Below are 72,089 nucleotides of genomic sequence, written 5' to 3' on the forward strand. Positions count from 1 at the left end.
AAGAATGATATGACTGAGATTCCACCTTCCCTGGGATTTTGCTTCTGTAGTGACAGTAATTAATAATTATGAAGTCATTAGGATTAAATGGAAATGTCACATTGATGTTATTATTAATGAAGCAGGTTCTCCTAGAGGTGACAATGTGCTTCGCTTACAAACCAGCCTGATGACAGCCACTACATATTTTTGTGGCAACTGATGTGGTCCAAATTTTCTATGCTCCCAGGAACAGCAGCAACATGTGTTGGAGTCATCTGGCTCTATAATCAGAACATGAATGTAATTACAGACACACACACACTGCTCCGACTCTGTGCCCACGAGGGCTGCTGCCGCTGCGCTCTTCCTGCAGCACCTGGGGCCAGCTCTCATTTCATGCTGCTTCCCGGGCAGGGAATGGCTTTATCCTGGGGTTCTGTCCCGTTCTGGAGCTGGAAACACTTATTGTTCAGCCATAAGCTAAGGAAAAGTCTGGGTTTCTAAAACACTTGGGTTTGCATTTTCCTAACTCTGCCTGCGCTCAACCCTGCTCCCTCCCAAAAGCTGTGTATAAAAGCAGGCATTGGATTCAGAGTGTTTAGGAATCTGATTTCCCAAGTTGATTGTAATTCTAATAGAGTTAATAATGTTCCTCAGAAAGCCAAATTACCCAACTCATTATTATACATTTATAGTGAGATAACATTGAAGCTGTCAGTCAGCAGCCACTGATGTTGTATTTATTAAAAAAGAACACAGTTTCTGCACTCCTCTGCTAAGCTTCACGTGGTGGCTGGTTTAGTTTGGTTTTGTTTTAACTGCACAGCTTCTACTAATCTACTTCTCATTAACAGCACCAAGGCAAATCCTTTCTTTCTGCTTTGGCTGGCAGTTTCAGAACTGTCTGTACATACAGTGCAAACAAACTTTGCCTTATTAATACCAACCACCCACCTCCCGCACATCTGATGAATCCGCCTAATCCATGGCGTTCAAGAAACACCTATTGCCGTGCTGTAATTACCTTTCCAGATTAAACAACATTTGATTTCACTGGGAGGGAATTACTTTTCGTGGCACAGGTGGATCTCATGGAAGGTTTTGAAGAAGCTCCTTAATGAGCTACTGGGGGATTTAGTGGTGGTAACCCTCTGCTGGGAAGGCAAAACACTGAAGAATGTAACCAGCCCCCGTTTATGGCTTGAACAAGGAGAAAATGCAAGTGTGAAATTAGTGAAAAAAAGATGGAGCCTTGCTTGGACCACGGCTGCAGTCCCCACCATCCTGGTGTACTGCTCACTTCTGACTTTGGTTTATGTCAATAGGATTACAAAGCTGTTGATACACATGAATGCTATTACCTCCAGTAATAAAATGCTGAATGAGTAGTAAAATACTTAATCCTATTCCACTGAATTTAAAGCTGTGAATACAGTGCAAGAGAAAACACAGACAAGTCTAAACTTCCTTGGAAACAGACATTTAGATATTGATTTCTCTTAAAGGCACCTACTTGATTTCCGGGGATTTCTGAGACCTGGAACACTTGTCAAAGGAAGGAAAAGATTGTTTTCCTATGTTGGCAATGGCATTAATGAGTGTCTTAGTGTGGACAATTAATATAGTGGCTTCATATAGGGCCATAATTTATCATTGTTAATTAGAAAACCATTGAGTTTATTTCCTATTTTTCTGACAAAACCTGACGGAACTTCTGATAAATCTGGCTTGGATCAGTTTGGTTTGATTTACTGTAAGAGTAATAGTGATTAGTGGTGAAAAGGGAAGAGAATAAATAGCTGCTAAAAACTGCACAAAAACACAGCAGATATGATACTGGAGCCCCAGGCACCAAATGGATTCTTACCCCTTGAGAAACACAGATTAATCGGAAAACAGTTGCAAAAGTATTTTAAAATGAGGCTCTCGGCAACGAGATGGAAAAGCTGTTGATGTCATGGATACACTCTGATTTCTAGTGCACGTCTATCTGCTGTACAGGCAGCTTCCTCAGTTATTTTCAGACTACTTTCAATCCTCTCCTTTATAGTAAGATTGCCTTTGCCATGGTGACTAATGACTTTTTCCTACGTTTGTCAAGGTTGATTTTTGTGCTGCCCTTCTGTCTCACTTCACCGAGTCTCTAGTGAGACACTAAAGGTTCCTTCTCACACTGAGAATTATTCCCCAGGCCTTGGATAATGTGTGAGACACAGCTTCAAGCATTTCCACCACTGACTGTGTCACCTGAAGGGAAACTTAACCTGCACCAGCAAATACAAAAATCCCTTTAGTCCCAGCACTTCTCCAGCAATTCACACCTGACTCCTACCCAGATAATTTAATCTGTGGAGGCTTCAGAACTCCATTTATCATCTTTCCCTCTTCTCATTTACAAGACAGCTAAAGTTATCTCCACCTCCTTCTGCCTGGGTCCCATTACCCCCTTAATCCATTTAAATCCTTCCATTATTTTTTTTTCCTCTGTTAAATCCTCAGCTTCAAGGTCCTATGTGCCACCCCTGAACGTTTCCAAGAATATTCAGCACTGGAGTGGTTTTTGCCAAGACTGAGTAGAGTCTTGCTGACAGTTTATCTTTGGCTTTTTTTCTGCTCCTTATGACTATGCAGCAAAATGGACTTTGGGCTTTTTTTCCAGTCTTCTTGCAGGTTCAGGATCTCACCTATAAGGAAGTGAATACTGATTGGACTCAATGCCTTTGCCAACCTAAATGAATAAATCTGTGAATGGGTCTAACTGGTAAATTTGTTTAGCTGAATACAGCATTTCAACAATAGACTAGTTTTTGTCTGTTTGGTTTTTTTTCCAGAGGAACTGTATCATGAAATTCATGCTTTTTACTCTTTTAACCTCAACTCCATTTGTATTTTTTAGAATTTTTTTTTATGAGACTTGTTTCCAAGAGAAAGCTAAAATAAGAAGATACATGTTGCTATACATCTAAATATCCTTTAATCCTTTTGGGCAGTGTACTCCATAAAACAATCTCATAAACTCTCTGCTGCCTCAGCCAGGCCTTTACCTCCTCTCCCAGGTTCCATTTCAATTGTCTGTGTTGTAAGAACGTTAAAAGGATTTTATGAAGATGACACACACATGGAAACAGCCAGAAGCCAAACCCTTTGATCTTCTGTCCGAGATTTTGACTTCAGTTTGGATTTCTACAGTGTGCTAAGGCCATAGAGAAAAGGCAGAGAAGGGTGTTGGGTAATGCAAGCTGAGTGGTAGATCAGCTAATAGAAGATACTCAGGAATGTACCACCACACTCAGGGCTGATGAAGAGCTCTCCAAAGCTATCATCATGTTTGCTTTCCAGGTCCCCTGACACTGACTGGGCCAAACCAAATGCTACTGAAATCCAGACTCCTTCGGAAAAGCCTGCATCTGTCAGTTCAGGCGAGTTTTTTGTCCATTACCGAAAAACAGGAAACTTGTGGAAGCTGTAACTGTTATTGATATTACTACTACTAATTTGGCTTATAACATTTCATAGGAACATCCAACAAATATCCAAACTTAGTATGTGCCCTGAATCAATTTTCTGTACTTTCTAAATCTCTCCTGAGTTACCTTTACCTTCTGAAGTGTCAGTAAATCACATGGCTTATGTGTTTGGTAAGTGCAGAAATAACTGGTTTTCCCGTTACGACACACCAAATTCAATTTTACTCCATAAACCCCTGATTTTTTTTCTTTCATGTGGGAACACAGTAAGTGGAAAAGTTAGTTGCTTTGATGCAAGTATGTGTCTAAAGTTTTGAGTTATTTTGCTGTGTTGCATGAAGAAATATAATTTGATCCTTTTCTTTTCATTCCTTTAAAAAAGGATTTTTTTGGATTCCTAAAATCCATTAGAATAAACAGTCTGGATGATGAAAAACACAGCGAGTTTCTTATTTAGGGGAAGGGAATGAAATTCTGCTTATCAAATGACACTAATGACCAAACTAAATTCACTTCCACACAAAATGCACATGCTGTTTTTCAATCAACATTAATTTGTCCTTCTCATTCTATTTTCAAAGTCTAATGGGACTTTTCTAAGGATATATTTTAGCTGCCTCTTCTAGATTCAGAAGATCTGCAATTAATCTAAGCAAACTTATCCAAAATATGCTCTAAAAATTCTCCATCTCACTATGTCTCATCTGTGTTTAGAAATGTGTTAGAAGGGGACTAATCAAGTGGTTTCATAGATGCAGTGAAACAGATTAAAAACCTTTCATATTTACCCCTGTTGATTACAATTTGTCATGAATAATTTTATTTTCTGAGTGTCTACAAGAGTTTAGTGGCCTCAGCCTGGGAAAAAATATAGTTTCTATTGCAATTTTTTTAGGATTATGCTGATTACTTGTATTTACTAACTTTGTGAGCACAAAAATAATTCCACAAGTGATGGGGATGACTGTTCAACTAGACCTTGGTGGAGCAGTGGAAGATGCTGAAACAGTTTTGCAGTGGCAAAGGCCACAGCTGTCCTATGAGGAATTTTGCCAGCAAGGGCCACCAGGACAGCTCTGAACTTGCTCCTTCTGCTCCTGGCTCCTCCAGGGCTCCCACTGAGCTCCTGCAGGTGCTCCTTGTTCCTTGAGCCTCCTTGTAAGGAAGGAGGATCTGTATTTGCTATTTTGAGCACGCCTTATGCTAAGGAACAAAGATGGGCATGATTGCATTCCGTATTATCTTCCAAAGTGCTGATAAGTCTGGAAGCTGAGCTTATAGACAACCCCAAATTTGCATTTGATAGATGTAAGCACCCATACAGGTAAGGGGAAGGAAGGCAGAATGCTGCCCTGGCTTCACAGGAAACAGGCTGGGTGGGTGAAGTTTGTTTAAAAGGACAGGCAAAACGAAATCCTGCCATTTTCTCACTTCTGAAGTGATGATTTGCAGAGCCCCCACAAACTGAGAAGAAGGACAGTAGTCAGTGCTAAGCGACCCGGGCAGCCTGCCTGCCCGCCTAAGGATTGCAGTGGAGTGCCTAAAACCCACAAATTCACAAATAACACGAAACTCTTGAGCCAGGGTAAACTAGATGGAGAGAAAATGTGTTTAAATGACTCATTATAGTATCCCAGTGTGCCTTCTCACATAAAAGCTTTTGAGCTACTACAGGCCTAGGGCAGAAGTTTGTAAGAGCTTATACAGCAAAAAGTATTTTGGTTATTTATTACTCCTGGTTTAGCCTGAAGAGTTTATGCTGATTCAATAACATCAGTCAAACTTAGCTGGTTGGAGCAAGTTTATGCCTATCTTGTGTTACTGAAGTGGTACAAAATATTTTGGCAAACTTTACTTTAGCTTGCCATTTGACCAGGCATAAGAAAGGAGACAGGAAAGATTTACTATTTTTATTGCAGTGATGGAGAAATAGAAGCAGGTAAGGTGACATGAGTTGCTCAAGATCACAGAGCAGGTCAGGGCAAGTGTTCAGACACTGCCTGTAAAACAGACTGATGAAAACACTGAGATTACGTGAGAAAGAAAAAAAAAAAAATATATATATTTACTTATGTTATTTGTACACAAAATTTCCCAAAGTTCACAGCTTATTCATGCGTCACATAAAGCAAATATTTTGTTAGGTTTCACTAGGTTTATACAGAATTCTATGCCAGCATAATGTTTTTTCTAATTGTTATTCTGAATATTCACATGAGAAGCAGTTGCCTAAGAATGCAACAATTTCTTTCATGCCTAGTCTGAGAGCAGTACTGAATATACTTCTGGACCAACTCACATAAAAAGTCACTTTCATGACTTAGTTTCCTCTTTTGACTTATTGCTATGATTTTTTCTCTTTCTACTCCACAGGCATTTTCATGCCATCACTTAACAGCATCTAAATTCTTCCCAAGGAACAGACAATTATATTTTCATCCAACAGGACAACTTATCAACTGCAGCACCTGTTTTCAAGAATATCAATTGCTTTAGTGTTAATTTTGGCTGGTCTTGGGCATTGTCAACTGTTTTTAAATTGAATGGTGATGTTATACCACTACTCATATTGCACAAATATTGGGCAACATGTTACTTTAACATAGGAGGAAGCCGAAGCAGATTGATGTTCCTGTACACACAGAAGTATTTAAAATTAGAATGACACAGGCTGAACAGACCACAGCACTCCAGAGCACTACACCAACATGCATTTCTTGGATACTAAAAACAGTTGTTTGGGATTTTTTTGGGTTTTTTTTTTTTTTTTTTTTTTGTGTGTAGCTGGCTAAAAATTGTGATGCATTTTGCCAACCCCTAGCTAAACCCTTGTTCAGTAAGTATCAGAGGATGAGCATCCATTATTAATCAGAAGATTCCTATATTCCTCTGTGAAGATGCATATTTGTGTGTGTATAAATACTACACATACATATAAAAAAGATGCTGCAGCAAATCTTTAAAGCCAATGCCTGGGTTTTGCTCAAGAGGCATAAAAAGTGCCTCAAGCCTATCGACTAAATTTAGTGTGCAATTGGGGGGACAGTACTCTCAGGTCAGCACAGAGCAAGAAAAAAAGCTACTCCTGAAGGAATTCAGAGCATTTAAACTGATCCCCTATGTTGAGCAGTCACCTGGCAGAGTGTTTTCCTTGACAGAGTAGCAGTGAGGAGCAATGGTACCAACAGGATGATGGTGACACGCAGCAGTAGATATAAGCACAGTTATAACTATATGTGGTACAAATTATATTTTCCAGACATGGACAGCAGGTCTTGGGAGTGTATCTTAATTCTGTTATTAAGCTGCAAAATGAACATCCACCACTGCTGGGTATTCAATGCACACACGTATTTGTACAGAGGATGAGGATATATGGATGCAAACCTCCTGCTTTCCCTTTTCTGTGGCTACAGGAGAGACCCCGGCCCCTGTGTATCAAGGGACAGAGAATTGCCTTTTCTAACCCAAAGCACAATAGCCATTCCTCAAACAAAATGCAACTAGATTATGTTGTGGTGGCAGTTCTGTAATGACCTAGAAATGAATGCTGTCAGCCTGGAAACAGAACTATTTCCTTTTCAGGGAAAATGCGAATTCAGCTCCCTCCTCTCCTGGCCAACTGTTCCAGCCACCACATGATCCTATCCCAGATCTTTTGTTTAATTTTGCTTCAACTTAGTCATTCTTGCATCCTTTGTTCACAGAGCTCCAGTTTCAATAGATGGGATAGATAGTACTCCTACCTAAATTACCTGGTAATGAGGAAGGGTGAGGAAAGAGCTGAAAGGAACTATTATGCTTCCTGGCTATATTCTTATGTAAAAGAACACTATTACCTTCATCTATTGAAAATCGAAATTGTGAGTGCAAGTCCCTGATAAGTAGGGAAAAAAAAAAGCAAGCCAAACAAAACCAACCTGCATTATGTTCCTCTTAAAAAAAAAACGAGAAGGAACAAGATGGTCAGCCTCACTCAGCTCCTGAGAAGCTCAGGAAGCACATCCTCTTGGAATCCATTCCCAAGTACATGACTAAGTGACCAGCTGACTCCGAAGGATGTAATAACTGTGAATAAGAACTAACCAGCCTTTTCTGAGGCCCTTGACACCCATCCTCTGTAGCATCATTTAGGAGCTGAGGGATTCTGACCTGGGGCAAGAGATGACCAGAGACAGATGGATGGATGGATGGATGGATGGATGGATGGATGGATGGATGGATGGATGGATGGATCAGAGACTGGCTGTGGCTGCCAGACTGGACACAGACCACTCACGAACAGGAGTTCCAGGTGATTTTGTGGAGGCATCTTATATGATACTGACAGTCCCAAGTGCATCTCAGCCCAGACAGATTTTAGGACTAAGACCTGAAACATCAGTATCAGAGGAATGCTTTTGCCTGAATACTTCAGGTGATAAGATTTCCACTATTTGCTTGGGAAATTATATTTTTTTTATGTTTATGTTCCTATGTTATCCTCAGTCTGCACTATCCTTATTTACCACCAACCTCACTAATTTTACCTGTCAGAGAATGAAAGCATCTGAATTAAAATATAATCACGCATGAAAATCAGTAACTCCAAAGTTACAAAAGCAGTTAAAATGACTACTCCGTGTTTAAGCAGATAATCACGCCTCAGGCCCACCCTTGCAAAACATTTCTTTCTGGATGTGAATCACTGCCTGCCCAAAGCTCTGCCCAAGAGATGACGAGCTCGGGAGGATGTGCAGCCCCGGCTCCGAGCTGGCTGGGACGTGCGTGCACCCCGACCACGGACCCGCACGGGCTGAGTCACGCACCCGCCGCCGCCGAGGAGCAGCGCTCCCGGCTCCACGCAAAGCCAGCCGAGGTTTGTGCACGCAGGATGGCTCAGACCCTGATGACTTCAAGGATCAGCCTCATTGCGATCCATCATGTTCTCCCGTCTATCAGGACCGCCTGCTTTCACATCCAAGTAACATCATAGTGAAACTGGTGAAATAATTGAAGAGCACGTAGCAGCCTTTCCTACTACTCTGCAAAAGACGTGGCAAATCATTTGGAAAGCATAAAATAATTTTGGCTAACCCAGCCCCTCAGGTTTTTCCATTGTTACTGCAGACAATGCAGTAACGTTACAACTTTTTGTGCAATCTTTTCACTCAAAGTTTCTTCTTTTGTTAATCTTAACCGGCTAAATACAAAACCATACCTAAAATCATGCACAACACAAACATCCCATCATTTAAAATCAGGTGCCTCAGTGTGACACACGTCAACCAGGAAGGTTCCCACAGCTTCAGACCACTGAAACAAAAAAGTATAGATTGCTTTTGAGGTGGTTTGGTTTTTTGGGGATTTTTTTTTTTTTTAGATAGGAAATTTTGCTCTGTTTCATCTTCTTTTAGGCCTTATCTGTCAGCCTTGTAGCCTGCAAGGTTACAGCCAATTAGATCACGGCTTGTTTGCTATCTGTGTCAAACGAAGTTATACAAAACCACAAAAATAAGGTTTGGTTCTTATCCTGATACTGTCTCATTAACTACAACGTTGCACAATTGTATCAGAAATATCTGACCCTCAGCTATAATAATTCACCAGGATGATGTCATCTGAGCTGTCACCTTAGGTATAGGAGGTACTACACAAATAATCTTGATAACAAAATGCCTCCCTTGCTTTTGAAGGTTGACTTCAGGGTCTTAGTTTCTTGTGTACAGATGAAAGATTGTGGCTGCTCCTCTTCATGACAACCTTGGGTTTTTAACCCTTTGAACTTATTTTTAGGGTTTTTTTTTTCTTTTTTCCAAAGGAAAAAAAAAAGGATTTAGCTTGGAAAGTGTTTATATATGTTGTTGCTTCCTAGTAACAATTTGAGGGGAGGTCAGTGCAAGGCCATTCACTTTTAGCTTGTACATAGAAAGATTCTGAAAGGTCAAGCTCTGGACTTTGCAAGATTTTGCCTAATTATATTTTAGGCCTGCCACATTTTTTTCCTAACTTCTGTTCCTCTCTCCCTTCCCCTCTCCTTCTTCCATTTGTAATTCCAGCAGGTATTTCATACTCCTGATGTCAGCTGTAGGAGTGATATCCTGAAGGGAAACTTAGCTCAGATGCCGTGCCCACCAGTCAGTTTTAGGGGGTCAATTATTTTGTGTCCCCTGTACCACTGTACCAATTGGTCCCCTGTACCAATAAAATCAAATTATTGTCATCTGGTTTGGGATTCATATATTAGCACAAAAAGGTTAATTATTTTCACAGTTATTATCTATAACTCCGTCATGCTAAATATCTGATTTTAGCAAGCCATACTGTTACTCCACCTGCTTCACAATATTCACACCGGATGTTGTGAAATCTGACAGCACCTTTTCATCTAAATTGGGTTCTCACTTGTGTCTTGGTCATCAGAAAGGCAGAAGTTGCACTTTTACCTGCATCTCATCATTGTCCAATTTCTTTTTCTTTCCTCCTTGGGTCACCAAGTTTAATGCTTGTGACAAGATCTGCTCCTTAACGTGTTGAATCTGCAATTTTTTCTTGTGAGTTTTTTACCTTTTTTTCTCTCTGTCGACTTCTGATTTTTCTCTAGCCTGATCAGCAGACTAGAGCTGCAATCCCATCACTCCAACCATTATCTGTCTCTATCCCTCTATTGTTAAAAGAAAAAAAAAAAGAAAAAGAAAAAAGAAAATATTTTACAGTTCAAAGTCTCTTGAACTTTTATTAGCATTAGTTTTGGAAGTCTTGAGTTTCCACAACATTTCAAAATGGAAGGGTGGTGCAGCTAGGAATTAAAAAAAAGCAAAAAAACCCAAAAAAACCCAAAAAACAAACAAACAAACAAACAACAAAAAAAAAAAAGCCAAGAGAAGATTATTTGCCTAAAGTGTAGGGTTAAAAAAACCCAACCAAGTCAGAAAGCTTAAAAAACCCCAAAACAAAACAACTACACACATTTTCTTACTACTAATCTTATTTCTGTTTCTCCCCCACTCCCAATTGCTCTGCAAATTTGTAATTCACTGCTTCCAAAGGTTCTTCAAACTTGTTCTACTGGTTTTCAAAAGCAGACAAACTTGTTTTTCTAAGCTCTTCAGTACACCAACTGAATTTATTTAATTCTTCATTTTGCTCCTCCAAAGAACCCCGGGATGCTCCTCGAAGGGCCCTAAATCAATCGCTCCGTTGTATCCCATGGATATATTCAGTGTGTACTGCACAATGCTGTAATTACCTGGTGTACAAAACCATACAGAGCCATGCTAAAATGAAGGCACTATTTAGCAACCGTCGAGACCTTGATCCTTGATGGAAAAGTACCTTATCATAACTAATGCAGCCAGCTGCAAGGGGAGCAAATTTTAATGAAAATCATTCCCCTGCTCTATCACAGACAAAATAGAGGAGGAGAGTGGTTGCTTTGTTGTCATGGGTGGAAGGGGCTTCACAAGGGCCTTGTAAAGGTGTCCCAGAGTGAGATCCACCCTGTTTTCCAAATCAAAGTTGTCCTGGAGGAAGTTCTACCCTGGTTTCTTCCATATTAAGGTCCCTGGTTCCAAGGGTTTCTAGGGATCCACAAACTGTAAACTCAAGGGTCACTTTTACATGGTCTAAGAGAAGGATGTGGGATGCCCCTTTGGAGCTCTCACAGTCTTGGGAACATGATTTTTGGATATGTGCAAACACAGAAGCAAGGTGGGGAAGGTGGAAAATGTTGAGAATTGCTGCTACGATCTGGGGAACCTGTCAGGGTAATCAGAGGGAATACTGCCTGCAACGGGCCAGTCCGGGGCACGAGGAGACACGGCAGCGAGAAGATCAAGCTCTGAGGGCCGTGCTCGGTTCAGGAAGCCGACTCAAGCAAGGCGTTAACGCGAGGGCCTGTGCCAGCCCCGCGGGGACAAGGGCTCGCCTCCAGCCAGGACCTTTCCCGCCCGAGTTCCGCGGCCGCGGAGCGGGGCCAGGCCGGCGGCGGGAGGCGCGGCCGCCCCCTGCAGGGCCGCGCCGGGAGGCGCCGCGGGAGCGGGCGGGACGGAGGCGGCCCCGGGGCCGGGACAAAGCCCGGGGCGGCAGCAGGGGCACCGCCCGTCTCCCTCCGCCCCGCACTACTTCGCCCCAGATGTCCCCGCCGCCGGAGGGGAATGGGGGCGGGCCGAGGCGGGGCCGGGGCGGGCGGAGCGGGGAGCGAGGGAGGCGCCGAGCAGGGAGAGCACCGGGCGGGCTGAGGCAGCCGCGGAGCGGGGTGGCCACGGCCCTGGCACGGCGGCGCCCGGGGGCGGGAGCCCAGGGGCCGGGCGGAGGAAGAGGAGGGGCGCGGGCAGCGGCGAGAGGAGCCGTCTGGAGGAGCCGCCGCGCCGAGGCGGCGACAGAGGTGAGCGAGCGGCGGGAGGAGGCCCCTGCCCGGGTGGGGCTGACACCGGCCCCGGGGCTGGGGGGTCCCCGCCGGGCGCGGAGCGGGTGCCCGGGTGCCCGTGCGGAGCCGGGTGCGTGCGCGGCGGAGGGCGGCGGGCACGGGGCGTGCGGAGCCGCGCCGGGGGACAGAGCTGAGGAAGGGCTGGGGCGCTTCCCAGCTGCTCGGGGGTTCCCCGGAGGGAGGTGGTCGCGCTGGCAGGCGGCTCCGAGCCGTGGCTGCGCGGCGGCGCCCGGGCGGGCAGGGCGCGGGGCTGGAGCCCGGCCCGGCGGAGGCGGCGGCGCGGGGTGCGCGGGGCACGGGGCGGCGGCGCGGGGTGTCACGCCGTGACCCCGGGGCTGCCGGGCGCCGCTGCCGCGAACAAAGAAGCGTGCGGGGAACAGCGCTGCCCTGCAACACAAACTCCCGAAAACGCCCGTAAGCCGGCAGGAGGAAAATGGGGTGAGGAGAGGATTCGGTGATGAAGCCTCGCTAGGAGGAATGTTTCTAGGATGGAAGGATGCATTCGGCTCTCCTCGGGAGAAAATGCAAGACTTGCTGTGGTTTTGAGGCCACTGTCATCAGCTCATTGTTTATTGTTGGGGATTTTTTTTTTTTTTTGCATGTGGGTAATCACGCCTCGTACCAACAAATATTCCTTAAAACGGCTCTCTTGATTAATTCAACAGTAATAGGAAGAATAAGGAATACGAGCCCTTGACTTTGGTCTTTGTTGTCTGCGTTTGCAGCTGACTGAATTATGACTTGCATGTAGGGTTAAAAGTGCTGTCTCCTTTATTTCAGAGCTCTAGGGGAAGATGTTGTCTCTTCTGACATCTTGCGATTCAGATACCTGAGAACAGGTTCAGTAAGAATCAAGTTCCTGAAGAAGACACTACGAATGTATTGAATTAAGAAGCTGTAAACATTTTTCCCCCCCTCTTTTGCCCTCTGTGCTGCATAAGAAACCGTAACATGAAGCACTTCTCAGACACTCTCCCAGATGTATGAAGTCTGCAAAGCTCGCTGGCCAGACTGGCTGCTTTAGTCAGTGGTACTTGCCACGTTTGTGGTGTGTATATAGTACTCTGAAGAGAAATCACTTTTTTATGAAATTCCCAGAAGGAACATTTTATTATGGACAGCTTTACTGTATGTATATCCAGAGAGATTAATGCCTAGAGTTGAAAGGCGTTTAGTATACACTACAAAGTTGGCTTCCCCTCAGCTTTTCCAGATGTATTGTCTCCCCTGTACACTGGGAACACACACAACTGCCTGAGCCACAGATGCAGCCATGGAGCTGCGTGAACTTGTGAGCCACACCACAAGTCCCGCCGAGGGCTGGTCCCAGCCGCCGCTGCAGGATGTCAGCTGAGCTGTGATTGTGCCGTGCTGATCCCAGCACAGCGCCCAGATGGAGTGACACCCGTCCTGCAGAGGAGAGGCTGCTGAGTTTTACCCTGAGGAAGGGTGGCCGCTTGCTGTCACCTCTCTCAACTTCTGCGCGCAAGATCGTCCCGTGCCGGGTGAAGGCGCGTCTCCCCGCTCCTGAGATGCTGAAGATGTGCTGCAGCTTGTGACACATCCAGGAGAAGAAGCTTTATAAAATGGCTCAAACCAGCTTGCTGCAGGGAAAGCAGTTTTACTGTAGGGAGTGGGTTTTCCACAAGCTTCAGCACTGCCTCCAGGAGAAAGCGAGCTGCGGCGGCAGTGCTGCCAGCAAACCATCTCTTGTAGGGAATCCTGGGAATAACAGCGGTGTTGTCTCTGGGAAAGGAGCTGCCTGGGGTGTGTTGTTGGTAGGAGGGCCCGGCAGTGGGAAGACAGCCCTCTGCACTGAGTTACTGTGGCCAAGCTCACCTGCAAACCTGCAACGAGGCTTACATCGCCAGGCCCTGGCCTTCCATTTCTGCAGGGCCCAGGACTCTGACACGCTCTGTGTTGGAGGCTTTATTCGAGGTTTAGTCACACAAATATGCCGCAGTGGACTGATCCAGGGATATGAGGACAAACTAAGAGATCCTGCTATTCAAAGTCTCTTGCAGCCCGGGGAATGTGAGAGGAACCCTGCTGAAGCGTTTAAAAGGTAAAAACAAATTTAAAAAAAACCCCACAACAGCCCTATTGAAAACAAACCCAAAATAAAACAAACAAGAAAAATCTGCTGTTTAGGTCTTCCTTCCAGTGAGCCTAAGATGCAGATAGTTTAAAACAGGTTTGTTTCATGGCTTGTTATCTCTGTCAGAGCGTGCAGACTTACCATGGAAAAAACTAACTTTGTCGTTATAGCTGACACAAATAAATATTTACTTTTAAAACAAAGTTTATTATTAATAGTGAGTTTATTTACATTTGTATGTTAGTACCCTTAGATGTAACTGGATGTTTTGGAAAGACTTGAAAGTAATTGACTTCAGAGTGGAAAATATCTAGTCCATGGTCTCCCTGTGCCATAAAGGTAGGCAGTTGTCCTTCACAGACCTGAAACCCACCTTACAGGACCCTTGGAAAAGCTTCCAATAACATGCTCTGTCTTAGAGGAAACTGGGCTAATGGATCTCTGGGTCTGATCCAGCACATTGGTCTTATGTTTGTCTAAAAATATGTGGTAGGAAAATGTCAATTAACTCCTTATGTTTCTTCTCACAATATGCACAGATTGTGTCAAATCTTTATTGCTGTTTCTTCTGTAAGTACTTCAGAGTGTTGATGGGATCAGAAATTGATCAGATATTGATCACCCTGCCCCTTAAGAGGTTTGTCAGCTGTCTAAGCTGAATGAAAAAGAAACAGACTTTTTTTACTAGTGTTCCCTAACAAACCATCGTCTCCTGAGTATGTCACTGATAATTCTGTTTCTGTGAGTATGAGGGTCTATGAAAGGATAAATTACATGTATATAGGTGTATATCCATAGATACACTTAGAACAATGTACAGCCTTGAGCACAGCCTGTGTCAGCATGTGTCTATTGCTCTTTATTCCTTTGGGTCACAATGAAGGAAAATTCATGAAGGGTGAGGCTTGTCTTCATCAACAGAGCTTCAGTTTCAATGTGTCACCAGCATAAAACTTCTCTGGAATATTGGTTAAACTGATTTTTTTTTTTTTTTGGTACTGCGTAGTGGTGTAACTTTTTGTGGTACTTGTGGGTTTATTGCCTGTTTCCAGTATAAAATTCCTCTCCTCTATTTTTTCCTTCGTTCCTACTAGGATTGTGGAGGCAAGTACTGAGGTTGGACTGTAGTGCTTGCTCTCATTGTCATGGTGGTGTAAAAGAGCCTTCTAGTTCTGATGGCTGTTATGTCCTTGCCTGCTGAATAAACAGGATGCATGTCTACATTGTTCTCAGTGTAGTGTCTTAAAACAAATAGTCTAAACCGAGGCTAGTTCTGAATTTTTTGTTTGCTGCTAAATGAATATGCAACTTCTAACAGCTATTAGGGTCCTAATTGCAGAGGTATTAAGCCTTCTTAAATTCTAATGAATAAAAACTGGGTGCAATTAAGTGTCTATAAATGGAATAGCAGACTGGCCATCTAGCTTCAGGCAGTCTTTTAAAATCATGAAAGTGGATTAATCTGGTGTGTAAGAGCCTGTTTATGTTTAAAAGTCTATTACAGGGAAATCTGACTAATTTAGTACAGGCAAGTTCTCAGTAAGAGCTGGAATCCTTCCTCTTGTGAAAGTGATTGCCTTACTGCACAGAACAGGAGCTAGGTAAATGTCTTTAGACAAAAATGCAACCTAGAAATATAAGACATACTGGTTTAGATGGATCTTTATAAACATAGGATTTAATGATGGGCTGTTTTGAGTGGGTCAATATACACGGTTCTTTGTTTTGTAGTAGAAAAATAAAATAGGCACAACATCCAGCAATAGTCTTTTCCTTCTCAAATTTTGCAGCGCTGATTGTGAACTCCTGTTCTTACCCTAAAAATACTTACGGGGTAGTACAGCAGCTTCAGTCAAGGAGATTTTTCTTTTTGCCCTTCATGTATTCCCTTGCTCCCACTTCTCCTGATCAGCTCTCAAAAGCAGCTGTGGTGGCTGGTCTTGGTTCTCGTGTTTCAGATTTAAGGAAGATGAGGTGTTGGAGACAAGGTGCTGTGCTGGGAATATAAGTTTTCAGCACTGTGGCAAGGGACCAGGAGGTGGCTGTTGACAGCAGCACCACGAGCTTGTTCTGCTGGGTGATACAATCTCTGTCCACAAACAAGAGGCACTTGGCCACCCCCTTCCCATCATCAGACACTTCAGTCATTTGTTTGATTGAGCCTTTGCTAGTGTATAAACCGTCCAAGGAAGGTTTTAACAAGATTATAATTTAGGATGTTCCGTGGTTTCTGAGACTTGCCACGGAGCAAGCACTTCGATCCTCTGCTCCGGTGTGTTCAGAGTTTATGTTAAGTGGAGGTTGTTGTGATGTGAAATGAGTTCTAGGAAGATTTACCAGTCAGATGATTGCATCTCTCATTGTGTAAAGGCACTGAAGAAGCACAAAGTGCTTGTCTCAGTGCTCCATCGATTTTATTTTAGTTTATTCAGTAGAAGAGGGGAAAGATTTTTCTTTAAAGGCACTCAAATTTTTGCTCTGCTTTTCACAGCTGCTCCAGACCCAGCCATGTATTCATGGCCTAAAATGGAAAGACTTTTCTTCATAAGTGCTAAACAAGATACCACTCTATTTTTGTGCTGATTGTCCTGGAAATACTGAGAAAGAAAAGCTTCTTAATGTCTGGTAACATGCTAGTTTATAAACAATGTAAAGTTTGTTAGCTAAAATGGTGACATGTTTTCCTGAAGGATGTCTGTTAAATAGCTTTTCAGCAGTCCTTATGGTCATAGTGATATATATGCAAGTGATGACCCTCAGAGTTAAGACATTTCTCACGCTGTTTAATGTCTCCTCTTAACAATTTCTTATGCATTTATAAGATTTAATTGCCCTAAAAATTCTTTCAGGGGCAGATCTTGAAATTTGGAAGAACCAAAAGGGCTGAATTATACAAATGTGTTTAGTGTTTTGCATTTGTTGCTGCACTGACAGCTGAAAGAACAGCTACTTACAGCACTTTTCTTATCAGGCACTCAGTGCTGGAGCAGAAAGCAGCTTAAAATGTGAGGGAGAGTGCTGAACCCTCACACTGAAATTTTCAGTGAAAGTAAAGCAGAAGGGAAGGAAAAGATGTTACGAACACCAGAAGTTAAGAAATTATGTGATAAACAAAGAATTTCATTCAGAAGGTCGATTAAGCTCTTCTTCCCTGTTGATACAGAAAAGTTAAAATCTGAATAACACAAGTTTTGTAGTGCTGTCTCTAGGGTTGTTTTGGTTTTGCTGCAGCAAGTTTATGCTTCCAGTGATTTGGTAGGAATACAGGCAGATAGCCCTTATCCAAGGCCATGAGGGCATAGAGCAACTCTGATATAAGCTGTGGATAATGCTGAAATTTGTGTAAACCAGGCTGTAGAAAGGCATTTCCCTTATGTTCCTGGTTTATGTTTTCCAGACAGAGGAGATGACATTAAACACCTTCGGACAGTAGGGAAAGGCACATAATTCCCATGTGTTGTGCTGCAGTTGGGATTACTGCTGGGAGGCAGCGCTTGCTTCATTCACAGCCCAGAGAGTGTCTGTCACTAGGAGTGTGGGCATGGTTTGCCCTGCAGAGCTGATTCTTTTTGCAGCCATTGCTCTTGAGTTTGAAAGATACCCAAGACCAAAGCTCCTGGGAAATAGAATTTAGAGGTGGAAGGTCTTAAATAACATCATGTTTTTAAACTCCTAGCAAACTCACCCTCAGTGCTTGTTGGTCTGGTACAAACTTCAACCAAACTTTGAATTTTGCTTGGGTGTGTTGCTGCAATTAATAAATCACCAAAAATGGTAAATTTCCACATCTCCAGCAGGTTGGTGCAGGTGGAGCTCTTTGTTCTCACTCACAGGTGAAGTTTCTTTCCACCTTCTGGGTGTCTTTTCAGGGAACTTCAAATCTTGTGAGACTTTTCACATCCTTATTTCTCACATACTGAACTTGGGTCAATGGTGTCTAAGTGGTTTTTTGCTCATGAGGTATCCTAACATTTTATTACTTAAGTATTTCTCATACAACTACTTTAATGTAAGAGGGTCTAACTGGAAAGGAATGGAAAACAGGGAGAAGAATGAAGCTGTAAATTCAGATTTCTGCTTACTGCATTGCTAAATTTGCATTCCCATGCAAGTAGATGTCCCTGATCAGTAGAGACCCAAAAAAACCCAGACATTTAAAAAAAATAAAGCCACAAAAACAAACCAGAAAGAGCTACTGAACAAATCTATTACTCTTTTAGAGCTTCATAGTTGTTTTCTCAAGCTGATGTTACATCCTCTTTACCAAAAGTGAATATAGGGAAGCTGTACCCCAGAGCTTAAGTATATATATATTTTTTTTTTTTTCAGAAAGGACACCAGATTTTATGCATGCTGGTGCTAAATTTAGTGCAATGGTTCCTTTTGCAGATTCCCAGACTATCAGAGTTTTTCTTCTGTTTCTAATTCCTCATCTCTTCGTGCACACCAGATTTGCCTTGTGATTTAACGTGACCAATAATGTTAAGTGATGTAAAAGGCCAAACAGTTTTATAGTTCTCTAGAATATGCAAATACCTGTAGACTTGAGTGTAAGAGGTGTGAGAGGTCATGTAAGGTTCTCTGCTGACTGCAAGTTTGAAGCAGGGCTTTATGTTGATTAAATTTGAAAGCCTTGTAAGAGTTGCGTGAGTCACTGCCTTGGACAGCGTTAAAGTGCAGCAGGGCTTGTGCCAATTGCTGTTATCTATGTAAAGTTCCTTCTGCCTGCTTGGAGAACTCCAAAGGGTTGAGCCCCTGGTGTTTTGTCTTTGGCAATGTAATGGAAACCTCATAAAGGGCAGAATTCAGAGGAAAAACCTCTGCGTGTCAGCCAGAGCTAACAAGCATTTCCTTCCAGCTCTTCACCTGTATTGCCTTTCCATGTTACTAAGTTATTTATCTTTTCCTTCCCTCAAGAGTTGAGTATCATCAGAAAGTTGCAAATTGTAGGTGATAGTTTTTACTCCTATCTAAGTGAGATGGGGTAACAAGTTTCATTCCAAGTTCTGGATTCTTTGTCTGACAATGTAGAAAAACAGTGGTTTGTTCAGCAAACCTTCTGTGGCCTTTGTCCAGGGACTTTCAATCTGCAGTACTGAAATGCATTTTTCCTGCTTAGATGAAGGAAAAGATTCAGACATTGAGTTGTAAACAAGGACAGATGAAGTGTGAAGAAGCTGTTCATTTTTAGAACTCTTTGTACCATCTTTGAAGTCAGTAATATAATTAAAATTATAATGGATTGTGTAGGCTTTATTGAGCAATTAAGTAGTGCTAGCTTTTTGCTGGTTTGGAGTAGCCTATTCTTAATTGCAAAAATCTGAGTGCATTTTGGAGTAAATTTGAGATGAATTAGGAGTATCCTGACTTTAATAGGTTTTGATATTGCACCCTACAAACTTGGGAGTTTTCCTTGCTAGTGAATTAACCACGCTATGTGCTTCTACTGCAGTTTGCAGCACCCAAGTTCCAAGACTGCTGTGAAAAAGTGAGAGGCAGCACATTGGAGACAGTTAAAGATACCTGAGCTTGGGCTACTGAAAACTCAAAAGCTGCTGGGATTTCTATCAATTTACTCTAGAGGACATTAGTAATTCCGTATTAATCTTTCACAGGTGATAAATGACTCAGTTTTTCTCACCCAGGTCTCAGACTGGGAGTGATCTACTTCTTTTTCTCTGATCTGCTTCCTTCTGGAAAGGGCTGCTACAGAGCCTTTCCCTCTGCTTCCAGAACTTCAGTACAATCTTGGGAGCTGTAGCTTTCCAGTGGTTGCAGCAAGAAGGGTTGCAAGAAGTGTATAGATTTTGTTAGACTCTCTTAATTTTGTAGAGCTGTAAATGGTAGAAACAAAGGCAAGGACTAACTGTATCCTGTGTCATGCAAAGAAGGATCTGAGTACATAATAAATTAATTTACAAGATTGTTTAAAGAAGTAAATTAAACCTCCAGTGTGTTTGTTTTACATTCACCACATGTAAAGTTCAAATGTGCAATTGACAGTTGAGAAGGTTGGAAGGGGAGCTCAGAAAAATCAAGTCCAGCATCTCCTTCACCAGCCAGAAAAAAAACTGAAGATGCTGGCTTCATCTGCTCTTATGCTTCACAGTTCTTCTAGAAAAAAAATCCATATGTTACCCTGAGTTGGTTTCTTCTTGCTATAATCCAAGTTTTTTACTACTTAGGGTGTTCTCCAGAAACATGGAGAATAAAGTCTTTCTTTCCTTTTTGGGACAGCCTTTTACATCTTTAAATACAGCTTTTTTCTCTTTCATCTCAGCCAGAAATTCAATAATTCATTTTGTTAGTGTGTCCTCAGAGGTCACACCTAAGAATGTGGCATTAAAAAATCCCTTACCTAAATAAAAGGGTTCCGTTTCTAAAGGGAATTTTTCTTACCAATGTTTTAGATGTGTAAATAGGCAGCATTCTACTTTGGTACTTTCCCAGGTTTTTGTCCATTCCTGCATCTTTCACTTATGCTTGACTAGAATCCTGAAGCTACTTGGACCTTAGCCCAGAAGAGCTTGATCTGGTAGAAGATTGAATTCTCCTTTTAATAGGAGTTTTCAGTTAGAAACTATCTCATTACAGTTAAAATCCAGTGGTGTTGTTTATCTGTGATTTATTTAACACTCAACAATGATGGAGGCAAGATACCAACTAAAAATCATACCAACTTACGGGTGAGGTGAGAAACTGTTTCTGTAAGATCATGCCATGAGAGGGTTAAAAAGAATCTACCAGCTCAGCCTGTATTTCCAGTGGAGTTGCAGAAGGTAAATTTGCTTTTGTGAGAGCATCTTGACTCTGCTGGAACTTCTGAGTATTTATGTGTAACTGGGACTTTAGGCTTTTAACTGGTGCTGGGTTTCATAGGAAGCTCTGTGTTCTGGTGTTCTCCAGACCATTAGAACCGTTGAGCATTGCCTGAAGCTTAAGTACTTTGTGGCATGTTTCTCTTTAGGCTTTTCCCTTAAATCTGCGGAGTTAACGGGTCACATAGCAGCAGTCAGTGTTTCTGCGAGAGCAAGCTGTATGTTCCTCTTTCATTGTATGGAAGCACGGCCTACAGACTGAACATAATACCGTTTAAGGTTTTAACCTTTTCAGATTAAATTACCATAAGAAAGTTTCCCCGAGGCATTTTAATAATGACAACTTACATAGACCTTTTTGTCTTCTACTTCTATAGGCATTAACATTTTGGCTTTAATCAATGTGGCTCAGACTTAAACCTTACAGGTTTTCCTATAAGCTGTTTAGTTAGATGGACCTTCATAGCAATTCTTCCTTGTTAATTATTTCCCTTCCCTTCAGTTTTCTGTGCACATGTTCATAGCTTGTGTAAGGGTTTATGTTTCCTTTCCTGTCTTCTTTTTCAATGAAAAAATGAAAAGGATTTGGTGGATTGTGAAGTAGAAAGGATGTAGTGTGTCTTATATACTGGGAGAAGATAGATTGAAATACTGCCTCCTGAGAGCCATTACTTGAAGAGGTTTCAGTTTCTTGTGTGTGATGATGTGTACAATACACTGGGAATGGTGAGAAATCTTCTGTCTTTGTCCAGGAGCAGGAACGTTTTCAATAGTTAATGTCTTTACATTTTGTGATTGAAGAATAACTGCTGAAAAATAAATAATCAGGCCAAAAAGGCAAGAAAGTAATTACATTGTCCCAAGGGTTGAGTTGTACAGAGGTGTTCAAAGGTATTCAGAGGAGGTGCCAGAAAGAATGGAGGTGGGTAGGTTCCTGGTCTGCTTGTTGACATCAAAATGTGAGAAGATAGCATGAAAAAAGAACTGAAAATGAGATAATGAAAAGAAGGCAACGGGGGAAATGTATACAATGAAGAAATAAAAGGGGCAAAAGAATTGCTGTCAAATTCCTCTCTCTGTCACGTTTGCAGATACCTTCACACCGAGTGAGGACCATGCAGGCAGGTAGAAGGTCATCAGACTTTTGGGCTCAGTTGTGGATGCTGCTGTTTAAATTGATGGGAGTGGGAGGAAGGATGGAATAAAGGATCATATGTGAGTGGACTCTGAGTCCACAGACCACCAGCAGTGTCTTTTCCTTGGGTTTTTTTCTTTGTCATGTCCTAATGAGAGCTGGTAGTGCTTATGTGGAGAGGGGAGGTGGGCACCTGGCTGTGCATAAGATGCAAGTTGTGTGCTACAGATCTGTGATATCTTAGAACATGAGAGAAGGAAGGGGCTCTGGCAGCACCTTAGTTAAGGTTATTTGCAGCATCATGGAGTTGTCCTGGAAGAAAGAGAGCGCTGTTCAGAAGTTTTAGGTCGGTTAAGGAAAATACCAGCAGTGTAGAGATGACAGTAACAGGCAGGTAGGAATGAACCTCAGGAGGAAAAACTGTTCAGAATGGAATTACAGCATGATCTCCATCTTAGAGCAGTTAATTAACAAGTCTTGGTTTAACTACATCATTTCTTCTGCAGCAATAGTGAGCATGAAACACTAAGCTTTTTCTGCACTTTCCTGGAGTAAAGTTCAGCAGGACATTAGAAAAAAAGTTCAGTTTGTAGATAAAGGGAAGCTGATTCATGATAAGAGAAATAGTGTCTTAAAGGATTTTGGATTACCTTAAATGATCAAAGTCAAACAGATGGAAACTTCAGCCATCAACAGCACAACACCAAATCATTCTGTGTTTCTATATTTCTTTTTGTTAATACCGTCTTTAATTTTATATTGTGGTTTTCATCCACAGTAAACAGTTTGTGTATGAGTAATTGGACGGGAGGAAGAGGAAGTTGTAGTTTCTATCACTTGTTGTATTGTAGCTAAGGTTAATAAATATGAGGCTACAAAAGCAGTTCCAAAGCTAAATGCATCAGTGCAGTAAGATTACAGAATCAGGGTTACACAGTGCTAACCTAACAGTGTTTCTTGAGAGTAAATTATGGTGACAATACAGAAAGCGTCAATTGGAGCTTTACAGGCAAAACAGAAAAACTGTCTGCTTGGGGCTGGGCATGGAAAAACCCAAACCACAAGGTAACTGATAAGTGATGCATGAGGAACATATGCTGTGAATTGTGCTTTGGGGAGTATGGGAGAATAATTTTGAATGGGACACATGAAAGTTGCTCCATCTGTTGCCTCTTCAATTAAGTGCAATAAACATTAGGATAGTCCGTTTTAGTAAGATGGAAAATAAGATGGATAAAGATATGTGGTAACAAACAGAGTAGGAGAGGTGTCTTAAGCGTGCTTGACTTGGAAGGTAAATTCTCAACAGCTTTTCATCTGGTATTTGTGCAGAGGATTTTCTCAAAATGAGGTTGAACAGTATAATCCTGCAATGAGTTCAGCAGTGGAAGTGTGGGGTGCTTTGTGATGGTGTGTAAGACATGAGGCAGGCAGGTGTGGAGCAGCTTGATTAGGGAATGATCAAGATTTTAAGATGTCCTGTTGTTTAGCCTGTTTCTTCCAGGCTGGCAGTTCAAGAGCCCCCTGTTTTAAAGGAGCAGCTTAGTGCTGAAACAGCCACTGCAGCTCCTCTTCTTCCTGCTTCCCAATCTACTACGTTGGGTTTTTTCCCTTGAGAATGCATAGGACAAATCTAATTAATTTGGGGGTTGTCAGACTGAGCTGCAGTAATGATGGTGGCTCTTTTATTGTGTGTATTAATCTACTGTATTCTCTTTTATGGTCATGGAATAATAGAACATAGTAAACAAGCATATAGCCTGATAAGAGACACACAATTGAATTTATTCAGTGCAGTTTTCTGCCTGCCTCATCTGGGAGTTTTTAGGTTTCTTTTTGTGCTTAGCATTTCTCTCATGCCAGCAAATACAATCATTTACCTGGAAAGAAATATCTGTTCCTTCAGTTGTGTTTATGCACTGCATAAATAGAAACAGAAAAAAGAAAGGGATTTTTGTCTATCTCCAAAATGTAGAATAATACCTGCAAATTCAAATGCCTGTAAAGCTACAAGAATTTCAACTCCATTGTGTACTAATGTGTTCAAATAACACAGCTTATAGAAGTTACATTTTTAACAAAGAAATACTAGTTTTGCTACAACTAGGGAATCGGGTAGTTAATAAGGAAAGCTGAGAAGACTGAATGTATGTGTGTGTATATGTATTTCACTTGCTGTACCTTTGATTCATAAATGATTTAAAGCTAACTTGTAATTTTGATATATTCTGTTGCATATATAAACTCGTTCATTTTCTTATTGTGGTGTGCCACTCTTACATGTTGCATTTCAACCACAGGCTTTTGAATATTTGCAAAGTAAGTTCTTATCCTAACTTTACGTGTATGCAAAATAAGGCGAAGTATAGGCAATTCTCTCATTTCTACTAATGATAGTTTTCAGTGAGTCTGATTTGATACTTTCATCTCGTGCATTTGATCTAAAGTGTACGTTCTTTGACACTTCCTACGTTTTTTTTAAAAAAAGAGATGGATTTGCAGGAAGAAAGGCCATTGAGAACTTAACTGATGCTTAATAGAAAGAAAAACATTGATTTTTGACCCTAAGTAAAGAGCTTTAAAGCAAAACCTGGTGGATGACAAATTCCAGGAATAAATCTAAATAACAGCAATTTAGACAACTGCTCAAAAACTGGGATGGAGGAGGAGGGAAAATAGGCTTAGTCATGTAGGTCATGGGACAGACAAGAAGATAAGTCAGGGAGTAATCAAATGCCTTGGCTGTCTTCATACTAATGGAAAAAAGGTAAGGGGTGAACAAGCAGAACTGGAAATTTTAGTGTACAGTCAAGATTGAGTTCAGTGCTCTAAAAGATCTGTCAGGATAACTTGTATAACAGGTATGTGTTTAAAAAAAGTAGCTTGTTTTGTACATAATATGCTTGCTTGTAGTTCTAGACTAAAGTAAAGAAATTAAAGCCACTGAAAAATCTGAATAAAATACACATATCACATGTGGTGAAAGCCCTACATGTGGGATTTCTGTTTGAAGGTTTGTTGGAAGCCTAATCTTCCATGGACTGTAAATCAAACTACCTATCAGACCACCTTGGGTGTCTAAGAGTTCACCTGCTTTGTCCAGATAGGCTTTGTGGTAAGTCAGGGAGATTCCTTCACCTCAAAACCATGTCTTTTGTAAAATTACAGGTGCTTTACCCTACCAAAGCAGCAAGCTCAAGTAAGCTAAGCTGCTTTAAGATAACAAGTGGTGTCATCCATGGCACAGAATTTGGATGATAATGTCTGTCTCTGGTATAGTTAAAAATTTGAATAACAAATAGGAGATAAACATCAGCTGGGAAGGCATGATGTTTGCAGGAGTCTGCAAGTGACCATGCTTCTGATGTCAAAGAGGAGAGAATAGTTAGTGGGGAGACATAAATTATCTTCAGTTAGATTGGAAAAAATCAGCTGAGGGAGTGAAATCTTTGGGATATAGTGCCTATTAATCTTAAATGTATGTTTTGGGTTAATGGCTGGACTTAAAGGTCTTTTCATAGAATCATAAATGATTCTATGATTCTTTGCTTAGAGGGGGAGGAGGAAGTAAGGCAAACTAAAAAGGATGGAGATGTTCACCATCTCAAAGGATTTGTGAGTAAGATCTGATGAAGACAAGTATAATGAAGGAAAGGAACTGGCTGGGAAGAGCACTGAGGTCTCAAAGCACTGTATTAAATGTCTGGTTCAGTGAAACTGAGCTTGTCACTCATTCACGTGTTAAACTCCAGCAGGAACGTGGCAGGAAGAAAATAGAGCAGCCACTAAATGGGAAAGTGAAAGAGTAATGTAAAAATAAGAGCGAGACTGCGAGTTCAAGGTGTGTTGATCGTGTTTCCTGTGAGGTATGCTTTACAAGAAGTAACTCCATATAAATGTTAGCAGAAAAAAGGCAATATCCACCAAGTGCTGATCTGCTATTCTTTGGGGAGAAAAAACAGACAGCAGTAGGAGAGCTAAAATTTCAGTGCTCCTGTATATTGCCCTTTCTTATAAACAGTAATTTTGCAGTCAGCTAACATAATTAAAAGTAGCAAGAAATAGGTAAGATCAAAGAAAAACATAGCCCAGGCCAAAAACCTCAAACAGATATCCAGCATGGAATAGGTGGGATGTTCTCAAACTGTTAATGATTGTCTGCAGAGGAGAGGTTATCTTTATCAGGATTGCTGAAAATTCAGAGTTAAAAGAAAAATGTGTGTATTTAGTGCCTTGATTTAAGAAGGATATAAAAGGTGTGGGAAATTAGAAGTGTGTCAGTCGAGATGAAAAATGCCAGAAGAAATAATCAGACAAACTATTTGCAGACAGCTGGGAGATAACAAAGAGGTGAAAAACAACTAACATGGTATGGAATGGTTTGGGTTTGATAAATTTAATCTAATGTCTGTTTGGAAGAGTCACAGGACTTGTGGATAAGAGATAACCATAAATGCCATCTTGTCTGCAGGAAGGCTTTACTTGCATGAGACTGGTGCAAACAGGCCATGTGCAAGGTAGAACTATATTTGACTACATGGAATAAGAGATTAGTAACTGTACTTAATTATCAGTACTCCACTTTCAAACTGACACAGCACATCAAGTTGGTTTCATACCAACTTTTCCCTGTGTGGTTTTTTTTTTTTTTTTTTTTTTTTTTTTGTTTTTGTTTTTTGTTTTTTTTTCTTTTCAATCTGTTTCCTAATTCTGTCAGGTGACTGAAGAGAAATGGTTATAAATTTTGGGTACTACTGGCTTCCTTGTAATGACCCTAGTGTTATCTGTGGGGCAGAAGTTATGGGGCAGGAAGTACAAGGTTTGAATTGCAGGAAAGCAGGTAAAGGTTAGACACAGGTAGAGAAGGAGAAAACTTCCCAGTTTCAAGAATATTGAAGCACTGGGATGGATTGCTTAGGGAGACAGTATTGATTTGGGGAAATCTTCAGGGATGCCTAGGCTTATATCTCAGGGGTGGCAGATGTAAAGCTGATCCTGCTGAGGGTGTGGAAGTGGACTAGGTGACCTCTCAGTCACTATAAAACAGAACTGTGAGAGTTTGTTTTGAATACATTGCTTTTTTCATCTATTACATGTTTGGGGAAAATATTTTCATTGTCTTGTGTGCTGTTCCCTCTTTGCCTTTGGGGACACAGATTTTTGTATGTCAGACTCGGCGTAATTTAGAATATATTTTATATGTCAGGACATATGGCAAGTATATTCCATTTAAAATACAGTCAGCCTGCTCCTGGTAGCAGTTGGGAATGATTTTCAGCCACAGTTGTCTGCCCTTTATAATAGCCAAGTTGTTTGCAAACTGTTCCGGGCAGGCCACTATTACACCAAAATATTTGCTCTTAAGGCTTCTATTTTCCAAGGTTTCAGGTAAATCCACGAGTAGATCTGCTGGCTGTGCTTTGTAGCCAAAAATCACCTCTGTATTTGTGTGAGGCGGTAGGAGGGCTCTAATCAATACCCAGGGTCCAGCATGGCCTGTTTCTGTGGGACCAGTGACGCTGGTTCCACCATCAACTCTGCTTTTGTCTGGCCTGATGCCCTAGAGCTGGCTTTTGTGCTCTCCTGCTGGGGCTGCAAGTCTGCCTTACAATTGCAGATAAAATCCAGGTTGCTACAAGACATTGCAAAATCAGGTATTGAGTTGCACAAGACTTGCCTGCTGTTTCTAATTCACCACTTCTGAAAAGGCCAGACCCTCGATTTACATCTGTGTACTTCACCTAGAGCTTTCCCAATAGGTGATTCTCTGGGTGGGTTTTGTTTTGTTTGTTTTTTTTTTCTTTTCTGTTTCTGCCCCTTCCTTTGTAGAATTAACCATGGTTGGGTAAAATTGTTAGAGCCAGTTTGTCTTCCTGTGCAGCCTGCAAATAAATAATTTACTAGAAACAATAATCTGTATTACACTGTAGCCCAGGAGTGTGCCTTAATTCCAGTATTACTTAGTCAGAAAGTGATAATCAGCTGCACTTAATCTTGCTGAGAAAGTACAGAACAAGTACCTCGATAACCAGATCAGATCTGTCAGTGTGTACACAGGTGTGCACACATCCAACTGGGTCGCTTCACTTTTGCCTTATGGGTTCTATTTTGCGGCTTTTTAAAGTGTGGAATTGTTCTGTGCTTCACAGCCCTCGTATTTCATAAATATTCCCAGTTAGTTAAGGGTCCCGTGTGTCTGTTTTTCTGGATGTTATTACCAGTATGAGCAGCTGGGCAATTAGTAAGAAGGAAAGGCCTGTATTCCACATGTATATAGCGCCAAGAATTGGTGATATACAGAAAGCAGCTATTGATTTGATCATTAATTTCCCTTTTAACCATTAGCCAGAATGCATTATAAGGCAGGTAAATAAAGTGTTTACTGTAAGTCATCCATAAGATGTAAATGCCTTGTCACAGGACGAAATAAAACTCACTCTTCTACAAACAGTGCTACAAGCAATTTGTAAAGATGCTCTGGTTTTTCTTTCTGTGTGAATACAGCTGCTAAAAGTACTTGCAGGAGGGTAATATTTCATCAGCTGAACAGCAGGAATTGTCAATTTTATTAGAAGTTAAATTCACCTTTTCTTTTTTTTATTGCGACCTGTGCCCCAAATGCAGTTTGGGAAACAAAAGAGAAAAATGCAGCTATTGGTGTAAGTCTGTCTTTGCTCAAGCTTCTAACAGTCTTTAACAGCTTTATCTTCACTGGCTCCATGCTTTTAAATGCAAATTGAGAACTGGGGGTGGTGGGGACAGACAGCTTTAATGGATTATGCTCCCTGCTAACCAACCCCTGGATTATTACAATATACAAATGGCCATGTGTCTGTAAGCATAGGAGAAGTGAGATCTGGTGTTTGCTGTCACTTGTGAGAATTTTTCAAGTAGGGATGATTACAAAATACTTGGGAGTTTAGCATTTCGTCTTCTATTTTTGGGCATTTAGAAGCTCCTAGGTTTACTCCATGAGCAGTGGAAGTAGTGAAAACCCTATTGTTTAGATTTGTGCCCTTGGGTACCTCTGTCCTTAGGTGTCCTGCAATGGCCTGAGCTCCCCTCTGTAGTGTCTGTACAACATAATTCCTTCCCCTTTCCCTGGCATGCAGCTCCTCCAGCTCTTAACTGCCCTACAGAGCCTTCTCCTTGCCTGCGTGTTCCCCAGCAGAGCTTCTGCTGCATCTCATTTAGCAGCAGCAGCATCAGGTTTCCCCTTAGTGGTTAAGGATTTTTGCTATGTCTCAGCGTGTGTTTTTTAGGCAAAAATCCCGCTGCTTCTTATGTTGCTGGCAAAAAATTACTCCAACATTATGTAAATATAGTTGGCTTATTTACAGTCTCACTGTGCACTTTATTTCCAATTTTTGCCAATACAACATAAATGGAAGTAAATTTCTTAAAAATCACATTGTGAAGGGCTGTGATATATCATGTTGTAAACCACTTACAAGAAAGAAGATGCTTGTTAGCTTTTCTAAAGATTGAGATGAGTGCTTGGAGAATTATTTTGTTATACAACAGGCATTGTTAAACTCTTTATATATAAATACATAATCGCAAAGACATCGATCCAATATCTATAGAGGCTTATTCCTGATCAATATGCAGGGTTTAGGAATATGACAAATAGCTGGTGAATTTCCTCAAGGAATCTGGTGTAGAAATGTGGGAAGAAGCAGGAGGACGCTGTGTGTGGACTAATGATGTTGTCTGCTTCTTTATGAATTTTCTTTACAAAGAACAGTTCGTAAATTCCTGATGCAGACCTCTGGGATGGTGCTTCTCCAGAATCCAAGCGGGAAATACTGAGGTATAATCTCTTGGGAGGTGCCTCAAAAAGCAGTTTGTTAAAGCATTGTTACACTGTTTAGAAAAAGAAAGGTAAGGGCTCAGTAGTAGTAGTACAGCAGATTTCCAAGTATGTAATTTCCATCACAAAATTTGAAGCGTGTCATGCTTTGCTAAAAGTAGCAGCACTTGGAGTCTGACAAATCAGGGGTAGTGGTTGTGTTTTTCTTTGGGATGGTTTTTTTTTTTTTTTTTTTGGCCCTGTGGCTTCTGGCCTGCTTAGGAGATGATTTTTATACACTTGTTCTGTGTGTGTGTGTCAGTAGAGAATGCTGGCAGCTGGGCAGAGAAACAAGAGCCCTTCTAGGATGCTACGCTCCCGATTGAAGTGGGACAAGCTGAATTTTTTATACACCAGAGACAGTCAAATATGAGGAACACATCATGATTTCTTTTGCCCCTAGAGCCACTCATTAACTGCTATTTGGCAATGTGTTTGCTTTATTCTTTTTTCCTCTTTTTTTAACTAAGCATGTGCACTCCTCTGTGACTCTTTTCAGCTTTTGTGGACAGCGCTGCTGTCTTTCTGCTCTGTTCAGGTTGTGTCTTTGTGTTTTTGTGGATCCAATCAAAATCTCAAGGCCAGCCATAAGCAGAACTTCAGCATAGCTTGTATATATATTCCTTTCATGTGTGGAAAATCATGTTTGCATGGGTTCAGTCAACTCAGTAGCAATCCTGAAGAGTTTTATGGGATGGCTCATTGTTCTGAGGAATTCTTGTTTGCTGCAGAGCATGTAAAACATCTTTGCTCTGCATAAGTAATTCATTAGATTGCCATTAAAATGTATTTCATCTTTTGAAATACCTAATTGTGCTGTTTTCTCTCTTCAGATTTTGTATTTTTAAAAATATCCAGGTTAACTTGGAGCTTTTTTAATGATCACCACTTTTACATCTACATTAAATATAAAAGTTGTAAAGATAAAGCTGTTTCCCTTTCAGAAGGTAAAGCAAATCAACTTTCAGTCTTTGAGAGGCACTCTGCAATTAAGCAATCTGTTACAACAATCTGTAGATGAATCACCCTTGAGGGAAGTGCTTTAAAGACCTTGTTAATTCCGTGTTGATTTATGTTATTTTCCTGTGTAATCAAGAAATGCTAGGGGAGTGGAATTACTAAGTCATGTTATGGAGGCAAACACACACTCATAGGATGGTGTAGAAAAGACCTTTGAGATCACTGACCCAGTACTGCCCAGTCCACCACTAAACCATGTCTTGGGAGAAGAGACTGACTTAGGGAGGGTCCACACGGTGCCTCTGTCCAGATCAGCGATAAAGACACAAAACAGAACCGTCCCCAAAACTGAGCCCAGGCAATACCACTTGTGACCTGCCCCCAGCTGGGTTTAACTCCCTTCCACACCTCTCTTTGGATTCCACCATCCTGCCAGTTTGTCCAGGAGGGTGATGCTGACCAAGGCTTTGCTGAAGTCTGGGTAAGCAACATCCACAGCCTTGCCCTCATCCCCTAAGCAGGTCACCCTGTCCTAGAAGGGGATCAGGTTGGTCAGGCAGGACCTGCCTTGCCTAACCCCGTGCTGTCTGGGGCTGATCCCTGGCTGTCACATAATGGGACTTCTGGCACATTAGCACAGCACTTCCCGAAAGGTTTCGCTGTTATGTTCCTTGGCATCCGCTCTGAACTCGTGATGTAAAGTGTCTCGCAAGAACAGAATTTTATCAAATGGTTTCAAAGGGCACTTAAAGAGAAAGCCTGATCAATATCTTGTTAATGCCACACTTTTATTAATATTGCTCTAAGCTGGGAGAAGTCATTGTGCCTCATTTCTTATGTGCATATATTTTTCTTAGTGGAATTTAAATTATGTTAAGATTCAGAAGTGCAAGTTTTGTGAAGTGGAAAGAAGCGCAGCACAGGGAGACAAGGGGATGTGGAATAGCATTTTGTGGAGCAGCTTCAATATGCTAAGACTCATCTGCCCGGGAAAAAAATAGCTCAGAGAGGCTGTGGTACAAATGGCATAGATAGTGGGAATATGACGTTACTGCTCACTGTGCCTTCCAGTCAGAAGTTGAAGGATATCAAATCGAACAAGGACATTTTGGTTTTTAAACTACAAAAGGAAGGGTTATTTCATGCAGTGTGCAGCCAAGCTGCAGACAGCCTTGCTGTTGTGAATGCCAGAGCCTTAAACCAGTTCATACAAGACTTGGACAGACCTGTGGAAGTGTGGTCAGTTAAGGGATGTTAAATGCAAAGACTGAATCTCAGAAAGTCCCTGGAAGCAGTGGTGGCTGAGAATAATGGTAAAATTTGGTCTTCTAGTGCTTGCCCAGTGCTTACATTATTCCTTAGACATCTGCTTCCAGCCCTGTTTGGAGGCAGAGTGATTTGGGAATCTTTCCCAGACAAGACTGTGTGCTATTCTTGCTGGTGTTCCAACAGGTAAAAACTGACACAAGAATTTTTCTAGATGCTCCTGAGGTATTTCGTAGGCATTTTGTTAGGGTCACATGTATTTTAAGTGAGATTTTTAATTTAAGATAACCATTACCATTTCTTCATATCTCATAGTAACATTCATTCTCAAAAAGTAATTTCACACAGAGAACTATGTGAGAAGAAAATTAGTTTTGATAGGGAAAGAAATGTTGCAGGAAAAATGCCTTGACACAAATAGCTGAGGGGGCAAGGCAGCATTTTGGTGGGGGAAGGGGTGGAAAATGTGGTCATTTCCAACTGCCTCCTTTCATTGTGGGATTGGCTTGGGAAAGTAATTTTAACCTCATGGCTACTTTAATTTCCTGTTCTGTAAATTGGTAGCTGCTTAACTTCCCAGCCTAGTGGGCAGTGATTTCAGTTGCACATTAGGCATCCTCTGAAGGAGTACCTAGCTGGGGAATTACCAGAGTTCCAGAAGCCTTGTGCTTCTGAAAAAAAGGAGGGAAGGCCATGTTTTAAAATCCATGTAATAATGAGTATTTTTAGATCACAAGTATTCTGTACTTCCTTTTTATACCTCTGAGGAAATTTCCCCCCTAGTCTGTTCTGCTAGATTCTGCTGTTACTGTCAGACGTGAAAAGTGCACCACTGTTTCCATTTTGCTTTTTTTCTCTGTCCGAAAACCAGAATATAGCAAACCTCCCCCTAACAAGGCTCATGAATAATTTCTGAAGTGGGTTAAATTCTTGCATTAACAGGCAGGATTTTCCTGTATTCCCACTTGAATGCTTGGTAGGTGATAATGTGTTGACCAAAGTCTTCTGAAGGTAAATTTGTTCAGTGAAATAAATGAAAAAAGGTTATTATGGTCTTGAGTAAAACAAAAAATACTTATGATGGGCATGCCTTCTGGACATGTGCAAACAGCAAATTTACAAGAGAGTAAACTGTCGGATGTGTATTTTTCTCACCTCGTTTCATTTTCCAAATCCTTGTACTATAAAGTCAAAGTTTACTTGCCAAGTGTATTTAAAGATAATTTAGTCAGTGAAACTTACAGGCCTAAATCACTATGAAGTTTCCCAAAAAAATAGTGGTGTAGTGTGGAAATACTGAATAGATGCATGATGGTTATGTCGTGCTATTTAAAGATACATGTAAATGCAGTTAGGTATATTTTTAAGAACCACCTGCTAAAGAGAGCAGCAGTAGATGCAAATTTGAAATTTTTAGCCACACAATCAGATGTGTTGTTAGAGCTGCATCCCAAGGATGCAGATGATCCTTTCCCAGTAACAGGAGCTTGGCAACTTCAATATAAATAAAAGCTAATACATCAAAGTCACTACCGAATGCCTCAGTCTGCTACTAATTTGCATTTTATTTGTGAAGGTATGGCAGAAATTCTGTTCTTTGTAATAGTGTTATTCATTCTGACTTGAACTCTTTGAGCTTTGATATTTCATGTGTCTTTCAGATTTTTGTTTCATGACCAGCTATTGTTCACAATTAGTTTCTGATAAGCAGTAGCAGCAGCTTTGGCAGAGACAACAGTAGTGAAGTTCTTAAGCTTTAGGCCAAGTAGCTTCTTAGTGAAGCAATGTTTTTCCAAGTCTTCTAATTAGCCTTGAACACTATTATATAATTTTAAAGTATTGTTATAAATTAGAAGTTCATGAAAAAGTAATGGGGCCTAAGCAAGAACTACATCACTACCTGTTTAAAGTATTCTAGTTTAGTCTACCTCAATATTTTCCATGGTAACTATTTTTAAAAAGTAACTTTGCATTTTAAGTTGAGCATAGCTTAGTCCTGGATGCCTGTGGCAGTCAATGTATTGTTAAATGCATTTCAAACACCGATTTTGTGCTGTGTTCCTTCCAGGTGCATTCTGCTGCCTCTCCTGGGAATGAAGCCCCCTCAGCAGAGCCTCTTCATGCTGGTGGACTCGGTGGACGAGGGCTGTAACATTTCTGAGGGTGAACAGACTTCCACCAGTTTGTCTGGGACAATAGCAGAGATTTTAGCCAGCCACTTTGAGTTCTTCCCTCCCTGGCTGCTCCTCCTGTGTTCTGCCCGCAAGCAGAGTAAAGCTGTTACAAAAATGTTTACAGGTGAGCACAGAGCACAGGAATTGTTTGGGACCTGTACCTAGGATGTTGTGTTTACCACGCCCTGGGGGTGGTGGGAATCACTGCTGCATGCTTAGTTCTAAAAAATGACAGTAGCAAAAATAGGAATTCTAAAAAACACACATCCCTGTTTCCCAAGGACTATGGAAAGCTTAAATCAGCCATGCATTTTAGTGTTAAATTTTACGTTTGCAAAGCATCCATGTTCTCTTCAATGTCTTGAATTTTCCTCTTGCTTTGCTCATTTTAGAAAGCTTCAAACAGCATAGGTGATGTTTTAGTGCAGAAGTATTTCAGCTGCATACACCCATTCCTTACAACCTCAGAAGGTTTTCCTTTCATCTGCCATTAAAATCTCTCTCCACGTTTGCAGAGAGTGGGTAATAATCTCTGAAAGTGAAATTGGAGAGAGGAACAATGTAGATGTGGATTCTTGGACTGTGCTTTTGGCAAAGGTTGCACAATAAAAAAAAATTTTTACAGCTTCTTCATCCAGGCTTTACTGTGTCATGAGAACATTTCTTCACTGTAATGACATTGTTACTGGAAGTTCTCTGAAATTTAATAAAAGGCAATATCTGGACTGGATTCCAGGCCTGTGTATAAAGCCTGTGTGTATTAAGGACACAATTAGGACAAAAAATGTGATTATAGAACTTAGACCCATAGGCTTGCTCGTTTCCACAGTGGCAGAAGGTCAGTGGGATAATTGCACTTTGGAATGAAGTACTGTATTAATCAGAGGCAGACATGAAGACTGGCATTTGGGAGTATGTGACAACTAAAAGAAACTTTGGGGTGGCTTCACAGGGCTCCTTCAGGCATTCATATGTGAATAGTTTTGTCAGAGTTTGGCTGATGAGATGTGTTGTTATTGCCAAAAAAACAGACAAGACTTTCTCACAACAGTCCTATTTCCTTTCCACTGAATCTTACAGTGTTTCAGACTGGCCCTAAAAATTGCTGTTGTCTTTTAAATACATTTCCAGATGGAATTCCTGACAGGAAAAATCAGCAGAACTAATGGACATGCCTTTAAAATAAATTTAATTCTAGTGAGTTAATTTTTCATTTCCACAGAGTATGACTTGATGAATAGCATAAAGGAAATTGGTATGTGATACTATAATCCCATCCTCACTGTGGAAAAGGTACAGCAAAGAAAGAATTGAATACAAATTGAGAAGAAATTTTAGGGTCTGTTTGGAGGCAGTTGTGGTTTAGCCACTATGAAAGGAAAATGACCTTACAGCCAATGTGCTGGCTGCCCATTTAATTCACTGTTGGAGGATTTTCCTGTTACCAGCCAATATTCAGGTTTTCAGAAGGTGTAGTGAGGATATGAGAGCATGGCTGAAGCTTCTGTTAACTTCAGAAACTGTGCAACTTGGTGTTGTAAAACTGCAAATAATGTGGATTTCTTTTTGGCTTCTGGCCTGCAAAGGATTGACTGACATTAACTCTTCTACTGAGGCAGGCAAACTCTTCTCCTCCTTTGTGGTATTTGAACATTTACTTGTAGCTGAGCCAATTTTTTAAAGCAATTTATATTTAGTTGGTGGGCAGAAGTGGAGATCAACAGTAAGTATTTGGACCAAATAAAAAATCAGTCGCACTGTAACTTGGTGAGAGAGATTGAGATCCTTTCAGAATTGATTAAGAAAATGTGTCCCATCTGTAGTTTTTTCTGTTAAAAAAGTTTTGGAGTATGGTATGAAATATACATTGACCAGTATTAATTTGTTTGCAGGGAGTTTGTGTCTGTTTTCACTTAAAATTTTCATTCAGTGAAAAATTCTTCTGAATCTGTCTGACAAATAGGTTTAGCTCTCATGTCAGTAAAGTGTTCCCAATGACTGGAAGCAGGCGTGCTGCAGTGGCCTTGTCCTGATGATGCTCTTTTTTGGGTGTGCAGTACAGATGGGAGTTGTGCAAGCAGCTCCTGAGCCAAAAATAGTGGTGACATGGAAGAGAGAATCCAGTCTTTCTCACCCACTGTCATCCTGAGGCTGCCAGTGGTGAATAATCATCCCTAGCACTCCTTAAGAATGAGAAAAGGAGGAGGGGTGTTTGTTCTGGTCCCCTTTGTTCTCTCACTTCTGGTGGCAACTTATTTATGAAAATTGAATAGCTGTGCCTGCATCTGCTGCAGCTTGTGCTCAGGGCCCTTCTGTATTCCCAGATTCTGTAGTAGCACAATGTGCTACGGATTTTTTCCCCTTGTTCAGATTCTCAGCTTTCATAAATTTAAAAAAAAAAAAAAAAAGTTTTGCCTCTTGTGGCTACAGAGACAACCTCAAAAATAGGAAACAAATGTGAGATGATGCCTGGCTGAGTCTGCGGTCACCCTCCACAGTGAGCAAATGCCAAATGAGTTAAAAAAAGGAGAGGGACAGATAACTGCCTTCTCTTCATGTGCTCTGTCACCAACTGCCACATGCTGCCTGCTTGCTTTTCCTAATGGCTTTTCCCCTAAATTTAACAATTCTGTCTTGCACTCATAGTTATCCACATTGTCTCCCACATCATCGTTTATCATTTGGCTCCAAGTGTGGGCACTCAAGCAGCTACATCAACACAGCCTTTCTAACATGAGAGTGGCGTAGAGCATAAAATGATTTTTTACATTTTTAGCTAATGAGCTAATTCTAATGCTTCTTCTAAAATGAGACTAAATCTGGAAAGCATAGGAGTCGTGCTTACAAAACTAATTTCCTGTTTTGAAAATCCCTCATATTAGTTGGAAAACTTGAGGCATTTTAAAATCAGGCAATTTTACATAGATAAGTTGGAGCAAATAACTTCTCATTAACAGCATAAAGGTAAATAGGAAAAAATGCATATGTACAAATGGTTTTAAAAGGCTTCTTTTTAATAGGCATTTACCTGATTTCTTCTTTTTTTGCTAGACACATAAATCAAGTATCTGTGGCATGTGGCTTGATTATACCCCTCAGTTCAACACTGACATTCTTCTGAAGAATTCCTTCTCATGCATGAGGCATGAGTGCACCAGAGCAGCACAACCTGTGCAGGGTCACATCTCAGGGAGCCATAGTTCTCATTAAGTTAATGGCAAATACCAGAAAGATACTGGAAAATTCAATTAAAAAAAAACCCAAAAGTGGAGATGAAAGGGTTCAGTTTAGCCTCAGAGGCAGCTTTTAAGTTCCATTCACCCACTTGTCTGTAGGCAGGATCTGACAATGTCATCCATTTTTCACTCATCCTTTTATTTGTCATTCAGTTCCAGACAGACGGGAACTTTTAGGAGTTGTTATTTATCTGAATTTGTTCTTGATTGGAAATCTCAGGAACATGTCTTTCTCATGTTTCTACTGTTTACTGGTCTGAAGAGATGTGGAGGGTTGTTTTCCTTATAGCCTTTCCAAAAAAAAACCTTAAAAATTAGCAAAATTGTGAAAATTTTAGAGAAATATAGTAAAAAAATCCCAATGCAGCTTCTCTCAGAAGCCTCACTGTCTGGTGATTAGAGCTACTAAGGTCGTTCTATTGCTAAATCCCCAAACCAAATCAGTTGCCAGATTTGGAGCTGAACCTTTCTGCCTGCCATTCCAGAAAATAAATTGCATGAGACTACTTTAGGAGAGATTGCTTCCAAAATTAAAAAAATCTAACTTGTCCTCTAATTTTTCATTGTAGGTTGGGATTTATTTGGGTGATTTCATGTTTCTTTGAAGTCTTTATGGGAGTTGGATTCTTACTGTAAAAGATGAACTGTATACTTATGTGGTTGTAAAATTTGCTTTTATAATATTGAATTTGAAAAGGCTTATTTCTTGTTAAGGTTTGGGGTTTGGAAAGAAAAATTCCTTAGGATGCTTGGGAAAATATAGTGAGCTTTTAATTATTGTGTCCTTTCTTTTCATTACCTCTTTGAAAGCATTGTACTAGGGAATTTCATATTTCCTTGTAAAAAGTTGTGTGTGAACTTGGAGTTTAATTGCCTTGTAATTAAAGAGGGAAGACTAAATTGTTTTAAATGGACTATTACCTGTAGATCTAATTAAATAAACTTCTGTGCAGTGACACGGACCAGTGAGAGCAGCAGATTTCAGCCTCAGCGTCTCGTAGCACCTGCACAAGAGGCAGAGAATTTGTAATGCACAATATACTGCAAATGCACTAAAAGCTAAGTGTGCTGCCTGTGTCTCCAGGTGCCCTTTACTCTGCTGGATAAGTTATTCTTTTTGAGCAGGTGTGCATAAATGGCCCCAGAAGTACCTAATTCAATATGTGTTTAGATCAGCAGCATAAATTATTAATGCCAAATTACTGTCATGTTTGTAATAATTTGGATTTCTCTAAAGCTTACAATTGAGTTAAATACATTAAAATACATTTTAAACTTCTGTTATGTGCTTATGTAAATCCATTTAAAGATATGAAAGTGGAAGGATATTTTTAAGTATTGAAACTTGCTAGTTAATAGCTTTTTTACTATTAAAATATGAAAAGGTTGACATGCTATAAAAGTATTTATAACCAAGATACTTTTTTTCCTCTTTTGAATGGCCCTGGGTCTTGCCAAGGAATACATTTGGAACAGATTTGTTTACAGAACTGCCAGAAATGTAATAAATTAGAACAATCCATATTGGAGCTCCCATTGGGTTGAAAGTGATGTGTTGTAAGAAAAATTTTAACAATGCAAGAAGCAGGGTCGTGGGACTGCAAGTTCTGTCTACTGTAACTTCTGTTTTGCTGAGCTTAAGTAGTTCATGAGAATGCATCTGAAACAAAATGAGCTTTCTTTTTATATTTTGGTACTTCTTGTCCATGAAAGTGACTTATTGTATGGGGCAGGGCTGAAAAGCAAGTTTGCAGGAGCTTTGTTTGGAAATGCAAAATGACTTCATTTAGGCAGATATTTGGGGGAAAAAAACATAGCTTTGTTTTCTGTGTTCAAGCTAGCAGCAAAAAACTCAGGCTTAAAAAAATTCAGTTCTATCTATAACGCTTCTTTTGAATTGTTTGCTTATTATAATATGGCCTGATGCAGTGGTTAAAATTAACATCCTGTTTTATGTCCAAAACTCTGTTACAATGGCAGTTTGTTAATCCCAGCCCTTAAAGGGTGTTTCATTCCTGGGATGTGTGAAGGTCTGTATGAGTGTAGTGTGCTTCTTGCTATCCAAGCTTACTTTCAGATACAATATATAGGATCTCATTAACAAAGAACGTATGGAAATACTGCAAAAAAAGGGGCAAAAAAAGCAATTTTTGGCTTCCATAAACATGTAGCCAATCAAATAGTTTAAAACTGCTCTGAAGCCCAATGAAATTTATTTACTTGTCTGAAGGGCTTAGATATTTGGTGTATCTCAGGTAAGAATAGATCATTTTTAGCTCTAGTATGGAACAGAGTAATCGGAGCATCTTAGAATGTTTTGTCTTGGAAGAGACTTTAAGACCATCTCATTGCAACCCCCTGGTGGGCAGGGACACCTTCCACTGTCCAGGTTATTCAAACCCCCATCCAGCCTGGCCTTGAACACTTCCAGAAGTGGAGCATCCACAGCTTCTTTGGGCATTGATACATCATTTAAAGGGGAAAAACAAATGCCAAACACACAAACCCTTCCTTTTTTTCCCCTTTTTTATTTGGAGGGCTTAGGGGTTTTTTTGTTCACTTTCCCACCCATTTTGGGAAGCAAAATGAAAATTGTTTTTCAAAGAATGCTTGCAAGATAGGGAAGAGTCTTGTTTTTGAAGCACGGATACGGAGACTGAGAGAGGTGCTAAAACAGTTACCGCTGCAAGTTTTCCTGGGAAGGCTGGGAGTCAGGGGAGGTGAAGTGTAATCATTAGTCAGGCAACACTGAACATCAGCTAAAATCTCAGGATTGCTGTTGTGCCAGTCCATCGGGGTTTTCTCATCACAGGGAAATGAAATCCGCTACTGAAAAAACATTTAAACAGTGTAAAAATAAAAATAGCTTACGTTTGCAGGTATATATTGGAAGGCAGGATGTGGGCGTGGGATTAATGTGAGAGGTTGGGGATTTTGTGAGTAGGGTCATTTAGGTCTAAAGACATTGACAATGACTTTGCAGGGCTCCCTGCCCGTTCTTGTTCAGCCAAGAGACGGGGACAGATCTGTGTGAGGCGAAGCAGGGCAGTTCAAGGAAGGTGAGTGAGTGGGGTGGTTGCGTTTGCTCCAGATTGAGCAAACAAGAGCTGTTCCCTCTGCACACATGAGCCAGGCAAAGGGACATTTGCCCCTAATTACAGCTCCTGCTATGCATGTGACTGTAGGTCCATGCACCAAGCAATGCCCTGGCTTTGGTGTTATTTTTTCACTTCTGTGTCATCTGAAGGATCCTGACCTAGAAACAGCCTTTCACTGCAAGTGGGAGCTTGGGATCTGCAGAATCACAGGACACTGTCTGCTCTTACTCAGCAAAGTTTTTTATTTTGGTTATGTGCAAGAATTATGGACTTCACAAAGTTTCATACAGAATATTTTAATAAAAAGAAAAAAAAAAGCAATTAATTATGCCATCCTATGGGTCAGGTTAGGACATTACTTGAATTTTGTGGCACGTTATGGTGGATAAAGCTGTTTCTGTGTTTCCTTTTAGAGCAAAAAAAAAAAGAAGCCTCTGGAATGGAAAAAGATTCTTTCCTTGCTCCTGGCCCTCTCATTCGAAAATCTTCAAGTAGTCAATCTTGCTTGTGTAGTCTTATCCTCTGAACTGACCATGCAAAAGTGTCCTCTCCGATGATTTCATTTCATGGAGAAGCATGATTTTGTTTTAGGTATTCAATTGGTTCAGTCCTGTTTGTAGTGCTTCCATAATTACTAAGGGAAGCAGAAATATTTTAGTAACACTTCCATAGTTGGCCTCTCTGTTCTATTCTGTGGTGTTTGTACAGTGCTGATGTAGACTAAACAATTAACAGAGTGACCTTAACGGACATTCAGGACCTCTGCTGAAGCCACTAGGGAGCAAAAACCACAGCTCTGTTACCAGCCTGAATTTGCTCACAACCTCACAGAATGAGCAGTTTGATCCACAGTGTCTTTAAATACAGTAAAAACATAGATCTAGAAGCAGTATCCTTCAGAGGCTCACTTAAAATTATTTTTTCTGTGGGGATGGTGCTAGAATTGAATGGAACACATTGATCTATGGTTGCTTTTCCTTCAGTATAACTTAGAGATTAGTAACTTAGCTTTGGTTTGAAGAGCAGAGTTGGTTTTGTGTCTGACTAGCTGAGCTGGCTGTAAGGAAGGAATCACAAGCTGTCCCTGGAGAAGTGAGGTGCATTTCTGGCCTGAAACGCAGTCACTGAAGCTGCTGCCGCCGTGACCTCTGTGGTTTTCCCATAACTTCCGCAAGAGCAGCGTTCAAACAACGCGGTGTGTCATTAATCAGGGAGGGCAGGTCCTCATCAAGTGCTTACCTTGGCCATACCAGAAAAAAATGTTTGAAATGGCAGAGGCGGCCAGCCGTGTATCCACACGGCTCTGCCCTGGTTCAGCCCCATTCCTGAGAGTCTTACGGCCGCTAAGGCGGCACAGGGAACTTCCCTGCGCGTGCTGCTGGGAACGGCGTCCCTTTCCTTGGGTGGGGAGGGGACAGACACAGTCTGTGTAAATGAAATAATGTCCCTTTTTCCTCTAAAAAGTAAACAGGCTGGAAAAACAAAGAGATATGACTACGAGAGAACCTGTGTCTTTATACAATGAGTCACCTACCTGAGAACCAGGGTATTTATCTAGAACTCAGTCCTCACTTGCAAAAAGTAGGTCATTTTGGTGTGCAGGGGTCTGAAGATGTTTAAAACTATTTTTGAGTGTCTCTCCTGTGTCATAAAAGCTTTTAAAAGAAGCTGTGGTGGTGAAGTTAGTGATTTATATACATTTATACTGCATATGCAGCAGCTGTGAATGCCTTTTTCTGTAATTAAATAAACATAATAACTGTCTTAAGCTAAATAGCTGAAAATTACTTAGAATTCCATTGTTAACCGCAGTGGAGAAGGGATTCTTCCTTTAATAATATAATAGCACTTAATAATCTTATTTCAGTTGCAGTTCTGATGCTTTTGCTTAGGTGTTTAGTGATGTCCAAGGCAGATACACAATGTCTAATTCAGAGTGATTTTCAATATTATTTTTCTTAATAGCACCTATTTTTCTTATAGTAGATGATGATAACAGTGCATCTAATTACCAAAGTTTTTTGCTATTATAATTAATTTTTATTCACTGTTTAGAGGGCAAAATACTTTATTGTGGGTGTTCCCCGCCCAAAAATGTCTTGGCTTTTATTTACTCTTCTTTCAACATTGAGTTAAGCAGAGCTGGATCAGAAATAATTACAACTTTCTCTCCTCTCAACAGGTTTTCGAAAAATAAGTCTGGATGACCTCCGAAAGGCTTACATTGTGAAAGATGTGCAGCAATATATTCTGCATCGTTTGGACCAGGAAGAAGCCCTGAGACAACACCTCACAAAAGAAACGGCAGAAATGCTGAATCAGCTTCACATCAAAAGCAGCGGTTGCTTTTTGTATCTGGAACGTGTTCTAGATGGAGTTGTGGAGAATTTTATCATGTTGCGGGAGATCCGTGATATTCCAGGAACATTAAATGGCCTCTACCTTTGGCTCTGTCAGAGACTTTTTGTGAGAAAACAGTTTGCAAAGGTCCAGCCCATCCTTAATGTAATTCTTGCAGCCTGCAGGCCCTTGACCACCATGGAATTGTATCACGCGGTGTGGACCAAAAACATGACACTGACGATGGAAGACTTTCAACGCAAATTGGATGTCCTGTCCAAAGTCCTTATCGATGGCCTTGGAAATACAAAAATCTTGTTTCATTACAGTTTTGCAGAGTGGTTGCTGGATGTAAAGCACTGTACACAGAAATACTTGTGTAACGCCGCAGAGGGACACAGAATGCTGGCGATGAGTTACACCTGCCGGGCAAAGGATCTAAAGCCGTTAGAAGCTCAAGAGTTTGCGTTGCATCTCATTAATTCTAATTTACAGTTGGAGACTTCAGAGCTGGCGTTGTGGATGATCTGGAATGGCACACCTGTCAAAGACTCCCTGTCAACCTTAATTCCTAAAGAGCAAGAGGTGTTACAGCTGCTGGTAAAGGCTGGTGCTCACGTCAACAGCGAAGACGACCGCACGTCTTGCATCGTCCGGCAGGCGCTGGAGAGGGAGGACTCCATCCGCACCTTGTTGGACAACGGGGCATCCGTAAACCAGTGCGATTCCAACGGGAGAACGCTGCTGGCCAACGCGGCCTACAGCGGCAACCTCGACGTGGTCAACCTGCTGGTGTCGAGAGGAGCGGATCTGGAGATCGAAGACACCCACGGGCAAACGGCGCTGACCTTGGCTTCTCGGCAGGGGCACACCAAGGTGGTCAACTGCCTCATCGGCTGCGGGGCCAACGTCAACCATACGGACCACGACGGCTGGACGGCGCTGCGCTCGGCGGCGTGGGGAGGGCACACGGAGGTGGTGTCCGCGCTCCTGTACGCCGGGGTCAAAGTGGACTGCGCCGATGCGGACAGCCGGACGGCGCTGAGAGCGGCGGCGTGGGGAGGGCACGAAGACATCGTGCTGAATCTGCTCCAGCACGGGGCTGAAGTTAATAAAGCTGACAACGAGGGCAGGACGGCTCTGATCGCGGCTGCGTACATGGGGCACAAAGAGATCGTGGAGCACCTGCTGGACCACGGTGCAGAGGTGAACCACGAGGACGTGGACGGGAGGACGGCGCTGTCTGTGGCTGCGCTCTGCGTGCCGGCCAGTAAGGGACACGCTTCGGTGGTCAGCCTCCTCATCGACCGCGGGGCTGAAGTCGACCACTGTGACAAGGATGGCATGACTCCTCTGCTGGTGGCCGCCTATGAAGGACATGTGGATGTGGTTGATCTGCTCCTGGAAGGAGGAGCTGATGTTGATCACACGGACAACAATGGCCGGACGCCGCTTCTGGCAGCAGCCTCCATGGGCCATGCCTCAGTGGTGAATACTCTCTTGTTTTGGGGTGCAGCTGTTGACAGCATCGACAGTGAAGGTAGAACAGTCCTGAGCATAGCATCTGCGCAGGGCAACGTTGAAGTAGTACGAACTCTGCTGGACAGGGGACTAGATGAAAATCACAGAGACGATGCAGGCTGGACCCCTTTGCACATGGCAGCTTTTGAAGGTCACAGGTTGATCTGTGAAGCTCTTATAGAACAAGGTGCTAGAACAAATGAAATTGATAATGATGGACGGATACCTTTCATATTAGCTGCCCAGGAAGGTCACTATGATTGTGTGCAGATGTTACTGGAAAATAAATCCAACATTGATCATAGAGGCTACGATGGGAGAAATGCTCTCCGGGTTGCTGCCTTAGAAGGTCACAGAGATATAGTTGAGCTACTGCTCAGCCATGGAGCAGATGTGAACTACAAAGATGCTGATGGCCGGCCAACACTTTATATCCTAGCATTAGAAAACCAGCTTACAATGGCTGAGTATTTTTTAGAAAATGGTGCAAACGTCGAAGCAAGCGATGCTGAAGGAAGAACAGCACTCCATGTTTCCTGCTGGCAGGGCCATTTGGAGATGGTGCAGGTGCTGATAACGTACCACGCCGACGTGAACGCTGCAGACAACGAGAAGAGATCCGCCTTGCAGTCTGCTGCATGGCAGGGCCACGTGAAGGTCGTGCAGCTTCTCATCGAGCATGGTGCTCTGGTTGACCACACTTGTAATCAAGGTGCTACTGGACTCTGCATTGCGGCCCAAGAGGGGCACATTGACGTTGTCCAGATATTACTGGAGCATGGTGCTGATCCCAATCACGCTGACCAATTTGGGCGCACTGCTATGCGGGTTGCAGCCAAAAACGGACACTCCCAGATTATCAAATTACTGGAAAAATATGGTGCATCGACTCTGAATGGTTGTACTCCTTCTCCAGTCCACACAATGGAGCAGAAGCCCTTACAATCAGTCTCCTCTAAAATGCAGTCCTTAACCATGAAGTCCAATAGTTCAGGGAGTACTGGAGGAGACATGCAGCCTGGAATGCGGGGATTATCCAACGGGCCTGCACACGCCTTCAGTTCTCCTTCGGAGTCTCCCGATTCTACGGTTGACCGTCAAAAGTCATCTTTATCAAATAATTCCCTGAAAAGCTCCAAAAATTCTTCTCTCCGCACCACGTCCTCGACGGCCACCGCTCAGACGGTGCCCATCGATAGTTTCCACAGCCTGTCGTTCACGGAGCAAATCCAGCAGCACTCGCTGCCACGCAGCAGAAGCAGGCAGTCCATTGTCTCCCCTTCTTCCACAACTCATTCCCTGAGTCAAAATCATAATTCACCCAGTAGCGAGTTTGAATGGAGCCAAGTAAAACCTAGCTTGAAATCAACTAAAGCGAACAAAGGGGGCAAAACAGACAACTCCAGCAAGTCTGGGTCAGCTGGAAAAAAAATAAAGCAGAGTAGTTCCTCCCAACCCAAAGTGCTAGAGTATGAAATGACTCAGTTTGATAAACGAGTACCTATTGCCAAATCTGGCACAAGCATGCCACTGAAATCAATGCCTCCAGAGCCACAGTGCAAGATTTTGGTCCCTCCAGCTCAGCAAGAAGTTGGTCGATCTCAGCAGCAGTTCCTGATTCACCAACAGAGTGGGGAGCAGAAGAAGAGAAATGGCATTATGACAAATCCCAATTACCATCTTCAGAGCAATCAGGTTTTTCTGGGCAGGGTTTCTGTCCCACGAACAGTGCAGGACAGAGGGCATCAGGATGTGTTGGAAGGCTATCCCCCCGCAGAGACAGAACTCAGCCTTAAGCAAGCCTTAAAACTTCAGATTGAAGGTAGCGACCCAAGCTTCAACTACAAGAAGGAAACACCATTGTAAAAGGTAACTTGCCCAGTCGCAAAGGAACCACATGTCTGCATTTCATTTAAAATGTGCTAAAATTACATTTTATTATCATTTACCATCATAATTGCTTACATGATGGATGTTAAAATCTTAACCTGTCAAGTATTTCCTTCTCTGTCATTTAAAAGCACCAACCATAGAGGAATTGGATCACTGTCGTGCTGTCTGTTGAATTCAGTTGCTCAAATTGTGCCCCACTGTCTTTGATAAGTGAGTTTCAGGTGGCACTGATTTGGAATTTGATTTTCATATGTAAGGACAGATGAGAATTTCAGTTTGTTATATTTTCAGATACAGTCTTAATTTCATTATTTACGAAAATGCTCCTCAGAAAGTTTCTGAAGGTTCCTATAAGTTATAGGCAACCACTTTTCTGAATGTGGATTTCAAGGATGAAGCATAAGTATAAAATACTATTCTAAAGCTTTGATTTTATATTTATGTTACTGTAAAGGTAATCCTCCTATAAAAGAGGGTGGCTTTTCTTAATGCAAGATTATAATCTATGTTATGGTACCAATTTTCTGACCATTCTGTTGTTCTTAATCAGTGGAGGTCATTTAGATATCTCACCTCCTCTCCAGTACTGAATTTTAAGCTGAAAAAGTAATTATAAGTCTCTTTTTCAGGCATAAATTGTCAGTGAGTCAGCTAAAATAGTTCTGGTTTTGTCCCTCTTCCTGTTGAGGTGTATGCTTTTTAGGGTATTTGGAATGTGTTAATGTTTTCTATTGGAATTTCAGAGAAGCAGAATAAGAGGTGTGCCCACCTCTTACCGCTCGCTCGCTTACTTTTGAAAACATTTTTTTGTGCATGAATGCGGCATTTTGGACAGCTCAGGCTGCTGCTCCTTAGAACAAGAATGTTCTTGCCAGTTCTGACTCAGTTCTGCTGCAGGTCATCAGAGACAGCGTGTTTCTAGGACAGCTGCAGGTGGTGCAGAATCCATACATGGAGGGTTTTCAGCTGTCAAAAACACATAAATAGGCATTTTCCCAAAATGTGCTGGAAATTGATTTTAATGGAATATATCTGTAGGCGTAGCTGAGGTCCCTGGAGAATTGCAGAGCTATAGAATATTGTGCAAGGCCCTGTTGGGCTGGCATTTTGGTTCAATTAAAACATTTGAAACAATACAGTGTTTCAAAAACATCTGCACTAGAGCCTGCACATTTGTAAAATGCAAATTTTACCAAAGGGTCAGATGAGCTGTGGGGCAAGACAGCGGGAACAGGCATGGAGAGGAATCATCAGGTGGGAGAAAAAAGTCCTTAAACCTTCATAAAAGTTACAAGGACTTCAGATTCCCACAGTAGTACATCATGCCCAAACAGGGTTAGAATTTATTTGTAATTTTTTCCTGCTTCTGTAAAACTTTGAAACTGTAATTAAGGATTGTATTTCCTAACTCTTACGTGCCTGCACCTGATGTTCATTGCTTGCTTTCATGTTATACTTTATTGTAAATCCATTGCATGGTTCTGATGTAGAATGTGTTCATCTGACCTGACCTGCCATCAAAAGACTGGTTTGGGTGAATTTTTCCATCTTCCTTGATTTTAAAATGTAGACAGCATATAAACAAATCTGAACATTCTACATATAATACTAAAATTTGGCTTTGCTTTGTCTGGAACAAATGGTGTGTTACTGAAAATTCAGGGTTTCTCTCAGTGAAGTTCTTGGTTTTGCAAATGACTAAAAAATGAGGTGTGGATAACCAAATGGTTCCTTTTGCTTTTCTCTTAACACTTCCCAGAGCGTCACTTTAAAGATGGGAGTTTAGAACAATTCTGTGTGGATTATTAATTGCTTGGCCACAGGCTGTAATTTGCCTCCTCTTTTGCCAAATCTCAAGCAGAAAAAAGGGTAATTTCCCTGACTGGTGGATAAATGAGTCACCTGTGGGGAATCACATCAGAAATACCCCATGGGAGCACCACAGGAATGGCTTTACTTTCCTGGCTGCTGCTTCACAGCCTTTCCAGGAAGCTCTCCTGTTGTGGAGACATTGTAGGTACTTGGGTTGGCAGAGGGCACAGGGAATCAATCACAGTACTGGCGTTAAGCAGGAAGCACTTTTCCTCATCAGGTTGCTGCTGTGTGCTTTTGACTTTAATTAGGGACGATACAGCTCCATTTCTGACAATGCTGTTTGTGTTACAGACCGTTTCAAAGCTCAGTGTTTTTATTTTGTACTTCCAGGCCAATTCCATGATGCTGTGAACAGAAGCGCTTCTGCTCCCGATGATTTATCAGCTGGCTGGGGTGAAAGCAAACAGTGCTTGTGTAGTCCACCTAGAAATTCAAGAATGTGATTCCTACAGTTCAGTTACCTTAATTACTGTAACGTGCCTACATTTTCAGGCTGCCTTCTCAGTATAACCCTCTGTGCTTCGAAATTTTATTTTGTGTACTTTGTATTTAATACACAGAATGAGCACTTTTTTTAATTGCAGAAAGATATATGCTGTATTTCCCTGACCACAGCTGAAAATGGTAAGAACCAGGAATTCTGATTTCCTATTCCAGATCGCTTGGTAGAGGTGCATGTGCCACAGTGAACTGTGCTATGGAAAAGGCAGTGCTTTTTTGTATTTATTTTTCTGTGGCTAAAGAAAATAAGCAACGACTTTGTCACATTTGCATTGTTGTCATGTATTGTCAGTTCCCCGTGTACTTCAAAAGGTTCCCTCCAGAATTCCAAGTCTTGTAACAGTATTTTATAAATACTGTACTTGTGTGTTCTGTCTGTGTAATTGCTGTTCAGTGGTGGCAAAGAAGTCGGACTGCAACCACCTGCAGTGTCTTTGGGATTTTTAAGAGGCAAAAATCTACTCTCTGGTACTACAGCACCAAATCTGGATGGCAGACTGGGACCACTGAAAGCAATAGGCAGATTTTGGACACTTGGTCTTCAATAGGCTCTGTTATTGCTACGGTGAGGAGGTAACTAATATGGGTATGTCTGAGGTGCTAAAAGGTCTGATCCTGCTTTCTTGTATATCTCTATACATTAGAAACAGCTCTTTCTCTTTTCCAAGGTAAAGGACTATTTTTGGGAATGTCAGTAAAGCAAACCATGGAAAATACAGACCCTTTGTGAGCGAGGCTGAGAGAATACCCAGCGAGAGTGCAGTGGAAAAGCACAGCGACAGCATTGCCTGGGGAGTACAGAGATGACTGAGTTAGCCCTGTCCTGAGACAATAACTCCTTAAAGCACAAACTTGTATGAATGTGGTTACTGCTTCATGGGGATTAGGTAGAGCCAGCGTGTCTCTGTACCTGGAGCACGGTGAATCAGCAGTCGGGAGAGCCCATCCGTGGATAGTGGAATGCTGGTTTCCCGCCCTTACAGCAGAAGCATTTTACTTGTGTGAAAGAGAGCAAAGTCAAGGTCATTGTTGTGAAAGTGAGCAGTGTGAGTTTTCCCTTTGAATGTGCACATCTTACTTGCACAGTTCTGCAAGTGATAAAATGAAACAAGTGGATTCTTTTCTCCTACAAATGCAAGCTATATTCTACTATATTCACCATTACACAGCCTTGCTCTTTAGAAAATAAGCCTATTTTTGTATGCAAGTGTTTCTTCTAAAGGCTTGGGTTTCATCTTTTTCATACTCTAATTCTGGTCATTCCAGAAATAAGATGATGGAGAGCTGAGGTTATTTTTCATAGATGAATAATTAGATCCTTAAACCTTGATGAATGGCCCCTGGATGTAGATGTAGTGCGTATTCTGAGGCACTGAAGGGCTCCATGTCTGGTTATTATCAACTGTCATCAGAATGCTTTTTTGCTTTTAAATCTTGCACCTCCATTCTTATTTGCTTTTTCCTAAATGTCAGAAAAGAATCTTCTATAGTCAGGCATTCAGCATATAGTAAAATTAGATGTTAGAAGCTGACACACAGCAAAATGGTTTATTCTGAATGTTTCATATATTGAATTTCTTGTCCCTGTGGGACAATTATAAAATAAACATAGCAGGAGTCTGGCAGAATGGCCTTAAGAGGGTTAGTGGTTTAGGAAAGAGAAAGCACCAAAATGTTCTCAGCAAACTTGTTCCAAACCTCAAGTGTAGTACATTTGCAATACTGTGCAAGAATACGACTTTCCTTAGTGATTAGATGTATGTTTTGTTCTGTGGAAAGGGACCCCTGAATGCCAACATTTTTTCTACTGACCTTGACTGTCATTGGGATTATATTTATTTAATTTTATTGTGTTGTTATTAGTTGCACCTTGTGGACAGAGGACGTAAAAATGTAGCCAATTTCACAAGGGGCCACAACTTACAGATAGTCTGGTGGGTTTTGTGTGAATAGTATTTACATTTGAAACAGTCACTGGGGAGACCCTCTCTCCAAATCAGCAGAAAGTAGACCTGTCAAAAATGTTTTCAGAATGACAATTCTGCCACATTTGAATATCCCTTTGGAGCAGGGCATGAATTGCTTTAAATCATCTATTTTCTCAGATGGTCTGTGTAATTCCACATTGCTGTTGCGTGTGATTTTTAGCATCACCATTTGTGAGGGGTTTGTGTGCCAAGCAAAGTTGCTGTTCCCCCATTGTTCCCTCTGCCCTGCCCTTTCCCATCTGTAAATGGAGTGGAGGTGAGCAGAGAGGTGCAGCTGTGACTCAGCACAGCTCCTTCTGCCAGGGCAGCACTTCTCACCACCCAAAAAACCTGAATAAAACAGGAATCCTATTTCTCTTCATCCCATTTCGCTGGTCCTTCCAAGGTCATCTCCACAAGACATCCAAAATTCTTCATGGGAGAGCTGGGGAAAAAGACTGTTTTGTGGACATGGATATCAATACTGTGTGCATGTGGAAAAACTCATCTGGAGAGAAATGCATTAAGAGATACCGAGGCACAATTGACGCATTTTTGTCTTCTCTGTGATCAGTACTGAAAACATTACCACTTCTTTAAAATTAAAAAGGTGTTTTCCCTCCTCAGTTACTCTGCTATGCAAATGTCTGTTATGCTTAATATTCCCCATCTGAACTCCTCAGTTAACTTGGTTTGCAGATAGACTGTTTTTTCCTGGAGTGGGTTGTAAATAGCCTTTAATGTACATTGAATGAATTTCACATTGTAAAATTTTTATTTTATTCCTTGTATTATATTAAGCGAAAATCCCTGTGTATATTAAAGTGCATAATAAATATATTTGCTTTTCAGCAGACATCTAACTGTTTTAATTTTTCTACCTCATTTCCTGGGACATTTCAGGAAAAGGTTATTAAACTTGATTAACTTTCATGTAGTACTAAATGAAGCGTGATGTGTGTTTCCAGTAAGCAGCCCAGGCTAGCCAACCTCAGACCTGGCATTAATTCCTGTGACTCTGAGCATATGCAGAAGATTTGCTGCATGTCCTTCTGTTTAAAGTGACCATTATATACTATAAATACCACAAGGGCAAATAAATTAACTATTTCAATTGCTGTAAGTTCTTAACAAGTTCAAATGGGTTTTGTTAATTATTGCCTTGGTGAGTGTTTCTCTATACTATTTTCAGCTTAAGGAAAAGCTCTCTTACTTTGAGTGGCTACTCATTTTTCTTGAATGTGTTACTAGAAAAGGTAGGGGAGAGAAGTTTTCTGGTCCTTGCAATAATACCCTTTGGCCCTGTGATCTTGTCTCACTTCTTCAGATGGAAGAGCCACCATGATTTCTCTGCAGAGGGTTTTTGAGTGTGCAGGAGGAGTTGGCTGTGCCTTCTGCAAATGATGCTTCAGGTTCCCCCCCCCCCAGGTAGTCTGGTTCACACAGACCCCAGCAGCACACACAGCTCGACTGATTCCTAAGATTAGGTGAATGGCAAAATTGTCATTATCTGCTGACTTGTTTTCTGTGGATTTCTCTTGTCTCTCACAGCAATTATTGACCCTCTTTTGTTAAGTTCTCAGTCTAAAATACCACAGTATGAGATGTGTTAATTCAGTGGCTATTTTTAATTGAAGCAAAAGTATTTTCACTGAATTAATCTTTGAATAAGTTCTATTATGTTCCAGAGACAGACATTTTCTTCAGATAAGCACTGTTATAATATTTAAATAAAATTGTTCAACACCTGTTTTAAATCTCTTATTCTATGGAATATACACAATCACATTAAATAATGCTTCACCTCTTCTGTGAGATCCCTGCTACCATTTGGCTTGTGTATTACATGTATTTTCCACAAGAAAAATTACTTGGCACTGCAAACTAAAGCCTTTCAGTTAGAGGCCCTTGGAGAGACAGCAATGAGAGCTTGGCCTTGATCTAAATCCGAATCATCTTGTGCTACAAAGAGTCACAGAAACAGGGTATGGGACTGGGAAATCTAGTTGGCAAATAATTTTGACAAATAAGTCTCCAATTGTGTATGTAGGTAATATAAACAGATTGACCTTTAGAATTAAAATGTAATTTGTTGGTTGCAGGGACAGAATAAGGCGTTGGAGTCTGGTTGTTTGTTTTGGTTTATTATTTTCCCGAAAACTTTTTTAATGTAACAACTTTTAAGCCTGCATCTCCTAGGGAAAAAGTTTTTTTTTTTAAATATTAAGTAATAAAATTCTCTCCTCTTAGAGTTAAGGCTGTCAGCAGAGCTATTGTGTGTTATGTCTTGGTGAACATTAGGAAATCTCAGAGAGAGACTGTAAAACTCAAAAGTTTATCCATAAATGACAGAGTGAACCTTTATTATGATTTATGCTGTCATTTTCCATTGTGCTGGCTATCTAGTTCACATTGTGTTTTCCCCAAGAAAAACACCAGTCTTGCTCCAGCTTTAATAATAGTGTGATAGTTCTGTTGCTGTTTTTGTCATACTGCTCTCACGAAAGGTGTTACTATTCGCCAGTAAATCCCAAAGCACTTCACAGAAAACACAGGAGAAATACTGAGATGAGGATGCATTTGCTCTGTCAGTCACTGAACAAGCTCAAAACAACGTCAGGAAAAGCCCCTGGGCCTCTCCCAGCACTAGGCAATTCTGCTGCCTTGAATAACCTGTTGTCTGGCATTAACTCATCTTCTGCTTTTTTTCTTTTTTTTTTTTTTTTCCTGTTGCTTTTTTTAGTTGCTTTTTGTGCATTTGCAGCGCAGCTCGCTGGAGGCTGTCCATGCAGCTGGGTGCTGCCAGCTCCAGCTCCTGGCTGGCTGCTGGAGCTGGGGGAGAGGAGTCAGCTCCACTTTGGAGGCTGCTCTGCCAGCAGATTCCTGCGTGGTTGGGCTGGGGACCAGGGACCACCTCGCTGCGTCTGGCCCGTGCTGAGCAGCGTGGCACGGGGGGAGAGCCTGCCAAGCTCTCTCTGGAGTTGTGCTCATTTTTCCTACTGCAATCAGAGCTTAAAAAAAAAAAAAAAAAAAAAAAAAAAGCCAGGCTTATCCAGGAACCTTGTTGACAGGTGAGAGTTCTGTGAGAGGAGCATGCATCCAAGCCTTTGTGTCCTGGTGCCAGTTTTCTGCTAATGTAACACTCTGAATTGAAGGGGAGATAAAGCAGTCTGAATGTTTCTGTCTGTGCTAACATTTCACGTTTCCCCTGTGCCTTGGTTAGCTGTCAGCCTGCTGACGAATTAATGGGGATGCCTTCTTCTGAAGGCTGTCATTTGATGGTATTCATGGTGTGGAGAGACAAGATCCTTCTACAGGCACAGTGCTCAAAGCAGAGAAGTTTTTCAGAAGCTGGATAGGACCAAGTTGCATATTTTCCCTTCCAGCTGGACTTCTCCCTATAGGAGCAAAAAGCACCTGGACCAGTGATGTACAAGGTTTAGTTCCGTAAGAAAGCAGGGAGGAAAGGTTCACATCATCTCTGAAGTCTTCAAAATGAATGCAGCTGACTCTTTGCCACATCTGAAAACTTCACTGCTAAAGCAAATCTTGAGATGATTAGAGGGTGCATAATTAAGAGTCCTCATTTGGCTGCCAAAGTTATTCACTGCAGACCCAGAGCGAGGCAGAAGCCTATTCACTCCGACTCTGTTGCAGCATTGGCCCTGGTAACACTGTGGTTAATTCACTCTGCTTGTGCTGAGATTTCCCACAAGAGCATTGGATGGAGTTGGTTTTGAAATGCTTTGCTAATTACTTTTTTTTAACGTGGGATTGAGGAACAGAATTATTCAGGGACATTCTTATTTACATGGGGTCCAAATTTCAGCAGTTACAATCCACTTCCATAGTAGTATTTGAAGAGTGTGGTTCCCTTCACCTGAGGAAAGGTGGCAAAATCTGTGCCTAAGTTGATACTAAAGTGCTTTTTGGCTCACGCTGCTGGCTCATTTACATGCAGCCTATTTTCTAAAAAGGTTAAGTCTTTCCTCGTTGCCAGGATGGGATGACGGATTTAAGAACAGCCATTTCAGGACACACCAGAAATTCATCCAGCCCTGCAATCTGTAATTAGCAATGACCAGTATCAGATATGAATAGAAAAGTATATCAACAGGGTAAATTTTCAGTGATTTATTTCCTCTGAATGTTCTCTAGCTGTTTGCAGTTCTGGGATTTCCCAACCCAGAGACAATGCTTTTATCATTAATATTTTCTGTGTCAATCAGTCCTAACTAAACCAGGAAAAAGTGGCTGAGATTGAAAAAGTGTTACAAATAATATTTGTTCTTTAAGGGTAAGACCACTGGACGATCAGCTACTGAACACAAGTTTTAAGCCGTGAGTAGATTTATGCCAGGTCTCTGTATGTCCAAAAGAATTTGGTCTGGTATAAATGTGGAGTAGTTCATACGAGCATTATACAATGCAGAAAGTGAAGATACTATTTGAAGCATAAGGATTTCCTTGCATCTGCTGAAAACCTGTTTTGCAACAAATTAGAAGGAACATTTCTGTGCCCCAGATCCACGTAGGGAAGTTGGTTGATCTTTTTGCATGGAGACAAGACGATCCCAAGAACATCAGAGTTATTCTTCCCTTATTAACAACATGAACAAAGTTGAATACTGATTCACCGCCTCTCCAGCTCTCAGCCAAAGCCATCAGATGTTGGTAATAAGGAATGCACACTCAAAAATGAGTGTTTTCCAGATTAACAGTGGGCACAAAGGGGAGCACAGGTGCAGGAGCATATTTCCATGGCACTGCTCAGCAGTGCCGCTGTGCAGCACGGCAGGAACCAGGTGAAAAGGAAAATTACTGCAGCAGATGTACTCCCTCCTATGTTTCCTAAGCTCCCAGTTTGCCAAGCTGTATCCCCAGGATAAAGCACTTTCCCTGCAGAAATAATGACTCTGTTTGCCTTTTCAATCTGTTTTCATTTAACTCTGGGATTTTCACTGATCACATGGACAGTGACTAGAAGTTGCCAAGTAGTGTTGAGATGCTTTAAACTTGATATTCCCCACACTCCTAATCTACTCCTTCAGGAACAAAACAGGTTTCCACAACTTAGGTAACACCATGGTCGAAGTATTCCTTGGCTCCTCCAGTTTTCCCACTCTGGCAGGACCGCTAGGCTGTGGGCACCGTGCCTCACATGGAAAAACCAGTCTCAATTAAATCTGCTCTGTTCTCATTTAGACATCCTAATTAATAAGGGGTGGGGTGGTGCTGAGCGTGGAGATGGACAGAGAGGGGATGGATGTGGAAAATGGTCTGTACATGTGTGTTGCTACATCCCAGGGGGAAGCAAGGAATGCTTGTTTGAACACCCAGCTCCGCGGTGGGCAGCACTGGCTAACCAGAGAGCTGCCGCTTCAGTAACAAGGGAGAGGTGAGACTGGGAATCAAAGCCTTCAAAACCACATCAGGGCTGTGTCATTTTTTTAACACATCAGAGGGACTGTCAGTGCAGGGCATGGCAAGAGCCATACTAGAAAGGTGTCCTCGGGGTGGATACAGCACAATGGGAGTTTTACCTTGTGAGAAGAGAGCACTGCTCATCTGCCCAAGAGGTTGCTGAGACTGACAGAAGAGGCCCTGCAAAGTTAGGTGTGATCTGAAGAGCAAGTTAGCGACAGAATGTCTTCATCCTCTTCCTAATGTAGTCTGGGCTGTCCCCTGCTTGGGAACGGCTGGTGGGAGGACTTTGGATGTCAGGGCGACAGGCTAAAGCAGGCTAGCACAGCGTGACCCCTCCCTTCGGAGGAGGACTCTAATCCAGGCGTGTATTCGTGTGAAATTACATAATGCTATTCAAGCGCGTTTCTTCCATTCCGGGGACGTTTGCAGCTGGGGTCTGTTGTGCAATGAAGAGCAGCAGTAGCAGGTTTTGTGCGGCTCCGCTGGGGCTGCGGCGTGGTCGCTGCATCCAGAGCTGGAGCACAGCGGCTTTCATGGGGGTAACTCCAGCCACCACCCGGACTGCCAGCCGGCTCGGCTCCCCTGGGAACAAGCTGAGGGCTATTCAAAGAGCTTGAATCTCTCTCCAAACATGAAATCCAGCCAGGTTATGACACACAGTTCGTCCTCTGTTAGCCGAGATTAATCAGGGAGTCTCCAGGTACACTCCCTCGAGCATCAGCGCGGCGGGATGTGCGTGGGAATGCCGCGCTCACACACCCACACAGAGGCCAGCAGGTTCATTGCCCCAAGGCAGCGCTGGCTTTTCCTGACCTGTGCTGGCTCCTACAGGGCACATTCATGCAGGCACTGAGCAGGCAGGAGGCGGTGGTTAAAGCCAGCACAGGCAGGACCGAGTGGAGAGACCGCACTTGGCGTCTCAGCCCAAGCCCAGGGCTGCGATCAGCACAGTGCCCATCTCCACCTTCTTCCCGGGGAGGTGGGCTCACCTTCTTGGCAGGATTCCCCCTCCGGCACCAGGTTCAGAACAACATCTATGCTCATTTTCCATAATGTCTTTAATCCTCGAATAACTGTTCAGACTGGTTTACTGTATAGTGAGAATTGGTTTAGTTTAAGGTAATCCAAATGGAGCATGATGGAATAAATACTGCTTCACTCACTGTTACTATTTCATCTGGCCGTGGGTGAAGAATCTTTAAGAAAGGCTGACTAAAAGAGGAAAGCTACTTCACACAGCAAGAATTTCCATATTGCTTTTAAAAATTAGTTCAATAAAATGAAAGAAAGCGACCCTGAGTCCCTTTCCTCCCAGCAGACTGCAGCATCTCAGAAAGAACAATGCAATATCATGTGTGAAAATGCAGGCATAACTCCCAAATGCTTTCCCTATCTCTGTTTTTATTGCTTCAATTGCGGCTTATGGAACACTAGTGAAAAAAGACTCAAAGCATGAGTCTGAAAAGAGGCAGAAAACAATAAAGTAAATCCCATGGGAGCAACTGTCCCTGACCTTCAGCATTCTATTGTTCAGTGTATAGGACCAGAATGTCAGTCATTTACCACTTATTGATCACTTTAATACTAGGCATTAGTATAGGAGTTCTGTGGCTGAAATTCCACCGAAAGAGCAGTGTTTTATTGCCGAGTTCAAAACCCAAGAAAAAATACTTCCAGAAACATTTATGATTGCATTTAATCTGTGACAAATCACAGCGGAATACGGTTTGGCCAGTCCTTGGCTTTAACCAGATGCAGAGGGATCCAGGCTTCTCCATTGTACAAGAAAATGACTCACATATTCCTCTTTCATCCTAGGGGACAGATGAAAAACTGATTGCAGGCTTTCTTGCCACTATCCTTTTTTTGCTCTTGGACCAGTCCTGTGCTCAAACTGGGTTTAAGGAAAATAAAAGATGTTTATGTCTAAGAGATTAAATATGCTTTGGCTGTAGCCATGAGTTAGTCCCAGCTGTGGCACTGTGCTAAACTTGTGCTGTATCTCAATCCTGAGGCATGGTGACAGGGAAAAGCCTTGAGCATTTGCCCCATCACATTTTTATGCTGTTTTTCCTCCACTGGCTTTGCAGACTTTCATAACCACAAGATATTGGAGACTGTGCTGGCAAATTGCAATATAGATTTTAAAAAATCTATATATACGCTCTCTTTTCAAAATCCTTACATCCAATGGAAGTTTGGCCCCCTGAAATGATGTTTATAGTACAGTATTTTGATGACTATAAATGCTGTTGAGACTCGGAGCCCAAAACAACTGCAGTCATTACAGACCCAGAGAAATTGTTTTCAGGCTCGTGCCAACAAATTGTGATTAATTTCTTTGTTGTGGTGCAAGCTGGTTTCTGAACACGTTCCCCATCAGCTCTGTGAGCAGCCCGTGCAGTCACTGGCACACTCCACAGGGCTCATCCATCCTCCCGTCCGCAGCACTGCCTGCAAAATGCAGTGAGCAAAGCTCTGCCTGCCTTCCTTCCCTCGATCTTTACCTCCAAACTAGAAACTGCTTCTTTTTTAACTCCCCCGAGGAGGCATTTGAGCCCAGCAAAGATGAGGGTACTGCTGTTTTTTATAGCAATTACATATATAATGATATACATAACATATACATATTTCATTATACATTGCTATATATATGAAAATAGCAGCAATTCATCTAAATTGAAACTATTCTGTGGAAAGAAGACTCAGAGTCAGCTCCAATTTTAATTTTCTGCAAAGTTTGAAATCACTGAAGCGTTTTTATTTGTGATTTTGTTACTTCATTTTTTTAAGTAAAACTTACAGAAGGAAAAGTCAGGCATAAAAATGGGGGGTTTGAGATGAGCAGGCAGCATTATTCAGCTGATTTGGTGCAGGTTCCTCCCCTTTAGATCTCTGGGTCAGGGTGGCTTTCAGGTGTTGAGCCTGAAGTCTTTAAACACAAAAGGTTTAATCTTCACCCAGCTTTAATTCTCCAGTCTTTTCACTATATCAGCTTGTACATCTGCCATGTGCCAGGTTTTCCAAAGTGTAGGTTTTTGCCTGCTTTTAACTTGTTTTATTAATCAAAAACACTCGGAAGTATGAGCAAGCATATTCCAGTCTCTCATTGCTCTGCTTCCTGGCTTTCCTCTGGCTGCTGTCCATCAGGGACATGGGAAGAGGCACAGACAGACTTGGCTTTATGGGGAGCAGTGGTGATGCTTAAAAGCAGGTGAGACAGTACCAGACAGCATGGGGAAGGAAGCTCATTTCCTCCTCTGGCATATTTTTCCCTTGATTAAATCATTCTGAGCACCCAATGGATCTAAATCCTGAGCACGGGCATCTTATCTGCTGAGGTGTAACATTTCAAAGCTTCTGCTCAGAACAAACAAAATGAGGCATGTGTGCTTTCACAGAATGTATTAGTTTGTATTTTTGGAGCATTTTTGTCCAAATGGTCATAAAAAACACATAGGCCTGGAACCTGGTGTGTCCCAACAGGCAGGGATCATAAAGCCTGAGGCCTTGTCCAGGAACAAAGCTACAAGGGGAGGTCTTAGATATGTAAGGGAGAGTTTTTTAGGATGAGGATGGTGAAACATTGCCCAGAGAGGTGGTGGAGGCCTCATCCCTGGAAACATTCAAGGCTTTGTTAGATGAGCAACCCGAGCTAATTGAGGATGCTCCTGCTCATTGCAGGGGGGTTAGTCCTTTCCAACCCACACCATTCTGTGATTCTTTCACCTCAAATTGCCCAGAAAACCCATCAGGTTTATAATTCTCAGGTATAACCAAATTTCCTTTACACTTAGAGTAGCTTCATTGAAGTCAACTTTAGATTGGTTCAGTTGGAGCCATCAGGGGTGAGGAAAAGAAAGGTAATCTCTATTTGTAGGAAAATGTTATGGTGAACTGTGCTGAGCTGATTAATAAGAACAGAAGTAATGCCTTTGTTCCTCCATAAGAATGGATAATTATGTTTATTTTAACCACAGTAAACTGTTTGGAGCTGACTACAGGAGATGAAGTAGCTGATGTGTGATCTCACTCTCCATGGTTCAGGAGTTACATTCTTTTGTGTTTAAACTCCATCAATACCAGCTTCTGAACAGTTAACGAGCCTGGTAGTGGATCATACAAATTTGGCATCTAAGGCAGCTTTAATCAGCCTGAAAGTCCTGTTGTACAGAGCTTCTGGTGCTGTTATTTACTGCACTACAGTCATTTCTCTCTTCCTTAGAGCCACAACTCTGCCTAAAGTCATATCACCTACTGCTGTGATCAGATTTCACAAGTTAAGCAGAGTCATACCAGATCTGTGGGTGATGGGAGCCCTTAAAAATACATCTAGTGCTGCAGGCAAAGGCATCTGAGTCTCAGCTGGATGCCTGTGCTGCTTCTTGGGGGTCTCTCAAGAGGGATTAAAAGATATTTTTTGCACACAGCATGACTGCAATATGAAGGAGGAAGGGTGAAGAAAATGCTCCTTCTCTTTTCGGTCTCTTTAATCCCGTTCTGCTTTTGTCCTCCTGTTGTCCCTGTGCCTTGTGAATGAAAACCTTCTCCTGAGATGCTCTGTAACCTCATCTTGGGGGCAGGGGTTTGTAGTGATGCCTCCCCAGAACTGATGAGGTGCCTCTCTACCTCCCTGCTGGTGCTTCTTCACTCCTCACCACCAGCTTTTTGACAGACAGAAATGTCACTGCTAAACCAAACCTAGTTGCTAATGATGTTGTTACTGTTGTTATTTTTATTATTACTATTATTCTTGATATTATTATTTTAGTTAGGGGAACAAAAGTGTCTTCCTAGCAGAAGGAATCTAGCAGAGGTTCCTTGAGTACTCAGGACCTGCAGAAAATGATAGTTCACATCCTCCTGTATCCTTTTATCAAAGCAAGTGTTAAAGCTAATTATATAGACCCCGGGGCAATTGCTGGCTCCATTCAGACACAATGAGTGTTAATGAGAACGATGCCTTTTTTTTTAATTCACCATAAAACAAGGCCTGTTGCCTCCAGCTCTCTGCTGCATAAACCCTGGGATGTATTTTTATATCTTTCCATTTCGTTTAGCATTGTCTTGCAGAGAGTGTTTGACAATAATCTTTAATTTGAGGAGATGCTGCTGCACACTGTAATTAAGGCAGCCAGTTGGGTGTTAGGTTTTTTAATTTTTTTTATTATTAAAAAAAAAGGCAATAAACCATCAGCAGAATCTTTTTAAAGACCAGGAGACCTCCTCCTTGTTAAGGTGTTTAGAAAGGATGCCTCTTCGAGCTTTTTTCCTTGAGAAAATAACATTCTTTTTAAATATATTAAATATATCAAGGTATTCTATAGATTGTCTTCTTAAAGGTGACTTCTTAAGGTTTTGCTGATGTAACAAAAACAAAACTGGGAAGTGTTTTGATTGTAGCTGAGCTCAAATTTCATTTTGAAGGGAAAAAAAGCCTTTTAATTATTTCTGAAATAATTGCTTGTGATAATACAATCTCCTTTGTAATGTTTAGACAGAAATAGTTTCTATATAAATAGAGACATTTAATGTAAGAATAACCTAATCTTTGTTTTGAGCACTGTGATACTTCAAGCCCTATTATAGGATCAAAAGGTTTTCATATCAGCAAATAGCTGTTAAAAAAAACAATTTTAATGATAATTGAAGGCCTAATTAGTTAGTTTGTAATGCTTAACTAATATCCTTACTACTTCAAGACTTCCTAAGAAAGAGAGACAATAGCTCTGCCAATTTAAGCTAAAGGAACTCATAAAATATGAATTTGAAAGGGCTGCTTAAAAACAAAAAGTAAAGGTTCTCTTATTTAAAAAAAAAAAAAAAACCTTTTGAAATTGAGCTAAATTAGAATGTACTTTTAGCTTTAAAGAGGTTCTGAGTGTGGCAGTAACTGCATCAATGGATTTCCACACAAACCACAGAGGAGGGCAGTAATTGTGGTTCTTGTTTTACTGAGAGGAAAGTTCAAGAGTGGAGGAGGAGGTGCTGCAGAGGGCATCCCATCCAGATGCCAAGGAATGGCCAAGTTCTCGCCCAGTCAGTGTGGAAAAGAGGATATCAATGTGATATTTCCATTTCTTGTTCCATCCGTGAGGATTATCAGTGGTTCTGACAAGAGCAGGAGATTTCACAGCAAACAAATAAAAGGGATGACATTTGCTGTCACGAGGATGCTGCCTGGGTGGAGAACAAGGGAAGATGTGAGATTTATGGTGTGGACACCAAAATCCAGGCAAGGTTTTCAGCTTTATCAGTGCTGCTCAACATTACACTCTCTAGTGGGCATCACCTGCTTTCTCCAAATCAAGCTCATCCTCATAATGGACATAAGAACTTGTGTAAAGCCACAAACCTTTTTTGCAAATGTTTTTATTTGTAGGGTTCTAAAACAGAACCATTAAATGTTTTGGGTTGGAAGGGACCTTAAACATCATCCAGTTCCACCCCCCCCATCCCCACCCTGGGCAGGGAATGTGAGCTGCATAAGTAGAGATGAAAAAATATATAATCTTCAAATATGCTTCAAGAGGGTTTTATGGACTGCTAGAAAACTGGTTTAAAGCCTTAAAACTTCAGCTATCTTCAGGATTATACAAGCTGAGTACAAGCTGAGCATCTCTGATGGGACTTCTGGTCAGTGGCTTAGTGGTTACAGTGTACTGTGTCAGAGATTATGAATTCCCACGTGTGTGGTGCTAAATTGCTTGTGCCTTGGTTTAGCAGAGGGAAAAAAGCTCTGACATTGCACCAGCTACTTTTGATAGAGTCATAGCAGTTCATGCCAGCCAGCTCAGAGCTATTGTGCAGGAAAAATGGAAAATGGGATGGTTTAGATGGGATAGCAGAGCCCTGAAGAGAACTAGGCACAGCAATTATGATATATGTATTTTTAATTAAATTTCATAGATTTTAAATGTTGTTCCAAGCAGGGAGAATTCCCAAGGCTACCAATCATTTTACACCACTTATAATATCCGTAAAGTGCTGCTGCCTTTCATCAAGTCACAAAAAAAAAAAAAAAAAAAAGAAAAAAAGGAAAAAAAAATCCTTGAGCAAAAAGTGGAAGATTTATAGTTCTGGAAAAGTTTGCAAGAATGACAGCGTTGATATCCAAACTTTTGGCACTGTTTGCTGTTCATTTAATCTTTCTGCTTTAATCTCAGCAAATGAAATTGACTTAAAACTTCTGATTTCTGTTACTCTCCAAGCTAATTCTAGGGCCAAAAAAAAATAAAAAATCTGTGATGAATATGCCTGAAGGATAATGGAAATTTCTGTGCTTGGTGTTTGCATTAGTGTAGGGTGTGCTTTGTACTATATATGCAAAAGTGCTACTGCTTTATCATCATATGTGATCTTCTGCTATAATACTTCCCTTGTGTTTCTGTTTGTATTTAAATTCTCCTTGATATCTGTAGAATACAACTTTCCAGCAGCAATATCCTGGTGAAGAAAAGCCCAGGGATATATTTCTACTGAGTAAAACCTCTGAAAAGAAAGGGAAAACAGATTAAGTCCCCCCACAAGAAACAGCTCCTCTAGAAGATTCTGCTATTGGAGATATATAATTACCTAATCACTCCCATCCTGGTATGAAGCATATAATTAGCTGACATCCTCCCTCCTCTTGAAAGGGAACAAATGCTGCATATATTCAATTATAAAATGATTAAATAAAGTATTGTTGGAGCTCAGTTCAAGGAGGAACCTGAAGGACTCAGATATTTCCTCTCAGTGTCTCATCACTTAAGACATTCACATCCATTGTGTCTTCTAAGCTGCTCAAAGCAAGGGCTCCAGCAATCCAGTGAGGCAAGACATGAATCAGGAAAAACTGTTGTGTAAATAAGCTGGCATACAATGCCAATGAGGATACATTTTAAATAATAAAGGTAGGAATGACTCCTGTTCACCTCTGAACCTAAGCTTTTCTTTAACATGGCCAAGAAAAACTACCTGAGCAAGTTCCATGGCCTCTTTAACAATAGTCATTAGGCAGTGTTGTTTATATCCCTTTGAATGGAATTATGAGAGTGTTGTGGGAAGGCTACAACAATTGTTAAAAGCTAATAATACATACGGTATTTGATGATTTGTTAAATTAATGAATCATTATATACCTCAGATATGCAGCAACTGTGACTCTGGCAAGTATCAATTTAATAACTTCACTGTAGCAAGATTGAACTTAATGGAAAAACTATTAAAGTAAGAATGTGAAATCTTCCAGAAAATAATGCTACCATGAGCGGTGACGACTGCAGGGCCTCTAGCTTCTAATCTCTTCCCTGGCTTCCCCATATCTGAGGCAGATCTTTTGTTAAGTCAATTAATGAAATTAAATTATAAGTTAAAGAGAACTGCAGGAGAAAATACTCTTTATATGTACGTGATAGATAAAAAATATGAGAAAACTTGAGCAATTACAATTCCATGCCCTTTGCTAAACAGTTGCAGCTGTGGTGAGCTTGCATTCACTTAGGGAGGTAAAATGCCAGCGTCACACTTCATTTCCATCCACGAGCAGCCCCAGCGCGGGGTGTTGGTGCCCAGCCGGTCTGTAGGCACGCAGCTGCTGCTCATTGGGAGCCTCATCCCCAATGGGCACAGCTGGGGAGGTAGCGAGTGCCCAGGGCACTGACCAACCACCAAAGGGAGCAGAGGGCACACAGGTGCAGGGCATCAGCATGAGGGGATAAAAGGCTGGGCTGAAGGACAAGAGCAGCAGATGCTTGTGGATTTCTAAAGTGACCCTGTGGTCCTCAGTATGGGCAGATGCCTGAAGCCTTCTGATGAGGCAAGGTATTACTCTGGCTGAATGCTTAAAGTTTTCTGAAGCTTTACGGTGGTGCTCTGTGTGTTGTGGCTGTCTCACCTGTGACATATGCTGTGACAGAAATCAGTATCTGTAATCTGGAGTTGGCCGTGGAGGCTGCAAGAGCTGTTTTTCCACAGTCACAGTTATTTTTTTCCAGCACACGAGCCCTGACTCTGGCTCTGGTTTTCCTGGCTGTGTGCGTGGAGTGTTATTCCTGACAAATGCTGTTTCTCTGAACAGTTAGGGGCTTGCCATGTGTCAGCAGGACCCCTGTGGCCAACTGCAGGCTCCATCCCTGGCCTAGTGGAGTACAGCCCTTGGCACTGTACGGCCTCTGTGGAAAATGCCAATTATTTCTACTCCCACAGCACAGATATGGAGATTTACAGAGAGATGTGCATATCTCTACGGGTTAGGCCTCTGTGGTACACAGTAAGAGGAGAAACTGGGATAGGATTTGAGAACTCAACCTTTCCTCTGAGGTCAGGGATGCACTAGCCTGGCAGCACTGTGTGACACATGTTTATGGTGACAACTGTGGGATTTCTGCTGGTATTATGTTAATTTACTAGGAAAAATCTACCCATAGCTTTTAAGATCGGCTTATATTAACCCTAAACTTCAAAGAACTGGTTTCTAAGTTGGTAAGCAGAGTTTACTGGGTTACATCCTGGAATTTCTGTAAATAACATCCTATGCTGGCACAATGCTATCTGTTCTGCTGTGGGTTTAGAACAGACTTAGTCCTGCTATAATTCCTGATTTTTTTCTCTGCTAGCATCCAGATTTTTTTGCTTATGGCAATACACACAGGAGAGGTAGAGGAATATTAGCAGGAATGGGGTTTTATGACAGCTGTAAAAATACTTGATTCCATATACCTTTGTGCCTTGCAAAGCATTAGTAACTGGATCCTGGCTACAGCATGTAATTACATTGCTTGATGCATTGTTGGGCATTAGTAGGATTCCTTCCATCTGTCTAATATTTCCCATCCAAGAATACTATCACATTTTATTACAGCCATTTAAAAATTCCTGATCCTTTTCCAGGCTCACTCTGGGTGTGATGATACAGAATTTCACCCAAAATATTTTAAAGGCAAAGTAAGCATTAAAAAGCAGGTACGGGTAGTATTTTTTATTACCAGTGTCTCAAATTTATGCTTTTGCATTAGGTATGACCAGTTATTTTATTTTTATTTCCACAAAATCATCAGTCAAATACAAAAATGCTTATCAGATACCGAAGACTTCACAAAATAAAAAATTAATGAGTCCATGTTCTCTCATGTTAATTACCTAATAAATTAGCTTACTCCATAGGCAAATAACTTAAAATCAGATCTGAAGAGGTGTCAGTTACATCCAAATATGAATTAATTTAACAGAGGAAGGCAAAAGTGCAGCCCCAGATCATTCACCCTCCCTCATCCTTTGTTCCTTAGGCAGCAGCTGGAGGTACTACATGTGCAGGAGATAAAAAGGAAAGATCCAGTCTTTGCTGCTGGTGTTTGAGGCATCCCTGCACTTTGCAGGGGAAACACAGGTTGGATTGGCCTTTAGGGCTGAAAGGCTCTGTGCTGCTCCCCCTTTGGCATCGCTCCCCACGCAGATGCCTGCAGCTCCTCCTCTGCAGGTGCCAGCAGAGCCTCTCTGCGCTGGCCCTGTCCCTCTGGCAGGGCTGGCAAGCATGCAGAGCACTTGGGGCTCGCCTGCTGCCAGCCTCAGGAAAGCCTGGGAGCTCCTGGGCAGGGGATGCCAGGGCTGGCTGTGTGCCCTCCCTTGAGGAACTGGCTGCATCACCCCCTTCCCTCCCTGCCCGTCTCCAGTGCCATTGTTGGTGTTGCCCTGATAAAAGCCTGCCGTGGTTTGGTCTGAGCTGCAAGTGATCTCAGATGGTTTTGTTAAAAAGTTGAACGCGTGGTTTTTTGACAAAGTTTTGGTTTAAAATGTAATTATTGAATGTAAAGAAAAGAAACCTCAAAGTCTATCAGCTTTCTGTTGATCTGGAGGAGATATGGCTCCTTAAAAAACTCACATGTCAGCTCTTTAACTTCTCACTTTTGGGATAAACCATTTTAAAATTACACATGACATCCCAATGCTAATTAATTTCAGGGTCAAATTCTTTTTTTTTTTTTTTCTTAACATACCTCCCCCACCCCCACTTTTAAAGTGATGGCCCAGTTGAGAGAAATGGGTAAAATACATTCCCTGTACATTTTTGCCCTACCTGGACAAAAATGGCAAATATCCACAAACTGAAGGATTAGGCAGCATAGTAAATTCTCTAATTACAACAGGCTGAAAAAAAACCTCAGGAACTTCCAAGACAGGATCTGCATGTGGTCTGCAGTTGGTTTTCATATAGTGGGATGAAGATTTCATTAACATATTGAAGTGGCACCTTTCTGCCCCAGATCAGGGAAAGCTGGAGTAAGAATTATCTGTTGCTGTCTTCATGCACAGATTAACCAGAAAAATTTCTTGTTAACTGGCAGAAGATATTGTATGTATATGGTGGTTTAGGGAAATGGAGGTGCTAAATTTCCTGCACATCATCTTTTTTTTTGGACACCCATCTAGAAGTACTATTGTGTGGCTCCATTGAAATCTGAGCAGGAATACTATTTCTTGCCCTTCTCCTCAGTACTTTTCCTATTGTTTCAGCTGTCTCCAGCATCTTGCTTTGAATCCTTGATTATAAATGACCTAAATTCTCAAATTACCATTTTTGTATTTTCTTCAGGAAGCTTCTGTCAGATTCCAGGACATAATATTTTAGGATGAAGAGTTTAAAATAGACACATATGATTTTGATAAATAAAAGAAAAACACTGCAGTCTGCAAAGCCCTCTGAATATAAAAGTGGTTTGTCTTTTGCCCACTCTAATTAGCCTATCAAAAATAGAAATATTGGGCCAGGCACATCCAATTAAGTTTGCCATTCACCAAGCTTGAGGCTTTCTTATGGAGACTTCCACCATAATGATAAGGAGATGGAAAAAGAAAGCAGTCATTAGCAATGCTCAGGGAATTTGGTTTCTTTGATGTGAAGGGCAGCCGTGGTAGATCTGGGAGGCGGCAGGACTTAGTGGCTTTTTCTTAGACAGTTCTCCTGGTGGTGCAGAGTATAATGATGGTCTTCTAGTGGCATCAAAGAATGTTGGTGCTGCTACTGAAATGGGTTTGGAGACTTGAGCGGTCACCATGGTCACATTCACTAAGGTGTATAAGATTACAGGGCTGGGAGGGACTGCTTTATTTTGATGGCTGCTAAAGAGCAAGGGTGTGGGGTCCTGGAGCTGCTCGGAAGCCTTCCAAGGGTTTGGATTTTGTGTTTACATGGAGATGAGAGAGGGATACTTGACCAAATTCACTCACAAGGTCCCTTCCAGTTTAAACTTTTCTATGGTATTTCTGGAAGATTTTGAGTTGATAAGGATTGCTTGGAGATAATGGTGCTTGGGCTTCATAATCATCCTCTCATTCCCATAAGATCTCTTTGTCCAATGGAGTTCATTCAGCACCACTTTAAATGAGCAAGTATCACTTTTTGAATGGTGCTGGCTCATGCCAGAATGCTGTCACTCCCTGGAGGAACCAGGGCTTTCTGAAAAGGGTGGTTTTTGTAGTCACAATCTCCAAAGAAAGAAAACCAGTGCGACCTGCACATGAGTGAATGAAATGTCACCCTCCAAGACAGGCTGAGAATCGTTTTCTAGTAAGTGTCAGGAGGTTTTGGAAGGCAACACGTCACTGAAAGATTAATTATTACGCAGAACAAAAAAAAAAAAAAATAAAAAAATTGGGAGGCCAGTGTACACGCATTCTGGTGAAAACTCACCTGAAGTAACCTTGATAAGCTCTAAGACTAAACAATTCATCAGTGCTCCTTTGCTGAAGGGAATTGGTAAGTTATTGGGGTAATTTCTATCTGCAGAAACAGTTCACCAGTTCACAAAGAAGAATATATCATACTAAGGGCTGGCTCGCATTTCCAGCTGTGGATTAATAATAACTGCATGCATGCTGGCACATAATTTAGATTCCAGCCATGAAGTCTCTGAATTGTGGGCTGGAAGCTGCAATAATGTATTTCATAAATACAGCTATTGTTTTTGCTGGCATGGTGTTGCACGTAGCAGTTAAGAGAGCACAGTGCAACATTTAGCAAACTGAAAGGCCAGGGAACTGTCTGAAAATCAAGTTTGCATTATTTGGGGGATCGAAAAGCTGTTCCAAATTGAACTAAAATGCACGGATCAAGTTGCTAAAATGGAAAGTGTGCGTCTATGGGTTTGAAGCGTTCCCTAATTTGAAACTTTTACTTATAAGGGAGTATTTTAAAAGTTATTCTTAAGATTGGGTATTTATATAAATATCAGGTTGTAGTTCCTCCCTACCCCCAAAAGAAACATTTCCAGATCTTGAATATTTGGTGTCAAGCACAAATTCAAAAGGAATCAAAACATACCACTGAAGTGAGCAATTGCTGAATCCAGGCAACTTCATTTCCCTCCTCCAATGACATTCTCATGAACATCCCTACCAAATCACAGCTTTTAGAAATTAAATAAATTTACGTTAGCTTGGGTTAGGGTTTTTTTTTTTAGATCTGGAAACAGAAACACTGCCACTGAGCCTTAAAGCAAATTTTAATCTAAACACCATGAATTCCCTTTTAAATGTAGGTTTTGTAGGTGTAATTCTCTATTCTGACTAATGCAATTTGATTTTTAGGTATGAGATATATCTGATCACTTAGATAAATAAGTATTCCTCTTTTGTACAAAATTTTTGGAGCATTTTGTTCTTAGATTTTAAATCACATAAAATAATGAGGAGATTGAAATTATTTTTCAACTTTTTTCACAGCATGATTCCCTGTGATTAATCTTTTGCTTATTTATGTAAATACAAAATGGGATTTTAAAAAAAATGTTTTGGTTTTACTCATCCTTATTCTAAAGCTGATGAAGGAGCTTAGGAGTGAATCAGATGTGCTTAATTCAGGGCAAACAGAGACAAGGAGGAGTATCAGTTCTGTCCCCTGAGCAGAGATTAAATCAAGATTAGCAGAGTAGGTGTTGTCCATCCTACTCAAAAAGTTTGTATTGATTTCTGAGGGATGTCATGTTGAATTTTTTTTCCAAAAAACAAAACCAGCACATGCTACAGGAGTAGTGCCTTGACCCTCATGAAGGCTATTAGGAGCTTAATGACTCAAATAAAACACAGAAGCTTTGAGCAGCCACACTGCGGGCCCAGATTCACACAGCATTTATGTTATTGGTGGTTTTGCCAAGAAACTTTGGCATGAGGGGGTTAAAGTGACACAAAAAGAAGCTTTTAAATTCACGTTGTTTATAAGTCAGGCTCAGGGATGCAGCAGGAATATGTAGAACTCCCCACTCTTGGAGTAGGTAAGTGCCCACATGCAGCCGAACACGCGTGGGGTGAGTCAAATACCCAGGAAGGAAACTGAGAGAAGGCTGAGCAGGAAAGGCCAAGATGAAAGTTTTAGCTTGCAGTCCATCTTTCAAAGACCCTTGGAAACCTCATTCCAGACTAAAGAGATGCATTTAACCCTAAAATGAAATGACAGCTGTGAATCCTTCTCTGCAGTTAATACTGGAGATGGCCTTTCCCAGCATCCATTTCAGTATTCCAGGAGGGAGGAATGAACCCTGTTTGGCAGGGCTTTCCCTTGGGTTTAGATGCTGACTGATGAGAATGCAAAAGCAAAATTGAAACAATTTTGTGTATCCATTTGGACATTGAACATGAGCAGATGTGATCTCTTGTGACCATTCCAAAATTGTTAAATTTCCTTAGTTTGCCAGGGGGATTCCTGGCACAAGTCAGAACTGTAACTTAAAGCAAGTTAGTTAGTTATTTATGCTTGAATGCTTGAGTGAATAACTGATAAACACATCTGGATATATTTATCTCTCAGTAACCACTGATCTGCTCCTCCCAAGCATAAAACAATATTTGTTGCACTCTTGTTTATTGAGGTTTCTTATGAAATTCACATCACTGAGGCATTGAGTAAAGTACTCAAGTATAAACTTCATTGCCTGTGAAAAGCCACACTTAATTCACTGATCTTCCCAATTGCTGTGTCCAGAACAGGATTAATGAAGCAGTGCTTAGGAACTTCTCAAAACCACTTTGAGATTGTTTTCCCTTTGTCTCGGTTAAAAATAGGAGTATTAACTTTCTCAAGAGGAGTATTGATTTCCAGATAATTTACAGGTGGATCTTGCATCGTCATGAATGCATCCATAATGAAACGTGAGAACCATTCAGAGAAGCTGTCTGGAATTAACAGCCAATACACTGGTGGGAATCCAATAACTTCAGCTCAAATCTGGGAAGTTTGAAGCCTTTATAAATAATATAATCTCTCTCACGAGGCACACTCCTCCACAGGATGTTGTGGCGGCAGGGCTCCCTACCTGCTGCTTCTCCTCTCATTTCTACAGAGAAAGCTACTTCTGCTCATGCTCTCCCCATCTGTCTTCCAGACCATATACATGCATTTCATCCACAAGAAATTGTGCATGACGCAGGGTGCTTGCAGCTCTTGAAGTCAGGGGACTGAGTTGCCTGGTGTGTTCTTGTTTAGTCTTGTTTACTAAACACATCATCACACAGCTACAGCTTAAACATTGATTCTTCATGGGCCAGGGAGCACTCCCAGCCCTTCTGTGACATTTGGACAAAGCCAGAGTGGTTGAAATTTATGGTGTCAGGCTGCAGATCTGTGATGGATCAAATAGCATCAATCCATCAGAGCGCAGGGAGAGAAGGAAGGCCACGTAATAAATAATAGACATTGCCTGTATTGTAAAGCATGCTGGGAATTGAGCTGTAAATGTAAATCCCTTTCTCCCTCTGTATGGAACTCCAAAAGCAAGCAGTAATTGGAATTATCTGATAAGTGTTATTAAAGTGAAGAATTGTTACAGCTTTTAGTGCTGAAGTCTCCCAGAGCACATTCTCTGTGGGCTTACTCAGCCCTAGAGAGGTCAATAACCTTTAATGCAATCCACTGGGGAAACAGAAATGTCAGAACTATAAAGTAGCCTGTATCCATCTCCAAATAACTGCTTTGACCTATGGATCTAAATACTGGAAATAAATAGGAGTCTTGAGCCACAGAGGTGCCAGCCACCTCCACACTGCTTGGACTGCAGCAGAAATGACCATTTTGGCAAGGATGCCAGTTATCATTCAATAG

The 72,089-nt window shown here is 41.5% G+C and overlaps 1 protein-coding gene across 2 annotated transcripts; it reads left to right on the forward strand.

The window, feature by feature from the left end:
- Positions 1–11,611: 11,611 nt before the first annotated feature.
- Positions 11,612–51,444, forward strand: ANKRD50 (ankyrin repeat domain 50). 2 transcript variants are annotated; one of them, XM_038135378.1, is made up of 5 exons: positions 11,612–11,814; positions 12,637–13,921; positions 34,054–34,283; positions 42,676–46,223; positions 48,453–51,444. In XM_038135378.1, the coding sequence occupies exons 2-4, from the start codon at positions 13,443–13,445 to the stop codon at positions 46,218–46,220; spliced, it is 4,254 nt and encodes a 1,417-aa protein (XP_037991306.1). In that variant the 5' UTR covers positions 11,612–11,814; positions 12,637–13,442; the 3' UTR covers positions 46,221–46,223; positions 48,453–51,444. The 2 variants fall into 2 exon arrangements, with proteins under 2 accessions (XP_037991306.1, XP_037991308.1); XM_038135380.1 differs by having other exon boundaries at positions 11,794–11,926.
- Positions 51,445–72,089: the final 20,645 nt, after the last annotated feature.

Source organism: Motacilla alba, chromosome 4, assembly GCF_015832195.1.
Source record: "Motacilla alba alba isolate MOTALB_02 chromosome 4, Motacilla_alba_V1.0_pri, whole genome shotgun sequence".
Taxonomy (NCBI): Eukaryota; Metazoa; Chordata; class Aves; order Passeriformes; family Motacillidae; genus Motacilla; species Motacilla alba.

Coding starts and splice junctions, on each gene's coding strand:
- ANKRD50 (XM_038135378.1), top strand. CDS start 13,443: ATGGCTCAAACCAGCTTGCTGCAGGGAAAGCAGTTTTACTGTAGGGAG. Junction 13,922..34,053: donor CCTGCTGAAGCGTTTAAAAG/GTAAAAACAAAT, acceptor TGTTCCTTCCAG/GTGCATTCTGCTGCCTCTCC. Junction 34,284..42,675: donor TGTTACAAAAATGTTTACAG/GTGAGCACAGAG, acceptor TCCTCTCAACAG/GTTTTCGAAAAATAAGTCTG.